The sequence below is a fragment of the Pecten maximus genome, chromosome 13 (genome assembly GCF_902652985.1).
Source record: "Pecten maximus chromosome 13, xPecMax1.1, whole genome shotgun sequence".
Lineage (NCBI taxonomy): Eukaryota > Metazoa > Mollusca > Bivalvia > Pectinida > Pectinidae > Pecten > Pecten maximus.
Genome location: NC_047027.1, coordinates 17,787,670 through 17,850,855, shown reverse-complemented (window position 1 = coordinate 17,850,855; position 63,186 = coordinate 17,787,670). Strand labels below are relative to the sequence as shown.

At 36.3% G+C, this 63,186-nt stretch overlaps 3 protein-coding genes across 3 annotated transcripts; 2 read left to right on the top strand and 1 right to left on the bottom strand.

Moving 5' to 3' along the window:
* The first annotated feature begins 10,612 nt into the window (after nt 1–10,612).
* Nucleotides 10,613–27,767, top strand: LOC117341298. The gene is made up of 6 exons (XM_033903153.1): nt 10,613–10,869; nt 21,023–21,300; nt 22,827–22,905; nt 23,939–24,031; nt 25,127–25,306; nt 27,003–27,767. The coding sequence occupies exons 1-6, from the start codon at nt 10,812–10,814 to the stop codon at nt 27,167–27,169; spliced, it is 855 nt and encodes a 284-aa protein (XP_033759044.1). The 5' UTR covers nt 10,613–10,811; the 3' UTR covers nt 27,170–27,767.
* Nucleotides 27,768–32,654: 4,887 nt separating this feature from the next.
* Nucleotides 32,655–47,294, top strand: LOC117341297 (cell wall integrity and stress response component 4-like). Its single transcript, XM_033903152.1, has 6 exons — nt 32,655–32,894; nt 40,229–40,506; nt 40,752–40,830; nt 42,824–42,967; nt 44,251–44,430; nt 45,514–47,294. The coding sequence occupies exons 1-6, from the start codon at nt 32,810–32,812 to the stop codon at nt 45,678–45,680; spliced, it is 933 nt and encodes a 310-aa protein (XP_033759043.1). The 5' UTR covers nt 32,655–32,809; the 3' UTR covers nt 45,681–47,294.
* A 1,404-nt stretch (nt 47,295–48,698) lies between these two features.
* On the bottom strand, nt 48,699–53,062 carry LOC117341296. The gene is made up of 3 exons (XM_033903151.1): nt 52,640–53,062; nt 50,424–50,501; nt 48,699–49,253 (listed from the first exon to the last, which is right to left on the bottom strand). Exons 1-3 carry the CDS (start codon nt 52,848–52,850, stop codon nt 48,988–48,990), a joined length of 555 nt encoding a protein of 184 aa, XP_033759042.1. The 5' UTR covers nt 52,851–53,062; the 3' UTR covers nt 48,699–48,987.
* Between the last annotated feature and the right edge of the window lie 10,124 nt (nt 53,063–63,186).

The following is a 63,186-nucleotide window of genomic DNA, read 5'->3' as shown; positions in this document are numbered from 1 at the left end:
TGATTTATTCCATCCATGATGTAATCAGAACAATACTTATAACAAGTACGAATGAAATTATGATAATGAAAGTTGTACAGAACAAAAGTATCGCACTCAGCATAACTCCGTAGGCCGATCTAGGTCAAGTCTCGGCAAACTCGCTCGCAACTGTATGAACTTCTTCATTGTTGTCGCAACCGTTCGAAACACTCACATTTGTTATATTCATGACCTAACAGTAATTCTCCATATATTTTGTTTATCCATTCACTGTCTACGTTTGGAACGAGACCTGCAACCTATAGTTAAAATATCCGTTAACAGCTTCAAATGCAAACCAATGTTGTTTACAGTCACGAGACTGGGCTGTCCTTGCACACATGTATACAAAGTGTGTAGAGACTAGAGACGACTTGCTCATTTACATATAAATCGTATGGTTATACGATTAGGATCCCCCTTACAATTGATTGAAAAAACGCATGGAAAACATAAACTTGTATCAATATATGACCAAGGATAGTTCATAAGGAGAACTGAAGTACACTATCATGAAATGTGTGAAATGATAAAAAAGTAAACAAACTTGACTAAAGTGTCCCTTTAAAAGAATAAGACAATTTCCATTGATATAAAGTACATATTCTATAAGAAAGCTCAGTCTAAATTGTAATTTATCAAAATCAACAAATTGATAAATTTGAGATACGACACTTTAGTTCTAAGCACTTTATGTTGGAGATACGTCCCTGTTCCTCTAAACAATCGATTTATACATTGGAAGACTGGGAAGACTGCGGTCTCGTCGTCGACCTTCAAAATATAAACAATGTCCCGACACAGGGGAAATTTCACTCGCCAAAAAACTGACACATTGTACCATATTTTCAATACACATAAACATTACCACGTAACAATAACGCAAACTAACACTCATTCTCTCTTACCCAGTCTATCAGGAAAACATTTTCTAGGTTGCATCTTCATAATTATACGTATAAAGCTGTTTCTGAAAAGTGAAACGTCAAAAGTCTGGGTAATAAATCATGTCGCGGATTTAAAGGGGAAACTAACATTTCTTCCGTGAAACAGATATTATCTTTTGAATTATTTCAATTAAGGTTTTTGCATATGATTACTCACGCCATCCGTTTTGTTTCCTTTATTAACGTTCTGAATTAGTGTGCTCTCTTTGTGGGTGGAATGGTTTAAAATATAAACAAAACAGTCGTCTTAATTCAATGGTCGAGCGATCATAGAGATATAATTATGTGAACAAATCTGTCCACACCGTCAACACAGAAAAGATTCTCGAGTCTTTATTTGGTTGAAAGAAGAAATGAAAGGCATACAACGACAATCCATTCTCTAACATTAAGTTAGAATATTAAAAATATGAAATTTAAAACAAATAAGGTTTGGATGGCCTTTGTAACAGCTCCGGGTATATACGAATGTAGCTGGCCGGGTTTTAATGGTAAAATACTGTACATACATGTAGTTGTATGGTCGCCTTCTAGCTTCGGGCTAGGGGGAATTTCCCTTTAGCCCAGTCGGTAGAGCGGCGGACCAGTAGGCCGAGGGCCGCGGGTTCGATCCCGGCTGACTGCACATTACCACTCCAAGTGAAAGCAAGGTCTTCCTTGGAGATAGAACCTGGGTTGGTGTGTTCGGGGGCGAACACGTTTGAATGAGGGGGTAGTGTAGCAGGCCGGGTTTGAATTGTAAAAGTCGCCTTCTAGCTTCGTGCTAGGGAGAATTTCCCATTAGCCCAGTCGGTAGAGCGGCGGACCAGTAAGCCGAGGGTCGCGGGTTCGATCCCGGCTGGGTGCTCACTACTACTCCTTGAACTATTACACTAAGAAAGAATGTTTGCCGGGTTCAACTCCATGAACAGGGTCATTTTGAGGCGGGATTTTCCTGTAGTAGTTGCTGACTACCTCACTAAATAACATACAGGATGGCCGTTTGCATGTCATCAGTGCAATTAAGGTAAAGTGTCTTATCCAAGGGCACAACAGCACAGACCGGCCCTACTCGCAGATTGCCGGGAAACACAAAGGGGTACCGAAATTTAATAAAACACAAACAAGAGGTACATTGGCCTAACAGACATCTGACTCTTAAAACTCTTGTACTATTGTAGTAGGGACAAACCAACCAACCAATTATTTTCCAGTGTTTGACGTTTAGGAGTGTATAGTTAAAATTCTTGAATTCAATATGGCAATTATGGTTTAAAACAAAAGTTAAGGGTCTCATATAACACGTAATAAAAAAAAAAGTTGGGTCCTTCAGCTCAATTTTGTTTTTTCAGGGTAGCCATTTTGAAAATGGGTGAATTAAGCAGTAAAAATTCCCAAAAATCTGAAATGTTTTCCTGTTAATTATTATGACCTGAACTCTTGGGAAAAAATCAATCGGACTTACGAAATCAACATTTCTTATGGATAGTTACCTATCAGACTACATATCTGTTTTGTTACTTTTACATTTTATCCCAGGCTCACCTTTCTATACACAGGGGGTGTTTCAAAAGTCTATTTTTTCAATTGGTTGGTTATTCCCTAGTATACATACTCAGTAGCAAGTATAGCGGCACTGTTGGCCATGACAGCCATCTTTAATTTCGGACTGAGACAGCTCAATCACACATGTGGGGCGAAATGATTAAGCAGAGTAACCCATCACCCTCAGACCTGCCACTACGATAACCTGACATAACACACCAGCTATATTCACTATAAACAATGTCATATTTAAGTATGTGAAGTTGATAAAGTGTTTTTTAAAGAATCTTTAAGGACAACATATCCTGAATATGGCTGAAGTCGAGATCAGATTTAAATATAAATACTAGTATTGCCTTCATGTCTCGTTTTTAGAATCGATCCTTATCTCGTTGAGACGGAAGTGGCTATCGACGCCTATATTGGGTTCCTAAAAACCTGGTCGTCATGGCAAATATTCGAGAAAAAATATCCAGAATCAACAGTTTTAATGGATTTGCGTAAAAAGTAAGTCATCAACAATTTTAGCATTGTAATGAACATAACATCCATTGGCTAATCGGTTATTCCATATAGAGACAAATAGTGTTATCGCGAACAGATTAGTCTTATTCAAATTATCAATGTTTTCTAAATTATCGACATATTTTATTAATACATAATACATGTTATTTATTTGTATGATTTAGTTTTTATTGTGTTCTTCCTTTCCCATGTAATTATCTCACTTTTTCTTCAGGCTTCGTACTATCTATACAGATGAAGTGTCTGGTGCAATTCAACCAATCAAGTTAACTACACCAATCCATTTACTGCTTGGAAGAAAACCTAACAAACAAGATTTGTAAAGAATATATAATGAAATACATTAATTAATCAGTACTTTTAACATAATGCAATCAAATTAAGCGGATTAGGTCCCGGTTACGTCGATATTCATTGCGTGAGAACCATGTATTTTCGTAGAGAATCATAACGTCAAAGATATCTACTTATATTTTCTCTTAATCTTATTATTCTTTCTTATGAAATGTGAAAGAATGGCCTTAATGTTTAGGTATCCGGGCCAGAACAATTATTGATGAGATTTTTTTTCGAGTGTAATGACATATAATTTACCAGTGTTATATTGAGGTATTCCTAGAGGTATTGTAATGTATCATTAGTAAGCAACACTATCAATCTATTAATGATGATCTAAGGTGGAAACAGTCATGATGGCGATAGGCGCATACGTGGTATGCCGACTTCCCAAAGATGCTTCAATGTTCTTTGTAGAAGCCGACGTTATCTGCATCACTATTGAACACGTTAGATCTAGGTGGTGCAAATCTAAGACGACTTTCTTTTATGTCATTAAAACTGAAACCATGCGCCGAATAAGTATTGTATGCAGAAAAAAATATTAACATTATCTTACCAGAATCTCAACATATTAGTGGCAATAACTGGAACGGAAGACGTATTAACATAGAGTCAGAAAGACGATAGAAAATAAGGAGACAATCAAACATCATAAACCTTCAGTCAACACCTGAGCGTCTGAACATAAAGGCCTTTTCATATCCATATTAACCAAGTAGCAGTCATGTTATGTATTTTGTACATTATTTTAGTCCCTGTTTAACATGATCTAGTTCCATTGGCTATTGACTAAATTAATAATAAGCTATTGTTTATTCAATTGTTTATGAAAAATATGCGCATCTTGTGACAGATCTTTTATTTTTGGTGACAAAATAAACTTTGTAAACAGATCTATCGTTGATTTACAAACTTTGTAATATTTTAGTATATATTGATTATATTCAGAGGTTGGTGTCTCCAATCCTTAAACGCAAACGATTGTTTGGTCTGGTTTGCCTGTGTAGTGTTTAACGTCTTATCAACAGTTATGGTATTCAAGGACGGCTCCTAATATGTAGAGATACATGCATATTTTGAGTGTATACGTGTTTTTGAAAGCTGCAGTATGCTAATGTTTGTATCCATACGATATCACCAAGCTGATGCCGACTTCATAGTGCTACTTCACTGAGGCATACTGACGAAGAAACCCAGAAGGAGAGCCCCACCTCTTCACATTATACTGACAATTGGTGAACTAGTCGTCTCACGCCAATAATGCTGAGCGCTAATCAGGAAGATCGTGTCTTGACCATGGGACCCGACTAAAGGTCAAAATTGAGGCAGTGTAAAGAAAGACATTAGGAAGTTGAGTGTTGTTTAGAAATAATAAACATAGATCCAAAATTAAGACGCCTCCTACAATTATGTCCTATCGAAATCGGCAACTGACAAGATAACTTTCTAATGAGATCTCCATAAATGGTTCCCGCATCCCACAATGCAATGCAAAAGCGTGTCATGTTGTAAATAACGTGCAAATACGTTTTTGAAGAACACAGTATAGCTTGCCATTCGAAAGAGAAAACAATTTTAAATCATAAAAGGAATAACTGGAATGTTATCAATCTGAAAGAAGACACGGGTGATGGCGTCTCCAACCTCTGCTCAGTCTTTTGTACCCGTACTTCGAACTGTTTCATCACTCATTAACGGCTTAATAAAAGAAATTCAAATTTTATGTAAGTATTTAATATTTGATTAGCCAGGGATGAGAGGGATAAATACATAGTACTCAAAGCCAGCTCGGGATCGGGTACAGCGTACACATTCAGCCCGTTTTATTGATGTCACTTTGCTTTAGATGTCGATGCAATCAAAATCGTCACTCACTCATATATATAGCTTGTAAACCTGACTATTTATACAAAAGTATTTCGTTTTCAGGTTAGAAAATGCATTGCCAGATGAAACCAGTAAATATAGTACAATGTAATAGACATCTGGAGACAACAGGTAGAAACTTTTCCAGTATTTTTTTCTCACCTGGGCGAACGCGTAGACTTAAAACCATTTCAGACTGAACAATTTATACTTAAATTCGAATTTTCAATCAATCTCAGCCCTGTATTTACTTGTCGGGTACCATCAATTGAATTTGGAAATTTTCAAGTACGTATGTTGTAAAGTGTGAATTATCGACGTGAAGAGTAAACTTCCGGTGTTAATAGCATACACCAGTTTAATAAACCATGATATCTAGTCAATATAACCAAGTTTCTACCCAACAAAAGAGACCTAGACTTAATAGTATCGCCAGCAATTTCCGGAATAGCGCTGCCGGAACTGTTTTGAATCTTGTTTATTGATTGTGGTATATTTATGTAAGAATTAATTGGTTCTTTTTATAGAATTATTTATTCAGTTTATCGGGGTATACCTATAACAAAATACGTTTTTCCCACTCTCTCTAGCCATGTTAAGACCTGACTATTAAGTGTGTATATCTGCTCCAAGCCCGTGATTTAAGTAGCATGATAATTTCGATTTTCTTACCCATGCACTAACCGTATAGTGAAATTCATCACCCACAATGCGTTACATTTCATAGTAGTTTCCTTATCTGCGAAACACTTATGAGTTTTGGAACTCCCGTTACATTGTGTTGACGAGTACTAGAAAGAAGAAACAGTTGTATGAAACAGTTTCTATCATTTCTCGTAACATGTATGTCCGTTTTGTTTAGTTTAGAACTGCTAAAGTCCTATCAACAGCTACGATAATTTAAGGACGGCCTCCCCTATGTGCGAAATGCATGAATGAGGTGAATACGTTTGTATTTTGGGAGGCTGTGGTATGTTTTTATTCCTCTTCTTGTGAAATTATGCCGACATTACAGTGCTACCTCACTGAAGCATGTTGCCGAAGACACCCAGCAGAATAACTCACGCTGTCACATAATACTGACAACAGTCGTTGTATTCTCAAAATGTTGAGCGCTAAGCAACCACGGGTAAGTCGAAGTTTACGGGACCAAGCTCATTTTTACATGTCCGGTGATTCGACTTAGCCGAGTGTCTTTAAGATGTACAAGAAAACAAACTGCTAGAGTTCCTCGGTTATCTACAATATACTTGTCCGATAACATGGCGGAGAAAAGTCATGTATAAAATAGCATAACAAATCCTTAATTATTTAATTAATATATTACATGCACAGAATTCAAACAACATCTCAGATGTACGTATGTAGATATACATGCAAACATTATTAGTATGTTATGTATAAAGCATATCCATATAATTCCATCATATGTCGTGCGTTTGTGTTTACACGTTGTTGACGTCATTAGAGGCGAATATCATTTTCATTGACGATTTCATTTCGTTGGCAGTTGTCAGTCGGAAATACGATTCCGATACATAAAGATCAACAAACATGAATATATCAAATTGAAGGTAAATTCGTATGAATTATTCTTTAAATGAAACGAAAATTTAATTGTCGAAGTAGACCGCTTTACGGAGTGCATACATTGGCATAATTGTCATTCGACATTCGATCGTCACTCGAACATGTACATTATGTTTTATAAATGTGCTTTACTGTGATACAAGTAAGGAGATTCAGTACTAGTGTCATGTTCATACTTTCGTGTCTCCATGTCAGTCCCGTTAATAACACCCGGTGTCAGTATAATGTAACAGGATGGGATGCCTTTGGCAGTATGTCTAAGTGAGGTAATATTTAAATATACCTGAGTGTGGTTATATTAAAAAGTCTTGGACACAATTGAGGCCGTCATTAAATATCGATAGCTTCTGATAGGACTATGGCAATCAAACTAAATAGAAATATCGTTGGGACCTTCCTTCTTTTGTTTCTTTAATGATTCACTTTCGTTTTATTCCGAGCCGTCTATAATTAGTTACATAAGAGAAGAGAGAGAATTATTCATAGCCATTAGAATCTGTCATTGAACTCAAGACTTGTGTATATATCATGCAGTTTCAAACTTTTTACAGCATTGCATATATACCACGTAATTCATTGCTGAACTGAAAGTGTTCCCTGATACGCTGTCTGTGTCAAGAAACGTAATCGATATCAATTTGATTAATTGTGCAGAATCAGTCGAAATTCAACGTGTTCTAGCTTTTGTCTATAAGGGAGTCTAGTGCATTAACGAAATTACGATATCGACTGTCTCAAAGCAATAGATTGACCATGCAGTAGTTATGCACATTGCCTTGGTGTATTTGTTTCTGAAATCATGTTCCATTTCCTGGTATGGATGAATAAACAAATGTGATAATTTCTCGGTCATTTTAATACAAAAAAATTAAACTTCGTTATCTGGAATCCTTATCACTAAAATACCCTATTAGACGTACTAAAAGCTTCAGTTCCGGTTGTAAAATTCTACATAATATTTACTTTCCTATCTCGAGTACCCAAGATTTCTTTTTGTCTTCTTTGTTTTGGTGTTGTTTCTGTAGTTTTTCCCCAGTCCAATGGCTTGCAGATAAGGAGGCTCGAATCTAGCTTCATCACGTTTTACTGAGTACCCCGGTTTATCTCCTTATATGTGGAGGTCAACATTTTATCGTATGGGTAAGTAATATGGAAGAATACCATTTCTGTCCAACAAATTGTATACGTAGGCGTACATTAATGAGTCTAAACTATCTACCTAATAGGCATCAGAGGCGAAAACTGATCCGTTACCCAAAATACATCATTTCATTTAGGGTCTTTATATTTTCTTTGTCTCATTTCCTGCGTTTTAATAACAAACAAAATAAGTCATTAACTCATCATTATTCATTATTCAAAAACTAAAAAAGTAGATGTAATGAAAATCTGGTAAAATGTAAAAAGTCACTACAAGTCGTAAAAGACGACTAATTTTAACCCCCTATTTCGGATATTAAAGAGACCAAAAACGATTATCTTCCCCCTATTGCAACGCTCGAGATTTTAAATCATTCCTCTCTTCTCTCACTTCTCGGTCTGTCTGTGCTCTGTTTTAATCTTATGTGACAATCGTCCTCATATGACCCTGGCTGTTGCTAGGACGTTGAATACCTTAAAAGAAAACAAACATCAAGACTAATATTTTTCACCAGATTAATCAATTCAAGTGTATCACAGGCATTAATGATGTATTTTGTCAAGAGTGTGTGTTACTCCGGTCACCCCCACGGAGGTTGAAAGCACCCTATATGCTTATATATACATATCGAATTGGAAACGCGTAATGGATGGGCGTGTTTTTCAGTCATTCTTCCGTTGAAGTACAAATTCAAAAGTAAAACATTTAACATAAATCGATTATTATTTTTCTTAAAAATACTATATACATGGTATTTTTCGCCCTTGAGCAACACAAAAGATATTCGCCTCGTTTTAATTTCGCCCTAAACTAAGAAATGTCTTTTCCACGTTTAGAATCTGAAAATTCCTTTCGGAATTCCCTATACGATTGCACTCAGAACACCAGAAGCCACCAGCGACGGTGAACTCATAAAATCAGTCTTCACAACGGCAGAATCTGATGCTATTTTGTGTGTATCATTTAAAACAATAATTGGATTTTAAAAGTTACTTAGTATTTATAGCTTTTCTTAAATCAAATAAACTAAACCTAGTACGCTGCCTTAGCCCATATTCTCGATCTAACGTGATATTGCACATTTACTAGGCCTAGATTTAGATCTAGATTTTATTTCACATGCTAGATTGGAATAAAACAATAAATTATTTCATAAATTTAGTGTAAATATATAACACGTGTTGCTTGTAATTGTATAGGATAACACACTTGAAAAGTACAGTGGTATGTTGTGGATCCGACTACAATTGGCCTGTGTACGATAACTTGAAAATCCTGCAATTGAGCTTGAAATTTTCATCAAAGGGCGAAAATTAAACGGGGGCGAAAATGACCAGGTATACAGTAAACAAATCATGGTATATTGTTAGACAGTAATAACACAAACAAACGGGATAAAACAATGTAATTGCAACGTTAGTAATTTGATATAGACATTAAAGGAAATCACTTATTAAGTATCATAGCATACTGTAATTTTGTATAAAAAGGAGTTCAAACTTCGGTCATTCAGCGGCCCCTCGATGATAAGCCTCTCTTTAGTTTTAAGGTCAATTGCATAATGTAATGTATGCTATTCAGGGATCAATTTTTTGTGGGCTCGTAAGTCAAAAGAATAGGAAATTGAAATTCTCTTTGTACTTAAAGTTAATACATATGCAATATTGGAGTTGAATTCCTACGAAGTGACACAAGGTCAGCACATGTGTATTAAGTTTCAAATATCAAATACCGAACCAACTGATTTAAAAAAAAGAGAGATAAGATACTAAGATGCTATGTTAAATATTGAAGGCTGATATTGATTTCCCTATTTTAACTTCTGTGTTACGTTTTACTTCGACCAAAGCAAAACGGAACGGTAAAAGGGACAGTTCCGGAATTATAATCTATCATGAATCTCATGCGAAGAATAATTACGCATGAGCTAATCACACTCAAAAAGGAATCAAAATAAATACTAGTATATACATGACCAAATCACACCAAGAGGAATTAAAATAAATATACACATGCTCAAATCCCCTCACCACGAGGAATGAAAATAGATATACGTATGGCTAAATCACACAACCAAGACCTATTTAGGTTTATACCCCCATACATCTGAACATAACATTATTCAATGCTTAAATGAACATAAATATACGCATGACCTTATCACACATAAAGTGGAATGAACATAAATATACGCATGACCAAATCACACATAAAGAACAATGAAAATAAATATACGCATGACCAAACCACATACCAAGAGGAATGAATATAAATATACACATGACCAAATCACCAATAAAGAGGAATGGAAATAAATATATGTATGACCAAATCACACATAAAGAGGAATGGAAATAAATATACGCATGACCAAATCACCAATAAAGAGGAATGAAAATAAATATATGTATGACCAAATCACACATAAAGAGGAATGGAAATAAATATACGCATGACCAAATCACCAATAAAGAGGATTGGAAATAAATATACGCATGACCTTTTCACACATAAAGAGGAATGAAAATAAATATACATATGATCAAACCACACACCAAGAAGAATGCAAATAAATATATACAGTGTAAATCAACAGAGATGAAATCAATTAAACTCAGTCTGCTAAGAACGGAGGTTATATATGGTCCGATAATTTTAACAGCATCAGTTCCATATCCGCTTAACAGAGTAAACACACTTTCTGTAATACTCTGGCTTAATAGGATGCACCTAAGAAAGGGATTTGGCCTGTTGTTTCTACTACGCGAGGCCTGAGCAACATCTTGCTTTTGTGATGGGATTGTAATACACATTCGGACTCTAAAAGTCATCGTTTGCCGAGAGCACATTAGTAAACGATGACGTCAATACTCAGGACCATCGTCAATCTTATCTGCTGGTACAGACTTGTAACAGGTTTGTGTTTTAAACAATTTAGTTATGTATTCTAAACAATGCGCTTTACAACGCACCTGCAAATGTGTTCAGTAAGAAAAATAAAAGAATTGTCTCTGCTTCAAAAAATTCTGAATTTTTGAATTCTGAAAAGTGTTATGTAGAGAATCGTATGTAGTTTACTTAAATCGATGCCGTTAATATTCGTGTAGACGTTAGGCAAGCAGGCACACAATTGTAATGAATTACAAATCCAGAGATGAAAACTTTTTTTCAGGCAGAATTCATCATGTTATACAGAATTAAAAAAAAACTACTTTTTAATTAATTTCATATCCTTAGACGCATCCAAACACATTATGTATGCATGAAGGTTGGTGTCTTATGTCATAAAGCTATGGGTGATCATTTTGATGAATTTTTTAATTGCTTTTATGTTCCGATCATATTTATGTTCAATCAATTTTAGCTGATCCGGGCAAATCTATATCATACCGCAATGCCCGTTGTCTGTCTTCCTTTTTGCATGTTTCTTCCGACATACAGAGTCAACTTGACATGGAACATCAGTAGAGCATAGAAATCTGCATTTGTGAATTGTACGGGGCTGCGTCCCAGGAGGCTGAGGAGTAGGGCTAAAATGGCTCAACTTTAAAAATCTTTGCTCATTTATTTATAGTCAAATAGCCTTCTTTTGAATTTTGGCCCAATGGGATAGGAAGCCAGGCGTTGGGTTAAGGACAACATTGTGAACTGGTCATGTAATTATGTATTTAAACATTTTAATCTCCTTCAAATCTATTAGCAACAATGGGCATTAGGGGTTGCACGAAATTGGTAACACCACGTGTAACCTTAACCAAGGCATCCATGAGGGATCCTGGCGCCCACCATTGAATGATCTATAGCAGTCAAATGAACGACTGATCTTTTCTCTTCGTTTTCCTTCCTTCACTCTTCTTTCAAAACAATTACTAACTTGATATAGAACAATATCAATTGTCAAAATTCAAGATGGCTGTCTGTCGGCCATGATATTTTCGGATCGTTCCCAAAATGCAATATGCACACTATGGACCAAGGGGAACTTACATACATGTAACTTTGAGAAGATATCTTTGGAACTTTATGAGAAATAGTGGTAACAAACTTTGATTATCAAATCCAGAATGTCCGCCTGTCGGTCATGTTATTTTCCCACTGGTCCCAAAATGTTTTACGCTCAACTACAGACCAAGGGGATCTTATATATGAAGTATAAAAAAGATCCCTGATATACATTCTGGGAAATAGGACGTTGAATAAACAAAACAAAACCAAACCAAAGTGATAACAAACTTCAGTTATACAAAAATCCAAGATGACTGCCTGTCGGCTATGTTGTTTTCCGAACAGACCAAAATATGCATTTTTTTATATTGCTGTAAACGACATCTTCTCTGGAAATAAGAGGCACTTTCATTTTTAACTGTAAGCAGTCCTTGGTAGGTGGTGGTGGTTGAAACATTTTGCTGTATATTGATCATACAGAAAAGGCCCGTTTTGTGACATCACTTTTTGAAAACAAAATGTTGTTTCTTGATATTCTAATACATATTTGCTATCGAACTAAACGAGCGGCGTTTTATGTACTCACTTATTGAACATGTCGTTACTGTTTGTCTGCAATATGGTATATAATTAGTGCCATGTCATTCAGGACAGCAAAACAAACAGTTGTACATTATTGTTATGTTTCCATCTCCTAGAACAAATCAATATCCAATTTTCTCATAAAGAGTACAACCTGAAATGCACGCAAATAACTTGATAACCACCTGGTCTCAATTGTTTTCTCAATATGAAATCCAATACAGAAACCATGAAATTAATTAAATAACAGTACTAAATTATCAAACAGATATATTTGTCGCTCTTTGTCCTCTTTCTCCACGCTGTTCCTTCTTTCTGCTCTTTTATTTCCTCTAAGGTTGTCCCCTTGTCATCTGTCCTTTCATGGCCCTTGCTGTTGAGAGGTTATTAGACCCCTTAAAACAAACTCACCTATACTGAGTGTCATTCTGCCCTGCAGGAAGGGCATACGAATTGTACCTGCTGCCCCAATGGCATGATAGTAAAAGGCGACTAATTTGGAATCTTATCTTTTCTCTTCTTTCTTAACAACGTTCTTCTTCCAAATATCTCCCTTGACAATGCCTCACTTTTGGCCTTTAGTTGAGCGTTCGCCGCTGTGAGGAAGGCTTTGGGTTCTGTCTCCTAGCCGAGACATACCAGAGTCTTTAAAAATGGTAGTTGCTACTCCTGCTGAGCGCTCAGGTTATTTGGAGTTGGAACGACTGGTTGGCCCGTTGTCAGTATAATGTGACCGGGTGGGGTGTGCTGCTGGGTGTCTTCGGCAGTATGCTTCAGTGAGGTAGCACTATAAATCGGCAAAAGTTCCGGCCTATCACAAGGAGACTTAACACGAACATACGGCAGCCTCCCAAAACACACATACGCACTCACCACACTCATGCATGTCGCACGCACGGGAGGCCGTCCTTAAATGACCTTAGCTATTAATAGGACGTTAAACTAAATAAACCAAACCAAACTGAGTGTCATTAGTCGCAATTTTTACCCTTAGCGTCACCGACGAGTTCGTTAGCGTTGTATTATACTGGTCTTATTCTGGTTCAATTGTATCAAATTTTATTTTTTAATGAAAGGCGCTAATATTTTTCATATGATACGCTTGTACAATTCCTCAAAAGAAAATGGCTCAGAATATATACAATTATTTAATGTTCTTTCAGAAACATAAAAAAAAATAATTTTGAAGCCGCTCTTATTCCGTTGCCCGCCTAAAACATCAAATATCAAATATGCCAAATTAATTAATTATTTTTCAAAACATTCTTTTCCCGTTGCCCGTCTGACCGTCCGTAAACAGTCCATGTTATCGCTATTTCTTTAGTTCTAGAAGTATTTTTCTCAAACTTTACATAAAGGTTACCATTGGTCCAAAGTTGTTCGAATTCACACCTTTGGCAGTTATCGTAAACGAGGTTAAATGGTTGAATTCATAATTGATCATCATTTGACAATAAAATTAATGTTTAGATAACATCTTATCTGAAACTACGTAAATTTAAATGAAATGCTATTGTGAATTTTTCAAATTTTTGTAGACGTTCAATGATCATTTACTTTTGATGTCTTCAAAATTCATCAAATTGATATTTTACAACTGTAATGTTGTGTACACAAATTTATATCTCAAAACATCAGCATCAGCAACCTTTTCCTTTCCTGGTGATAGGAAGTTAAACAGTTAGAAACCAAACTAGCGACCTAGTGCTATTCAATTCAATTTCTTTAAAGATGGATTCCTATGCGTTTACGCTCAATTTTTGTTTCAAGTAAAATACTATTTCTTTAGGCTTTGCTTTGTCATAATACCATTTATTAAGTATCTCTCTGCATAGTTAAAACTGCATTGCACACACATACCCGGCATGCCAGGTCGGGAAGAAGACTACATTTGTAAGTTAATAGACAATTCCGTGACATAAAATGTGTCGCAAAATGCAATTCCGGATCCAATAAATCGCACCTGGTCCATCTTTCATGAAATCTGACCTTATTGTGTTGATAGGCCGCGAAGCGATAGCAATTGGCGGGGTAACAAGTTAAAGTGTCCAGGTGTGGCATTGAAAAGTCATTCGTCCTTACGTGACCACACCTCATAAGATTGATTGTTTCAAAGACATAAATTCCTACAAGATAACAAAATCAGTTAGAAAGAGGTTCTCAGTTTAAAGAAAAATTTTGGCTCACTTTCTTTTTTTCTGTACGTCTCGGTGACGTGTGTCTTAATGTTTACTGCCATAAGACATTAAAACTCTACAATCAAAACAAAACAACTACGTCACTGACTTAATCTGATAGCACGTTAATGGCACCTAGACATGTAAACAATACCTTCCGAAAGGTTAATAGGATATATTATTATAAGTATACTGGTAAACGGCTTTGAAAATATCAACACAGCTAACTTATAGATGTAACACAGCCTGATTTCGGCTCTCACGATTTGTTTATCTCTACAGAGCCAAACGTGTGATGACATACATTAATTTAGATTCATAGGTTATTATTGACGTCACAACACTGTTTTTACACGTGTCCTACGATATCTATTCCATAAGCGTATTACACGGTATTATTGACCATTTATTTAACATTATTTCATCCTAACAAATGTCAAAATAGATATATGTTGAGTAGTAGACTTTTTTTTTTTTTTTTTTTTTTGTGTGCTCAGACTGTTGGGCTCATCATTTCAATTTTGCTGGATTTTTTCCCTTACATTCTCATTTCTAACTATTGCACACTCCATACTCCAATATATACTATGCGCATCATCCTGCACCTTATGCCAAATTATACACGCACTCACATACGCCCACATTACGCACACACACACGGTATCATGCACACGCACAACACATTCACCTATACAGTCCACACCTGCTCAATCAACAATCTCAGTCACACACAGAGAACGTGCACGCATACAAAATATATTCACACAATATGCATTTTACATACTAACCCGAACCAACAATCTCAGCCACACACAGAGGACGCGCACGCATATAAAACATATTCACACAATATGCACTTTACATATTAACCCGCTTCCAAAAATAACCACACGTACAATACACATACAAACAAATACACAAAAGCACATGCTACATACTCAATTGCATTCACATATATTGTTCACATGCATTTTGTAATTTACCATAATGTTATTTATTATAGGTGCGTAGCACCAAGAGCCTCCAGGGTTATCATCATAGCACTTTTTTCTTTATCTTATTTTTTTAATTACTTTAATTTTTTAATGATAATTTATACATTTATTTTTGTATTACTTGCATTCATTCATTCATTCATTCATTCATTCATTCATTCATTCTATAGTTCAATTGTTGTTTCTATAATAAAGCATTTAAAACATTCTGAACATAGTTTATCGTCACTATTTTCTTTTTCTTCGATTTAATGTACATTTCTAAATTACTTACTAATAATGCTTTTACCTTTTCAAAGATGGAAGCGTCAGTCAATATATTTCTATTGTATTTTATATCGTTTCGACATTTCCAAATAGTCCATTTGTATGCAATTAAAGCAGTATTAAGGAGTATAGACAGATTATTATTCTCTTCGTATCCCAAAATTACAATTTCTACCGTTAACATTTCTTCTCTAAATTCTGGGATATGTTTTAATATTTGTGATGAACACATGTTCAAAATATTTTTTACAGTGTTACATTCATAAAAAAGGTGTACAATATCTTCGATATGTGTTTTACAGAAATGGCATTTGCCATTTGAAGGACTAAACATGCTAATTTTTGATTCAGTGTAAAGTACATTGTGGACACATTTCCATTGAAACTCTTTCATTTGCATAGTAATAATAGTATTTGTGATATTTTGCCATAATAACTCCCAATTAAATTGTTTTTCAAATTCAAATTCCCATTTATCTTTACATCTTGGAATTTCGTCGGCTTTTATTTTACTTGTAATCATTTTTGGTTTAAGGTTTTTACATGCTATTGGCTTCCCATCTTTTCCAATTATATCTAGATTAGTGTCTATTATAGGATATACACATTCTATCACTCTAGTATCATTTCTTTTCAATATATTTAACCATTCTATGGGGAAAGCAATTTTGAATTTTGCCAATTCTGATATACAGTTTCTTTTATCTGTTAACATATTAAAAATTTCAAGATCGCCTTTAAAATTATTTCTACGCTCGTCCCATAAATCTTTGATTGCAAAAATGTTACTCTTTAGAAAGGAATTGAAAAATATAGCCTTCCTTTTGTACTGAATGAAATGATTTCCAAATATAGGCTGTTCTAAAATTTTATTTCTACTAAAATCAGAGATGCTAGATTTTTGAAATTTTGCCCACACTTCTATAAGTGTTCTGTAAAAACTTGGAATTTTTGATAAGTCCATAACTCGAACGTCAGAGAGTTTGCATAAAAAATTCTGTATTCCGTATGTTGTATCCTTGTACCCAATCCAATATTTACCAATGGCATTCCATGTGCTATTTTCACATTTTATTATTTTATATAATGTTTTTATATGTCTACTATAAACGTAATCGGTAATATTAATAATTTCCATTCCACCATCTTTATATTGGTTAGATATGACCTTACGATTGACTAAATCTCTCTTTTCATTCCATACAAAGCCCCATATTAATGCATCTATTTCTTTAGCATATCTCTCTGGAATACCGCGAGCTTCTATTTCGTAATCTATAAGCGATATGATTAAGGATTTTATTACCAGACTCTTACCGTATAGTGTTAAGTTTCTGCTTTTCCATACCTGCACACATGCTTTGATTTTTTTAATTTTCTCCTCCCAAATTGCTTTGTCATCGATAATGTAACCATGATGTACCCCAAGTGTTTTAACAGAAGTTCTTGACCATGCAATGTTTGTATAAATTGGATTTTTATCTTTCCATCTACCTAAATATATGCCTGTAGTTTTGTCTAAATTGATTTTAGAGCCTGATGCTAGTTGAAAGGTATCTAATACGTGGAATATTTCCACTACAGATGGTTCGTCCCTAACGAAGAGCTGAGTATCATCAGCAAACATGTTTATTTTTGTTTCGGTTTGATTAGTAAGTTCGATACCTTTAATGTTCTCATTCCTCCTTATTGTACAAGCTAATGGTTCCGCTTGTAAGATGTACAAAATCGGAGCTATCGGACAGCCTTGTCTCGCTGATCTCGATATTTGGAAATATTTACTGATATAACCATTGGTTTTAATACATGTTTTTGAATCCTTCAAAAGCATTGTAATCCAATTTTTAAATTTCGCGCCAAAATTGAAATAATCCAAGCATTCATTCACCCATGACCATTCTACTCTATCAAATGCTTTACTTTGATCTAGAACAATTACTGCTCCCTCTGATTGTTTGCGATCTGTAAGTTCAAAAATATCTTGAATTAGCCTATTGGCATCTGATATGTTTCGACCAGGTACGAATCCTTTCTGATCTGGATGTATGATATATTTTAAATACTTTTTTATTCTATTAGCAAGAGTCTTTGCTATAATTTTGTAGTCAACATTTAACAAAGTCAATGGCCTCCAATTTTGAATCATTTCCCTTTCTCCCTTTTTATATAATAAAGTGAGTATGCCTTTTGTTTGTGATTCAGATAATTTGTTTGATGCAAATATTTCTCTTAAAACCGCTAAAAATTCTTCTTTAATTAGATACCAGTAATGTTGATAAAATTCAGAAACAATACCATCCTCACCCGGAGACTTATTCTTTTTCATTTGATTAATACTATTGTGTATTTCCATTTCAGTTATATCAAGCTCTAATTCTTCTTTCTGTTGGTCAGTTAATTTAGCATCTACATTTTCAAGGAGTGAATTCGCAGCTTCTCTATCCCACCCTTCCGATGAGAATAATTTTTTATAAAATTTCATTTGCTCATCTAAAATTGCAGAGATACCATCTTTATAATTACCATCTTCTGCTTTTATTCTGTACCATAGCTTTTCTTTTGCCTTTGTTTTCTCCAAATTAAAAAAGTATCGTGAAGACGTTTCATTTTCCTCGAATTGTTTAATTCTAGACCTTATTCTATGTCCCTCAGCTTTGTGTTTGTAATATGAATTTATTTCGCTAGTTAGGGACACAATTCACTCTTTATGACTATCGAATGATTTGACCATTTGTTCAAGTTCATGTTCTTTCCTTCTTATTTCGCTATCTTTCCTATTCAGTATTTTTGACACATGTATTGTAAGTTCCTTTATCTTTATTTTTGTTATTTCCCACCACTCCATAATGTTACTAAACTTAACTTGTTCTGTTTTCTAATGCAACCAAAAAGTTTCGAACATGTTTTTGAATAGGTCTGATTCAATAACAGAGGTATTCATTTTCCATGTACCAGGGCCAACTTTTACCTTTTCGATTTTGAATTCGGAAGTTATATTATGATCACTGAAACTGCAAGGAATTATCTTTGCATTCACTATTTCATTATACATATCATTTGATACCAAGATGAAATCTATTCTTGATTTTGAATTCCCTCTCATAAATGTAAATTCCTTGTTTTTTGGGTTTCGTTCACGCCATAAATCTCTCAGCTCACATTTTCCCATAAGGTTCTTAAATTCCTGTGTAGTTGGATCATTTATATGCGTTGTTGGGATTCTATCTAGTTCATTATTTAAAGTGCAATTAAAATCACCCATAAATATATAGTTTGCTTTAGGAGTGTTATCGCCTAAATTGTAAGTAGACTGTTAGTATGTGTATGAGAATTGAAACATGAAATACATAGTATCAAATAAAAAGTGCAAAAGTAAATATTCTGTTGAATATCTCATAGGAAATCGCTGGATAACTATTAAGGCTCTCGAATATAAACTTAATATATACAACTTTTGATTTCGATATTTTGGATGTATGTCAATAATATCTATTTTTATTTTACACGAACAGTTCACTGCAGAGTACTATTTATTTTTAAATTTCATGTTGTAATAATTGTTTTGATGTATATCGTTCATCGAAACAATCATTTATTTTATGTGCTGCGTAGATGAATATTTCATGACCATCAGGCATGAGCGACCCACTAATGTTCAATGCATTAAAGAAAAGGAAATATATATTCCATATTTAAACGAGATTTAAAAAATAAATGTGGTTTTAATTGATGGCAACGCATCATACCATTACAACAGAACCACAGTATTTAGCTGGGTTTTTTAGAGAAAAAAACAAGCGTCTGCCCCCAAACGAGGTATGTAATGCTTAATAGGAATTGGACTTAAGTGTTCTGTTTGGGGTAGGTTCGATAAATCGATAGTTAAAGATAACTAGATAAACTAATACCAATACACAGTGACTACGCCGTAATGTTGTTTGATGTTGTGTGCATGGTTTTGTACGGCCTCCGATATGAATATAAAACCGTGTTAGAAATTAAAACAGGGCGGGATAAATGTCCATGAAAACTGTACATGGCATTTTAATATGGTTAGCGTTATACACCGAAGGGTAAAAGTAAAATATCTTGTCCAGAATTATCTGATGCTTACAGTATAATGTGTTCTAGCAAAGCAGATAAGGCATTTAAGCTTCATCATTCAATAACCTGATTACATGTATTTTGATGGAATACCCAACGGTATATGTATGCATTGTCCAATATTACAGCTACAATTTATTAAGACAAGAGTTAGTTTTCATATGATGTAGTTATTTGGGCATACATACATTATCAAATACTTTTTGATAAACACACTTGTAAGGAATATTATCAAATGTAATACTGATATCAACTAAATGATGTATCAATAGAGGCTAAATGAATTATTTTAAATGTAACGTACACTGCTTGTCACAATGGCATAAAAAACGTATGCGATATTAAAAAACACTAAAATAATAGGTAATCAAACCGAAAGTTACATTTCGGATATAGGGGCAAATTACGATCACATTTCTCTAGGATGGTTTTACATCTATGTCCAGGGCAAATTTTCAATGCAATTTGTTTTGGGGGTGGCAAGACCGTAAAGTATTACTTCTGATAGTGATTAAAGCATACAACAGCATAGTATTGCTTTCAATTGATCGTAAAATCTTATATATCGTTCTTGTTTCCCTTACCGTCTATAAATAAATCGATATTCAAGGACTTATTTAGATTATACGCGATTTTTAGGGTAGATGTTGACTGCTGACGGATCAAAAACGGGGTTTCGAGAGATGCAGTTCTAGCGAAGACCGTAGGAAATTGTTCGACACCAAGATCCTTATGAAATACTTCATTTTCTTCAGCAATGTCGGACATTGATTCCATTGCCATCACCCTTATTCTCGTTCTTAGAACGTGACCAAACTCGGATTGGACCTAGGTTTGTTTGTTTTGCGGACGGTGCGTATAAAGCATAGGACGCTTACTCTCCCGGTACCCTTAGTCTAATTCTCCTTAAATTTGAGTATTTGTAGGTTTCTCTGTTGATTTTACAAAACTGTGCACATATAACTGACTTTATATATTCAAATTACTTTTCTGTTGCAGTTGTTTATGTCACAGCTGAAAAATGTGAGGATGTCAGAACAGAGACATTTAGCAATAAATACCTAGAAGGTTCCAGCTATAAAACTGTTTCTCCATATGGCTACCAACAATGTGTTATGATGTGTATGGTAGCGCGGGAGTGCCAGAGTATCAACTATGACCCGACTCGTCTTGATTGTGAACTCAACACCGAGACTACCCAGGTCGAAAGTTCTCTGACCGACAAAGATGGCATCATCTTTAAGGATATGAAGGATACATCGTTTTCGAAACCGCCGGTAATTATAACTGCAAAAGACTTGGTGCTTGTTGATATGCGAAGTGGTTTCTTTGTCAGCCCCATCATTTGCGATTGTGAATTAGCCCAGATTTGACATAGATTTGCTTCGAAGAAGTCGTCGATGAAACAGAAGGCATTTACTCATTTAATCTTATAATTATGTTTGAATTACGGTTTTGTCATCAAGTCGGTGTTATACATTTTTGTTCATGCTAAGCTAGTATATAATATATAATTCAGGAATTCGATATACAGCAATAGTATGTATATTGCCTTAACATAAATTTGGAACATCGTCCATTGCTTATTAACACATGTTTTTTCTTTGCTGTTCTGTTTTGCGTTTACATAAAATAAGTTATATTTGACCGCCAGCGAGATCCTTTAAATAGATCGGCAATTATTGCGATAGACGGGTGCACTATGCATTCCACTTAAAGTCCGTCCATCAAATCACACTTCTGTCCAATAAATCTATATCTTAAAATTGCCATGAAGATGCGGAATACGGAAAACTTACCATAAGGCGTCAAACTGAATAAAAATGCCATTTTATGGCACAAAATATATTTTATAGAACAAATAAAAATTAGAAGTGCCTTTTTCGTGGTTTATGAAAATTGAAGTTTCAGGAAGGTATCGATGTTTTTAATGAACCTTGTTTTAATGTAATGACATGTCATGACATGATAGTTTGGTAGGCCTGTCGACATTTAATTTATTTATTATTTATGGAGAAGAACAAACTATCAGGCTCCGCTTTCATCAATATTTCTCAACTTCAGGGAAATCCTCTACTTAAAATTCCTCATAGAAAAGCATTACAGGATTAACGGAAAAAAAGCTAAGTGAACTTTCCTTAACTTCTGTAATGTTTTCCTATGGACAATTTTAAGTTAAGAATTTTTCTTAAATAAGGTAAGATACGGATTGTTGATGAAACTGAGCCCATGTTATAACAGAGTTACAATGCCGACCCTATGTAAGAAGAACTCATTGAACTCATTTTTTAACTCAGCTTCTAAACTTTTACTTCTGTGAGTAGCATTTCATATGCAGCACTGTGCAAATGAAGTACACTGTAGGTAATGAACCTAAAAAGACCACCATTGTAAAGAAGAGTGCCCTAAATACCGATACAAATTTCTAGTATTTCGATAGGCTTTTATTATTTCGTTAAAACGAAATAACGTCTCGAAAAAACGAATTATTATTCCGATTAAACGAATTTTTTTTTCGATTAAATGAAATATTATTTCAATTAAACGAAATATTATTTCGATTAAACGAAATGTTATTTCGATAAAACGAAAAAAACATCTCGAAAAAACGAATTATTATTTCAATAACCTGAGATAACATTTCGATAAAACGAAATAGTATATCATTTTCAAACGAGTTGTTATTTCGATAAAACGAAACAACATTTAGAATTAAAATAAGTGTGTCATGTCAGTCAAGGGACTCCATACTTAGGTAAATAACTTTGAATGAAAATTATTATTTGCGTATTATTTAAACAAGATTTGGAGCTGTCAGAAATCCACTTGCCCGGAATTCCACGCATGCGTGAAACTGACCAATGGTAGCACTGTGTGCGCAGGTGAGTAATAACATGGATTATATAATATTATTAATTAAAGAGAGTAGTGTTGTCCGGAAAGAGATGTATGCGTCACTTTAACTGACCAGACCATCAGTGATAAAAATTGATATTTATATCTAGTTAAGATGATATTGAATATAAATAGACGTGACCATAATGAGGTTTCGTGATAGTTGTAGACAGGCGAATAAATGGACGTTAGTCAGATGATATTTAATGCAGAAGTGAATGAAGAAATGGACAGGTAGTTATTTGTCTGTAGTGGAAGACAGGTGATTTTTAAAGAATGTGTTATAATGAATTGTTATAGGCTACTATGACCTGACCTTAATCAGGTTTCTTTGTAGTTATAGACAGGACTCTAAAGTAACTATAGAAAGGGGCGAGTATTAAAGAAGGTTCTGCTGTAACTATAGACGAGATTGTTAATGAATGTGGGTGTGCTGCTGGATGTCTTCGGCAGTATGCTTCAGTGAGGTAGCACTATAAATCGGCAAAAGTTCCGGCCTATCACAAGGAGACTTAACACGAACATACCGCAGCCTCCCAAAACACGCATACGCACTCGCCAAACGCATGCATGTCGCACGCACAGGAGGCCGTCCTTAAATGACCTTAGCTGTTAATAGGACGTTAAACACACACAAAATAAACCAACCCAAACCAAATTGCTGTAGTTATAGACGTTAATCTCTTAGACAGGTATGACCATAGGTATACATAACAGAACGTTTGATTATATTTACACAACATCGTTCTCTCTAGCCGGTTTGAATGTTATCGTAGACATAAACTGACTGTTGATGACATACCGTATTTGACCTAATAAGGGCGCCTGCCCTAATAAGGGCGCCCCTACCTTTTTTCAAGGAAATAAATCTTTGACTGAGTGTCAAAATGGTGTTCAAAAGTAATAATTCATGTGAAATATTTTGCTACTTTATGTGTTCAATTTTCTTCAGCAAATTAAGTAACTGGAACACATGTTTTCGCCACATTTTGTGTATTCCTATTTGTCATTTATGTGTAGCGCCCGTACCTGATGTACCAACAACAACGACGACAACAACCACTACGTCTACAACAACGACGACGACTACACCTACTACAACAACGACTGCAGGTATATTGATTATGTCTAAAGGTCGATAATAAGTAAAAAAACAAAGTGATTACGTCAGAATATAAACAGACAAAGAATATCTTCGTGTTGGTAAGTACATAGCCACATCCAGTATAGGAATTAATTCCGCTTTGGTGTCCTTATCTGATTGAGATGGCAGAGTATAGTCACGATAATGTAATGGATAAAACAGAGATTGGTCGTGGATAAAACCGGTATTTGTTATGACAAACATCCGTCTATTATTGGATGAATGGAATATCACTACAATAAGCAAGCAAATGAAGTACTGGGTAAATATACAATAATTGTCTTTAGATAAGGCGGATATATCTATATTGTCTTAAATAAAATATTGTGATATTGACCAACTTAATAACCTCGGCAAACTGTGACGTAACTAAGCATTCGTGCTAGTGTGTCTGCGTTTGTCCTACAAATAGATTGATAAAAAAACAGTATGCTAAAAACAAATCAGGTTGATAAGTATTATTGTGAATATTGGCTCATACATCAAAGTAAGTATTGCAAATTCTTCGTGACGTTTCTATGACTTTCTGATGAAGATGACAAAGTGAAGTCACGTGAAAAGAAATTAATTAATGATGTTAGTTCATAGAAACATGTTGCGACTGAATCTTTCTGATTGTGATTATTAATTACATACCTGATGTAACAGAATCTAGGTGGGGTGATGATCACTGCTATCTTTGTACCTATCTCTGGTGTATTACATACAGAAAATATAGCTGCCCAGAACAAATTATAATCAAAGCACTTGTGTCCCTGTTTGACGATTAGATTATGATTAAACAATGATTGTGTTATGATAAATAATATTATGATACCAATTGAAAAGTTTAAGGGGGGGGGGGGGGGGGGGGGGGGGTAATGTTCAGCGGTCAGCTTATGCAATCTCGCCTGTACACATGATGAATGTCAGTTTTTCGCGTAGCTTGACAGTTGCTCACCCTATACCGGCATGTAGCAGACGGCGGCTTCAAATTCCTTAAATCTAATAACTACTACACTTGGCAGACCTTGTAATGACCAGCTTAGACTTGGTATCACTATATAGTATTTTCAACATTCTAGGTGCCGTTACCTGTGTTTCTCCGTATACAATTAATGCGTTGACGGGGTTGTGCCTCTACTATGGCGTCACCTATTCCTGGACCATTGCGTTCAATAACTGCCCTGGCTCTGCTCGGCTCTTTGTTGCCGATACTGCTGACAAACAATCAGCCGCCAGTTCCTTATGTCCTTCTACAACCAGTAAGTAAAACAGTGTAATACGTGCATATATATATATAGAAGACGGATCTTAAAAACCCGATGACCAAGGATAGTAGCTTGTGAATCCCATTGAGATGGTCAATAGAATGTAACGTGGTGTAAAGTTTTGTGGCAGGGACGAATAGATGCCGCCCTTTCAGGGCCGGTAGGTCGCTGGTGGTTTAATGTTGATCGTAGTGGTAACTTGTAACCATTGCTTTGTTGGCATACCTGGTCATGAAGTAACCATGAAGTTGTGGGCAGTACCTAAGCATTAGGTAATCATGAAGTTGTGGGCAGTACCTAATCATTAGGTAACCATGAAGTTGTAGCCAGTACCTAATCATTAGGTAACCATGAAGTTGTGGGTAGTTCCTAATCATTAGGTAACCATTGATTTGTTGGCATACCTAACCATTAGGTAACCATGAAGTTGTAGCCAGTACGTAATCATTAGGTAACCATGAAGTTGTAGCCAGTACCTAATAATTAGGTAACGATGAAGTTGTGGGCAGTACCTAATCATTAGGTAACCATGAAGTTGTGGGTAGTTCCTAAGCATTAGGTAACCATTGATTTGTTGGCATACCTAACCATTAGGTAACCATGAAGTTGTAGCCAGTACCTAATCATTAGGTAACCATGAAGTTGTAGCCAGTACCTAATCATTAGGTAACCATGAAGTTGTGGGCAGTACCTAATCATTAGGTAACCATGAAGTTGTGGGCAGTACCTAATCATTAGGTAACCATGAAGTTGTAGGCAGTACCTAATCATTAGGTAACCATGAAGTTGTGGGCAGTATCTAATCATTAGGTAACCATGAAGTTGTGGGCAGTATCTAATCATTAGGTAACCATGAAGTTGTAGCAAGTACCTAATCATTAGGTAACCATGAAGTTGTGGGCAGTACCTAATCATTAGGTAACCATGAAGTTGTGGGCAGTACCTGGTCACTAGGTAACCATGAAGTTGTAGTCAGTACCAGGCCACTAGGTAACCATGAAGTTGTAGCCAGTACCTAATCATTAGGTAACCATGAAGTTGTGGGCAGTACCTAATCATTAGGTAACCATGAAGTTGTGGGCAGTACCTGGTCACTAGGTAACCATGAAGTTGTAGTCAGTACCAGGCCACTAGGTAACCATGAAGTTGTAGTCAGTACCTAATCATTAGGTAACCATGGAGTTGTAGTCAGTACATGGCCATTAGGTAACCATGAAGTTGTAGCCAGTACCTAATCATTAGGTAACGAAGAAGTTGTAGACAATACCTGCTCACTAGGTAACCATGAAGTTATAGGCAGTACATAGTCACTAGGTAACCATGAAGTTGCAGCCAGTACCTGGTCATAAGGTAACCATGAAGTTGCAGGCAGCACTTGTCATCAGGGCAAAAAAAAAGGTTTTTTTTGTTTTGCTTGTTCTTGATTTAGGGTTCCCGTATACAGACGCCGTGGATTTGTGTGTGGGTTTGACACTCGTTTCCAAGGAGAATAACATATAGTAGCCTCCCACCACAGCGTTCTTAAGCTGTTGATAAAACGTTTAACAAAACAAAACAAAAACAAACGCATTTGGTCTATTTCCAGGACGCTCAGTTCCATAAAACAACGCCATATGAATGCTCACGAGGTCAAATTAATGACGCAAAACACAAACAGAAACATGTTTTAATGATAGTTTGTTTCTTCCAGGTTGTTGGTTGGGTGCAGAATATATGAGCGATAATTTTTATTGGTCAACCGGACAAGTTTTTATTCCCGACGAAAGAGGATCTGGAGATTGCATGCGAGTGAGAGAATCCGTTTTCAAGGGAGGCAACTGTGGCTCGAGTGTTTCGTACATTTGTGAACAAGTTTGAATAAACATCTTACCAGAGGTCATCTTGGAGTGACTAGAACACAAAAACAAATATGAGATGCAGTTCTTTGTAGCCATAGTTCGGATATTTTTATTTATATTTATCTATCGCATATCGCTGTCGTATATATATCGCTGTTATCAACCTACGTCAGCAATCAGCATAGTAGCAGACATCCTTTGACAGCTGATCATGACTTATATTTCCATAGTATATAATGAAATAATTGATACAACCTCATCTCGGCGATTGCGTAGAAATTCGGCCTTAACGATGTGTATGCTGGTGTTGTAAAACCAACGATTTAGCTAAAAATATTAAATTATTGTCAGATATCTATAGTTTTTCATGAAATACAAATAAAAAAAACTTCGGTGTTAGTTATTCTGCTACTGACTGATACACCCAAACTACTTTAATCATCAAAGTACTGGGCGCAGTTGCAATTCCATATAGTTATTTTGCTTTGCGTCATCTGATTGTCAATGTGCAAGTCAAGGAGAGAAACACGGCTGTAACTGACGAACTCTTCGTCATTATAACTTTCTTGTAATATAGACACATGTAGAAATGAATTTGTAATAAAAAGAAATATTGAGGATTTCTGTATTATGTTCTGATGTGATTGAAGTATCACTTCAGATAAGAAGGAATGATAGATATTCCGGGAAATATAAAGTCGAATTACACTTACACATCTAAATTATCCAATGAAAACCGTGTCCCATTGTCGCGATGCCCTCGCGGTCTTGTGTACAGAAATACCAGGAAACAGAATACTCAACAAATAAGTTTAAAATGAACAACATTTAATAAATCAACAAATAAAGTTTAAATATTTTCACAAGTACTGCCTTGGTGAACCAGGGGAAAAAATCAAACGTTATAACAATACTGTACGTTACAGCAGACAGGGTCTGTATCCATTTAACCAGTCTTTAAAAATACATTTCCTGCAATATAAATGGTTCGGTTCCCACCATACAGACTACTGTGACTAGAGTATTATAATTTAAAGTTCCAGCTCAAGAATAAAGTTGTGGTTAATTAATAAATTGCCTTCGCTGTAATAACTATTTAACAACCACTGTATATGAACAAAGTTCTCTCTTCAGCTTCCTCGAGATGATAATGTAAGCATGTAAAGTTCAAGGTCATACACATATGTCCTAGTGAAGAACTTAGTCCACACAGCTACATTTACAATACAGTGAGCACTTGAAATGACTAAAAACTCGCAAGTTCCAAGATAGTAGACAAACATCACAGTCTAGATTTCCAATTCCCTGACTTTACTGGGTTGACACAGTCTGACATAAATAGTGTTGCACAGGAGGTACGACGACAACATATGCTGCAAGCGGGCGGTTGTGTGAAGTCCCGTGTGTTTAACTGCGACGAGTACTGGTGAACTGCTGATCAGCCTGACGAAGGTCAAGGTCGTCCCTCATGCGATGCTTAAAAATCCACCCCATCCCTACCAGTGTCCCTTGCTCAGCTGTACATCATCTTTATCCTGGTCAGGCGTCCCACCGGAGGCCTAGCCCATGACCGAGAGTGCCGTTATGGTGCACAATAGAGAGGTTTAGCAGCCTTACGTGTACGTGACTGGTAGAGGGGGAATTCCCTATTTTTCGTGTGTGTGACGTCATCACTTTCCGTGTTCGCGTACTTTCTACAAGTCAGCACAACTTGTAAAGCGGCGACTACACGTAAGTACCAACGTGTAGATTATATAGCTTTTATAGATTTCCTCATATGAAACTCATGATGTACGTAATTTTGAGAATACCAGTCAACGCTTGGTAAGTGGAGATCTTTGATTTTTTTTATAAATTTGACCGAAAATATCTCTTTGAAATGAGGCCGTTGATATCACAGTTCGTCAGTCTATTCCCGAAACTAAGTACATTTGTCATAAAAGTGCAAGTGTACTTTTAACCACCGTTACTTCATAATATAACAAAAGATCACATGTTGGGTAAACATTGTAGTAGTACACTGTTGCAATATAAGCTTCCGTGTCAGTTTATATCACAGGGGCCCGAATGTGTTACAGTGTATGTGTATTTTCGAGTGTATCTCAATGTGAAAAGAAACAATGTTAGACAACTAGATAATGAAATCAGCTTCTGTATTTCAACTTTGTTGCAATCAGCGAAACTGTCCCGTTAAAACCATGCATTTTTTCCTAAACATTTTTTTTTGGCATAGTCTATCGGAGAAACGTGAATAGTTTGTGAAACATGGTTATATGATAGCAAATCAGAAATAAGATTCCTTCACAAAATAGGACTTTTAACATTGAACTAGTCATGCATGAGACTCGACTGGATCCGTTATATGGCATACTTTCAAAGTGTGAATATATTTTATGAGGATTTCTGACAAATCGACATTGTTGTCGAAATGTTAATTTCAGTTTTATATGCTTTATCAATGAAAAAAAACTAGATTAATTTTTAATTTAATTTTAAAAGCATACAATATTTCTAGATTATGATTGAGAAATGTATTGTCTCTTTAAAGGAATACACAAGCATGAGCTCTATAAGGAAAAAGCAAGTCAGATTTACAGAGAAAGACGATATCCTCCTCTTGCGGGAAGTTATAGCGAGGAATCCTTTCTCAAATAGAAGAGAGTGGATTACCATACCTGAAAACATTAAACACAAAATAGAGTGTGACTCGAGGAGAGCGCGGGAGAGGACAATGCTACTAATATCGCAGCATAAGAAAAACAATCAGGAGGCACACAAATTGTAACTTAATCCACTATTCTTAATACTTCATCATTTAATGTTGTAATTGTACATATTTCTTCATGTTCATGAGCCCTTCTAATAGTTTTACTTAGACTGATTGTAAGAACAAGATTGATGCAGATAAACAAATCCATTAAACTTACGTTGACGAAATGAGAAAACAAGAGTTACAGCTCCAGAAGGAGAAATTTGAACTGGAGAAGCATGAAAGAATGCAAAAAAAAATAGAAAATGAAAAACAACAAGCTAAAATGATGGCCGATCTAATGAAAGCACTGATAAATAAGAACTAATAAGTTTTTACTGTATGACAGTGTACTGCAAACTACAATGCAGCTTTGTCCATGTAAGACAAGTTGTGTTTGACAAAACTATATACATGTAAGAACAACAGACTTGATGGAAACATATCTTATATGTTAAATTGTTAATTTAAAATGAAATAAATAGAACCAAATGTATAATTTTCATTGTTGACTTTTGTCACTGAACATTTTGAAATAATTTTCAAATTCAAAAATCGGATGCATTGCGAGTATCATCCCGATATGTAACTCTGCAAAGTTGGGGGTTCCACACCGAATAACTGGCTAGTCTGGTTACCAGAAGCGTTCCTACCAGATAGTATTTGCCAACTGGCTGCAAATACAACTTCAGGTTTTTCTTACAATCAAGGAAGGAAAACAGGGCAAGGATTTTCCCAAATGTCCATTCAACGCATATACGAACAGCTGACATCTTTTTATTAAATAGTGCCTAGTTGGCCGAAACAACCCCTCCTCTGTATGGTGTGATGATATACGGCGTCAGCGGATAAGCCGGGTCCCCATACACCGCATATATATCTCCAGTCGGCGTTGTCACGCACTAGCGCATCTGCTGCTGAAGCTGACTCTCTCGCAACATTCCAGCGTCATGTCTTTTCCCTTCTTTAGGACCAAACATGTTTACGACAAGGCCGTTAGGTGTAACTACACTTTGATATTTAAGTGCATGCACTCTCTTATGACCATTGTATATCAGTTTCTGATGGTGTGTGGGTCTACATACAGGCCGCACGGTTCCATCAATACAACCCCAACAGTTTGGAAGAGGCCCCTCACGTGCTCGGACGGCATTAGCAAACTCATCCAGATTTTGCTCTGACAACCATGATCTATTCAGATCCCTTAACAAGTGTCCGTGAGTATCATGTAGCAAGTCCAAGAGTTCATTGATAATAAAAGACATAGCTGTGGACGATCTTCTAAAGAGAGAATACAAGTCACTAAGACGGTTAGGGTATGTCAAGCGTCTTAAAAGAATGCAGATGCCTTCAAGACCGGAACATGCCGTCCTATTCGTACATTCAATTTTAGGTGTCATTTGTAGAGCATGACACAACAATGGAATATCGTCCTTCTCAAACCAAAACAAAGTTTTGCATTTCTCGTTCGTAAGGTCTTCAAAATTAAACAATGTTTTTTTTCAGTCTCGAGCTCACCTCCTTTCAATGATAATAGCATAAGATCATCATCTTCTCCAATAGCAGCAAGCAGACGATAAGCGGCCATTCTGTCCTGAGCGCTACACATCGTCATTGGTTAAATCAACCAATAAAAGCAGTTCTTCCTTTACACGTACTAGTACACGTATATGCTTTGTAATACCAAAAATAAGAATTACGTGTACGTGTACGTGTAGACTACCCGTACCCGTACCCGTACCCGTACAAGTAAGATTGCTAAACCTCTCTAATATCTAGGGGAGTGGCTAGCTATTTTATTGAGGTAACAAAAACACACAAGTTATATGACTGATGAATTTTAGGTCACCTTAGACAAAGTCTCAAGTGACCTATTTTTATTGCCCGTTGTCCGTCGTCGTTTTTCGTCCGTAAACACTTTACATTTTAGACTTTCGACTAAAGGTCAACAAAATTATGGATTATATTGGCCCTGACTGACCCTTTCAACACACATACGCACTCACCACACGCATGCATGTCGCACACACGGGAGGCCGTCCTTAAATGACCTTAGCTGTTAATAGGACGTTAAACAAAATAAACCAAACCAAACTGACCCCTTTGACTGATGGGTAGGGCCACAAAGGAGCATTTAAACTAAGTTGAATGTTTCGAAACTCTGGTGACCGTCAAGGCCCATTGGCCTCTTGTTTCTTATTCCTTATTAAATAATTATATTTTTAAAAAGGTAAGTTAAGATAGAGGCGTAGCAGTCGGTATAGCAGGTTTATAATGCATTTCACGCTAAGAATTCTTATGAAGTAACGCCCGTTTAGGATATTATTTTCGTACATGAAGTTTTTTGCAAATTATCCAATGGCCAAACTTCACAAAATCAATCGGTAATGGGTTATCTACCCTGCGAAATATCATCAAATATTTATGCTTATTTCATATTTCCCTAATTATGCACCTGATTTCCTGAAGTCTAAATGTAAAATTATAAAAAAAAAATTAGAATGTAATCACTATCTACGATCTAAACCACACGACAGAAATCTCACAGGGGGACCATGGCCCAAATCTCACGATAAAAATTGTAACAGGGAGAAAAATATCAATATTCATAAACCTAATTACACATCACTAGAAGTAAAGGCAAATATTTACTGTGTTAAATCAGGCGATTACAGATTAAATCAGCCAGCCGGAGTCTATTGAGAACAGGTGATTTTATTGTTCGAATATCGTTAACAGCGTGACAATTGTTCAGTCTACACTTATCGGAGAAAAACGAACTTCCTGTATCACTTTGGCTTATTTCATGACGGTACCCGAGGAAGTGTAGTGACGCCCGGTGTCTATTTCACAAAGCATTGGTATACTTTGACTTGCTACATGGGATTTTAAAGCTCATTTTGACTCCAAATGTTCCCATTAGCAAAAACGTATGTGATGGACTTCGTACGCAGGATATTCGCAAACCTTGTCTACTTGTACGGAATCTTAACAGGTTGGTATTTTAATATTATTCTACTTAATTACTGTAAATAATCATAGACTCTACATTTTCACAATAAATGAGTTTGAATACATACAAGAAAATGATGCTTCTAATATTCATGATTTGTGAATAACTTAATTGTTTTACAGTATTCATAACCGTGTGATTTCATATATTAGTAATCGTTGATTGGAGGACATCATGTTATAAACGTTAGTATTTTAAAGAGAAAATATTATGATATTTTCATTTAATTTTCATTTAATAACATATAAAACAGGTATAAAAATTAAATGTAAAAAGTTATTTACTTTGTTTTGATTATAAAATATAAAAGTGCCAATAATCTTTTTGAAATCATGAAAATTTGAATTAAAATAAATTTCAATTTCAAGAATCATAACGCTTTCTTGAAATCAAATACATGAAGAAAATGAATGAAATCTAACCATTCAGTCCCTTTAAGAAAATATCAACAAAGTGATTTTTTGTTTATTTCAAGAAATTGCGTTTTCAACGTTAGCAGACAGACTGGTATGACAGGTTACAAGTCTAACAACAATACGACAGGGAGAAACAATGTTCGCCCGTCGAATACAATGTAGTTTTATAATTATACTATCTTTGATTGAAATAGAACTTGCGTCACCTTATGATGGGTTAGGTGATATGCGTTCACTACAAAGTCATTGGGGAGTTATTAAAGCAATCCCCCACTCATGGAACACAACATAATATCATGTTTATAAAGCCTCTCAAATTTCAAATACTTCAGCCAAAACTAAGATTAAAACTTAACTTATTTAGTCGGACTAAAATCGAATACCGAACTTAACCAATCTAATTAAAATATAGATGTTCATTCTCACTACGATTACATGAACAATCGAATTAAAATACAGATGCCCATTCGTAGTGAGAGTGACTATCTAGATTTTAGTTAAATTGGAACTTAACAATAGTCGATGACACTTGCATATACAGTTGAATCAAGATTCCGTTCAAACAAACACAAACAACTTGACAATAAGTATCATAGTAATGTAGCCTATCGATTTTGAAGTAAATCAGCTGAACAATAGAGAATACCTTCGGACAACAAATACAATACTGAAATAAACACAGGTCGACAACTTTAGTAACAATGTTCGGATGAAAATGCTCCGGGAAACAGCTAAATATGTTTATAAAGCATACCAAATCTCAAAGAAATCGGCCAATGAATGTAGATCTACGGACAAACATACGTTAACGCTGGACGGACGGGTAGACTTACGCCATACCATAATACTTGTCATATTTGACAGCTTGTAGAAATCAATAACACAGTGATTCTGATTAATTTTGATGAATTATTTAGTTAACAGTAGCAGCCATACTGGTGTGAGTAAATAGCCAACATAAGTGAATATTGAATGACTGTGTGGAAGCATTTATTCAGCATATTTGGAGTGGGACGACTGGTTCGCTCGTTGTCAGTATAATGTGACCGGGTGGGGTGTGCTGCTGGGTGTCTTCGGCAGTATGCTTCAGTGAGATAGCACTATAAATCGGCAAAAGTTCCGGCCTATCACAAGGAGGCTTAACACGAACATACTGCAGCCTCCCAAAACACACATACTCACTCACCACACGCATGCATGTCGCACGCCCGGGACCGTCCTTAAATGACCTTCGCTGTTAATAGGACGTTAAACAAAATAAACCAAACCAAACCAATTATTTATTAAACGTTAAAGATAATAATCAAACCCGCTTTTGTTGGTAATTTTATAGATATGTTATGTTTAGTCAGCGTTAGCTGACAGTTTGGCATGTTTAGTAACGCATCTAAAAATACCAACAAACGTCATTTTGGATTAATTAGAAGGACTTTTAGTCAACATCAGTAGACAGATAAGTATGAGCAGTAATGTACATTAAAGTATAAAATATTACCAACATAAAACATTGTGATATATTTAGTCAAAGTTAGCGGACAGATTAGGATGCGTTGTACCATATCTAAGAATTAATTTTTAAAACATAAGTGAAGTTTTTATTTATTTTTATTTAAGTAAAAGTTAGCAGAGATGTGGGTATAGGTAGATACATCTATAAATAACATGAAAAAGTGTTGATGGGATATTTGTGCTCGATCAAATTAAGATTAAATCTATAAGCGTGCCAATAATGTATTGTCTCAAGGTCCGTAAAAAACTGTATGATGCAAGTCTTCAATATTTTTTACATTCTGCTAATAATAAACGTCAACCGCAATAGACAAGCGTATTACTGTATGGAAAGCATCTGGTGGACTCCGGTTGTCTCGGGCCAACGTTAAAAAGTATTTATCAAGTATGGACCTCTGGTGAGGTTACCATGGTGTTATATCAAATTGTTAGAATCAAATAGTAACCGAGGTTGAAGTCCGAGGCCAACTTATATGATTTATATTTTAACAGTACAATATTCACCTAATCAGAGGTTCCTTATTTTTATATTATATATGAATCTTGTTTCCGAATGGTGGAATCGCATAACATTTATCTTGATAACAGGACATTTACATTCAGGCGTTGCAACGTCACAATTAGTATGACGCCATAAACGCAGTATTGTCAGGGTGTTTCTAAAAACATACCACGTGATTATGTTTCAGCCAATGAGATTTGAGGGAAATTGGACTTTATATAATCTAGAATTATACTATATGATACATTTCTCACGGGTCTTCGTCCATCCAATCCTAAGATTTTTTCTTTTATAATCAGAAGTTTAACCTATGAAGGTAGTTATATCTAAATTAATATTTTTTTCGTATTACAATGACATGTACTTGATTTCCTTTTTGTGTAATACTTGCAATTGAACATCTCGTATACACAGTCACACGGGTCTTCACGTTCTCCTATAATTAATCAAAATTAAAATCAATTACGCCATCCTTTCATATGCTAGCAGAAGAAGTTTATTTTCGATAGTTATTATCTTACTATTATTTGATAATATGTTCACGGTGTGGGTTTCTCGATTATTTCATCATTACTGAATACATTTTGATGATTTTTGTTTTCTAATCACAGGCGGTGTTCGCTTGAATACCGTTAAAGCAAGGGTAACCCATGCCGTTTACTGATAAAATCATTTTAGCGTGTGTACCCACCCATGACATCAGTCGCTGGTTTTACTCCCCTTTACATTGATTCCATCATTATGTTTGTTGTCCTTTGAGGGATATTAGTCCACTCCTGAAAAGAGATCCCGCGTTAGTTGAGTGACGTTATATGGAACGTTGACGCGCTTCCTAGCCCTCCTATCTAATCTAGCTCGTCCCAAACATCCTCGATTTGTGAGGTATATGTCGTTTTTAGCCAGAAAATCACGACAAACCCTACCAACATGGGACCTCTCGTTGCCCTGCTGCGACGAAAGGTTACGTTGACGGACAAGAGGAAGAACGTGTGGTCTCAGGACATGATCCCGATATCTTAGTGTTGTAAGATTGCCATGGATAACAACGAGAGGTGTTTTCACGCCTTTAGATATCACTGCCCATACCATAACAGACCCTCCCCTGATCTGTCGCTTTCCGTTGCGCAATCGTCAAAATATCGTTCATCATGGCGTTGATAGAAACGTTAACGTTGTCGTCCGTCTGACCGGTTAAGTTTAAAGCGAGACTCGTCAGTGAACAACACGCATCTCAAATGGGCCAAAATAAATCGATTAAGTGCATGTGTAAGCAGCCACTGTATTCGACGTTGCGTAAATGGCAAACCAACATAAGAACGTCGTGGCCTTAAAAGAAACTCCCACAAACGATTCCTTTCCGTTCCTTGACACAGTGGCCGACCATGAGTGCCGACAACTTGACGTTCCCTCTCAGTCGCCGACTGGAGTCGGTTAGGGAAGTTTGAGAGGCGTATGCCTCTATCTTGACTAATTCGCTAGCGTCCACTCCTGGGACGGTCACCCAATCATCCTATGACTCTTAGACACCAAACTAAACAGGATATTGTTGTCTCATAAACACCATATTGCTGGGCTTCATGACGTTGCGAATGCTCCTGTATTACCAGAGCAATGGCCTTATCCCTATCGAATTGACTCAATCGCGGCATTTCGCTGAAAAATCGCTTCTAAAAGAAATAAGTACCTGATCTTTACTGTTCAAATGTTCGATTTGTAATGATCTATCAGCACATACGATGCAGCAGTACTCTGGATGCATGGTTTATTGAAAACAAAAATCTGCTGAAGGCAGAAATTTAATTTGATTTAGACCACGCGTTTAAAAGTTATATTAGAAAAATCGAACTTGCGTTTTTCCCGCTATCATAGATGTAAACGTAGGTTTAGGGTGAGTTTAATTACACTTGTTTCAAATCTGAACTTATTTACTAGTTTTATATTAAATGTACTGAACATCATCATAATTCACAAAATGTTAAAGTTAAAGAAAGGCGTATTTGTGCCGAGTCGGGGTCGAGTCTGCCCGACGTCACTCTCTCACAATTATACAGTGCATTCCTACGCACTTGTCTCTAGTTTTACATAAATTATGATGAATTATTTTTATACACAAATGATAATGCATGACATTGGTGTCATGCGTCCGTTATACACTATTTCGAACAACTTAGGGATAAAAGTAAGCGTCATATGTCCCAATCTAATTAAAATCTAGATGGTCATTATCACTACGTTACATGAACATCTAACAACATCCCATTAGGGGTCACGTCAGGACCTTTTGGATTAGCCAATCAAATGACTACTTCCAGAATCTTGGAAGTGAATTTTATATGTCCGAATTAACATGACTAGAGTGAGTAGCTTGTATAATCTGTCAATTTGTTTCAGGTCATTTCGTCCTATAAAGCATTTAGCTATATAATGTGCCAAAATGGTTTGCTTCAGATGCATGCTGTGACGAAATGTTTTGCTTCGATGACATCGACAAATGGCCAATTCGCCCTGAAAGTGAAATACACACATCTCAGAGGTCATCGGAACGTGACCCCTTATGGGATGTTGTTAGATGTAACGTAGTGATAATGACCATCTAGATTTTAATTAGATTGCATATGTTCGCACTAGGATGGTATCCGCAATATACATGGTATTTATATAGTAATTTTCATTTGGCGATTCCTGGCAATGTCCGTTATGGACAGGTGCCCGCTATATAAGGGGGTTCGCTATAACAGGATTGACTGTATAACATACAAGTGTATCGTGGACTAGACTTTAAATGTTGATAAGTATCACACACGGTATTGTCATCTATGTTACCAATCAAAAACGAACCAAATTTACCCGAGTGTACCAATTTCTTATATGAACTACGGTAAACATTTTCGATGTGCTAAGAGCACATACTCTTCAACGCAGTGTCACCTTTGAATGAATAATAAACACTTCTACAAAACTATAATGCAGCTTAATTCATATTCCTCTCCTTTGTGTCTATCTCTCGTTTTGTATTGAATAGTGCTAATATCCTGTGCTCCTTTTGTACAATTCCTCTTATGTGTCATATATATTTACTTTCACTATGGATTTAATATAAACACTATTTTGCATGTCGCTCTTGTTTGCGTGCCAGATGGTCTAGGTGTTGTGTCACAGTTATTAGAAGAGCAAAATAAACAAATCTTAATCATTGTAATGCTTCAGTTTCTAAAGGCAAATCGATGACCTATTTAGACACAATGGAAAACAATGGAGCCATTATATTGTTACGTTATTTTGAAATGATCAATTGTCTTTGAAGTTTCATTCAACGCATTTGTGTTTGTTTTGCCTTTCGTCGTCCTATTATCACTAGAAGGGCGATTATGTTTTACAAGGTATATGTATCATTCACAGGGTGATTTTCATCAAAATTTCACTCAGTCTGATTTCCTTACTGTATTACTTAAAACATTGGGTCATCCGTCATGTTTAATGTATGGCTCGATTGTTTCAAGGGCACAAACACCCAATAGATTAGAGAAACATTACTCAGTATAGCGAAAAGAAACATTCTTATAGTTCATCTCACATTCTCATCTCTGCATGTCTTTTTGACATCCGTCCGTGGACGTTAACCCATAAACAAATAATTTGATAGCCCCGTCCTCATGTGACAGTGACTTGCGTGGACGTTAAACCCTTGAACAAATCACACAATGCCGCGTAAATGATACATTTTGTACATCAACCAAATGTTGTAAAACATTAAATTTGGTAGTCGGGTGACATGCTGGTATTACACTTGAATTTCACTGACGCACGGCCGTCAAACCAAACACGTGGGATTTCTCCTGATACCCCCAGTTTCTGTTCCATAGTAAGACGCATAGCGCTTTTTTTTTATGCGCGCCTATAAAAACGATTATTATGTTGTAAAATATATATTGAAAAATAAAATACATGTAACATAATTTTATATTTAAACATTTATTTTCGTTGTTTCTCGTCATGGTTTACTTATATAAACAAACTCGCTTGGATTATATTCGTGAATAACGTGTTCCCCGCCCAATATTATCCATGGAAAAAATGGATAACGTCTGAACAGGCCCTTTATCGTTTGGTCTGCGACATCTTCAAACAGAAATACCAATTATCGGAACTATAGTCTGGATTATCTCCTCTCACTTGTGCTTCGCAAAGCGCAATAGAACGGTAAATAGAATTAATTTCCATTGCCAATTTACAATAAACACTACACTGGTTATATTATCATGTTTATTCTATTGATTCTGACAATTACTCGCCTCCATTGACGACTGGTGCGCCCGTTATCGATATAATGTGACCGGCATGCAGGGTATCTTCGGTAATAAATTTGATTATAAAAGATATTTACCATATATATGTGACTTTGGTTTTCATTTAATGGTAAAAGCCGGTCTTTTTGGGGCACACATACATAAATTGAAATTCCTCCAGATAAAGACACTGTGCGTGGCTTAATTGATCTAAAACTGATAAGTATTATTATTTTAAAGATGCTACATGAAGCTTTTTCGACCGCGTTCGATGCTTGTTGATATGACTAGTGGTTTCGTTGTTTCCTAATTCCCATTTTTAGATTGTGACTCAACCTGGATTTGACATAAATTTGTAGGACGTGTGTCGTCGATGAAACATAAGACGCGTACTCTTTAGAAACATCTGGTCCGATTTCCAAGGACTTGTTATGGTCTCCATTCAAATCTATGTTTAGTTTTTTAAAGACGCTTACACTTCCGGAACCCTTAGTCTAAATCTTATTAAATTTGAGTCTCTGCTTTGTAGGTATTCTCTGTTGATTTTACAGAGCTGTGCGGATTTGACTGATTTGATAGATTTAAAATGCTTTTCTGTTGCAGTTGTTTATGTCACAGCTGAAAAATGTGAGAATGTCAGAACAGAGACTTTTAGTAATAAATACCTTGAAGGTTCCGGCTATAAATCTGTTTCTCCATATGGCTACCAACAATGTGTTATGATGTGTATGGTAGCACGGGAGTGCCAGAGTATCAACTATGACCTGACTCGTCTTGACTGCGAACTCAACACCGAGACTACCCAGGTCGAAAGTTCTCTGACCGACAAAGATGGTTACATATTTAAAGATATGAATGCCACCGCATTTCCGACACCGCCGGTAAATATATCTGTGGTTATAAACCTCATATATATAATTAGTACATTTTATAATAAAAAAAATGAAGGAAAAAACAAGAATACAATTACTCAATTCTATATCCGAAACGCAAAGGTCATTCACTTTAACATCAAGTTAACCGAGAAAACAAAAGGACTATCTCATGTTAGGAAATCACTCCTTATGTAGGTTAAAAAATTACAATCCATGAAAAAGGTTATCTATTTGTGTATTATCTTAACCAGACGGGGAACTGTCAGAAAACAACCTGTCCGGAATACCATACATGCGCGGATTTGACCAATGGAAACACTATGTGCACAGGTGAGTATTACAAAACAACAATCACAACGGACGGAGGGCCGTTAAAAGAATGGTAATGTCACAGGAACGGACCCCAGTCTAATCGACGATGAAATGTAGAATCGCGGAATATTAATATCAACCTTTAGAATAACATGTGTGGTAGTCTCCCACACATGTCTGGTTGTAGATTAAACTGTAGTTATAGATCTCTACGGCAGACTTAATCTCTACGGCAGATTTCATTGTAATTATAGATAAGCGATCACTACGGCAGACTTAAATGTAGTTACAGACAGGTGGTCTGTACGGCAGATTTAATTGTAGTTACAGACAGGTGGTCTGTACGGCAGATTTAATTGTAGTTACAGACAGGTGGTCTGTACGGCAGATTTAAATGTAGTTACAGACAGGTGGTCTGTACGGCATATTTAAATGTAGTTACAGACAGGTGGTCTGTACGGCAGATTTAAATGTAGTTACAGACAGGTGGTCTGTACGGCATATTTAAATGTAGTCACAGACAGGTGATCTGTACGGCAGATTTAATTGTAATTACAGACAGGTGGTCTGTACGGCAGATTTAACTGTGGGTATAGATAGGTTGTCTCTACGGCAGATTTAGTTGTAGTTATAGATAAGCGATCTCTAAGGCAGACTTAAATGTAGCTACAGACAGGCGGTCTCTAAGGCAGATTTAATTGTAATTACGGACAGGTGGTCTGTACGGCAGATTTAATTGTAGTTACAGACAGGTGGTCTGTACGGCAGATTTAACTGTGGATATAGATAGGTGGTCTGTACGGCAGATTTAACTGTGGGTATAGATAGGTTGTCTCTACGGCAGATTTCATTGTAATTATAGATAAGCGATCTCTAAGGCAGACTTAAATGTAGTTACAGACAGGTGGTCTGTACGGCAGATTTAATTGTAGTTACAGACAGGTGGTCTGTACGGCAGATTTAATTGTAGTTACAGACAGGTGGTCTGTACGGCAGATTTAATTGTAGTTACAGATAGGTGGTCTGTACGGCAGATTTAATTGTAGCTACAGACAGGTGGTCTGTACGGCAGATTTAATTGTAGTTACAGACAGGTGGTCTGTACGGCAGATTTAACTGTGGGTATATATAGGTTGTCTCTACGGCAGATTACATTGTAATTATTGATAAGCGATCTCTAAGGCAGACTTAAATGTAGTTACAGACAGGTGGTCTGTACGGCAGATTTAATTGTAGTTACAGACAGGTGGTCTGTACGGCAGATTTAATTGTAGTTACAGACAGGTGGTCTGTACGGCAGATTTAATTGTAGTTATAGATTAGCAGTCTCTTAGGCAGATTGAATTGCAATAGAAAGCTAGTCTCTACGGCATTTTAATTGTTGTTATATATTTAACTGTGGGTATAGATAGGTTGTCTCTAATGCAGATTTAGATACAGTTATTGATTGCTTGTCTCAAAGGTATATTTAATTGTAGTTATAGATTGGTGGTATCTAAGGTAGATTGGATTGCAATAGAAAGGTGGTCTCTAAGGCGGATTTAAATGTATTTATAAAAGGTTGTCTCCAAAGAATATTTTAACTGTAGTAATAGATAGGTGATATATAAGAAAGAAATAACTGTAGATAAAGAAAGGTGGTCTATACGGAAGGGTTGACTGTAGTTAGTGGCAGATTTTCAAAAAAGACATATGAGTATGAGAACAGAATGATATATGTATGTCGTTTACATACATTCAATTAATATTTATATATTTTATAGTTTTATTGATGCATGTTGTCATTTTTCGGCTTGGTTAATTTTACTCAACAATTATGGTGTACGCTTATTTGTGTATAACAGTGTATTCTGAATTATGCTCTGTGGTTTTGACAAAAATATTTTTGAATGTCTCGTAATGATTCAGAACAGAATTAGTTGCGTGTCATTTTGAAAATGAAAATGTCAGCAGATACCTTCGTTATTATATCAATAGCATTACAAAAGGAACATTTGACATTTAATTGTAGCGCCAGTGTCCGATGTACCAACGACGACAACAACCACTACGTCTACAACAACGACAACGATCCCTACTACTACAACAACGACGACAACGATCCCTACTACTACAACAACGACGACGACTACACCTACTACAACAACAACTGCAGGTATATTGATTATGTCTAAAGGTCGATAATAGGTAAACAAAAAGAAAAATGATAATGTCATGAAGGCATAAGAGAGAGAGAGAGAGAGAGAGAGAGAGAGAGAGAGAGAGAGAGAGAGCGCGCGACAGAGAGAGACAGAGAGACAGAGAGAGAGCGAGAGAGAGAGACAGAGAGACAGAGAGACAGAGAGAGAGACAGAGAGAGAGACAGAGAGACAGAGAGAGACAGACAGAGAGAGACAGACAGAGAGACAGAGAGAACCGGTATTGGTTGTGACGTACATCCGTGTATAAACCGATAGGCAAGCACAAATGCTAGATAAATATACACTTACATGTATTGTATTTAGGTGGGGTGGATACATCTATTTACCAACAGATTGTGATATTGATCAGCTTAATAACCTCACCTGACTGTGTTTTCATTGCAAACGAGATTTTCTGAAAATCGTCTCGAAATGTTTAATATTTGCTCTCCACACCTCAAAAAAGCTTCAAAGATGTCTTTCATATTGTTATTGTTATTTAAGATCCCGTATATACTGTATGTGTACACTATAAACGTACTACTTATTTTGGGAAATCAAATTTTAGTCCATCCCTTTAAACTGATTGGCAACTGTCGTCCTTCATTTGTCTGGTGAAATTGTATCAAAGTCGCAGTAAGTGTCCACTGCATACACAATGGAGTGGCATGATGATAGTTTCGAAAAGGTATTGGCAAGTTAACACTGAATATGATATAAATATTTATTGCATTATTGCCGGTGAAATATAGAAATTTATCAAGCTAATAAAACTTAAATTTTCACTGCAACGATGTTTTGCAGTGAATAAGTTTTCCGTTTTTGACCAATCAGAGCGAACCTTTGTATTGACCTATTTGAAACTTGCCAATTTTTCCAATCGAAGCGGAGATAGATAAGTTGGTTATTTTGCTGTATTTCTGAAATTTTCAGACTAGTTTTCGACAAAATACCCACTTAACGTTAGCTATTCACGCACAGATTATTTTATAACAGCACTATTTATTTTTCGAAGTTTTTAATTTACTTTTTAAGTTTATAAAATGCAACAAAAAGAAAATGTATGGTTTCCCGTTTAATATAACATATATATCACGATTATGAGAAAATATCGATATTTTAACGAGTGCAAAGCACGAGTGAAAAATATCGAAATGTTCTGTCATACGAGTGAAATATATGTTATATTAAACGGGAAATCATTCAGTATCCTCTATGTAATCCTAAGTATCACTGTATATTATTTTGTACGTTCTAGGTGCCCTAACCTGTGTTGCCCCGTACACAACCAATGCCTTGTCTGGGCTGTGCCTCTACCGCGGTGACGGGTACACCTGGACCACTGCGATCAATGGCTGCCCTTACCCTGGCCGGCTCTTTGTGGCTGATACTGGTGACAAACAAGACGCCGCCGCCGCCTTATGTCCTTCTGCAACAAGTAAGCAATACATGATTACTTATTCTCTCACCCTGGACAGGGATATCCGCAGTTTTACCAGGGTGAGATTTTATTATCTCACCCTAGGGAAAAGACAAGCTACACGTGCTCTTCTCACGTTCTCAACAATGCCATAACGTCACGGCAACAATACAACGACGTCACGGCAACATTTCCTTGCATTGATGTAACGTCAATATTAGATACATAAGAGGGTAAACAGGGTAAGAGAAAAAATAATCATTCACCCCCATGGAAGTGAGAAAGGGGAATCTCAACCCTCGGGGTAAGATAATTTAGCTGCCAAACACGAGGCAGGCAAGCCTCGTGTTTGGCAACTTAAAAATCTTCCCCTCGGGTTGAGATTCCCCTCTCTCACCCCCAAGGGAGTGAACGATTCTATTATTCTATCTAGGTGTGTATTCTCATCTTGGCGTTACCAACGAAACTAACGTTAGCACTATGGAGTCGATATCAGTTTCACGTTAACTCATGGAGACAAAACACACATACCGCTGCCTGCCAAAATAACCACACATACAACCCACGAATACATCACTCACACAGAGGTGTCCGTCCTTAAATTACCTTAGCTGTTGACAGCAAGTGAACAAATATTAAACCAAACAAAACTATGTATTTGTTTTCTGTCCCCTGGCCGAGACACACCAGAGTCTATAAAGATGGTAGCTGCTATTCCTGCTTAGATTTCAGCAGTTTAGAGAGAGACGATTGGTTCGCACGTTGTCATTATAATGTGACCGGGTGGGGTGTCATGCTGGATGTCTTCGGCAGCATGCGTCAATGAGGTAGCACTATAAAGTTGACATTAGTTTTGCGTTATCGCAAAAAGACAAACACAGACATACCACAGCCTCCCAAACACACATAATCCTTAAATGATCATAGCTGTTACACAATGTGTCACATTGAGTTACCAAAATCATATGGCCCAGGCTGTTACAAGTGCTTTGAATGATATTACGTTTTGTGAGTGGTCAAGTGATTATTTATAAATGTGTGGGGGACAACAACATTCTTGCAAAAATGTTTTGTTTTTGTTTTTTGTTTTTGTCTTTTCAGGCTGCTGGTTAGGTGCAGAATATACAAACAATGATTTCCATTGGTCGACTGGAGAAATCTTTAGTGCCGATCAAAGAGGATCCGGAGATTGCTTGCGAGTGAGAGATTCCGTATTCAAGGGAGGCGGCTGCAGCAATGCTGTTTCGTACATTTGTGAACAAGTTTAACAAATATTTTACGACATATTTTCTAGCTTCATCATCTGGAGTGACGAGGATACAAATTGATCTGTCTATAATTTGCTTGCTCATAAATCCAACATAGTCTCAATTCGGGGATTTATTTCGAATCGACATCGAAATCATCAACCTACGTCAATGGTTAACAATATTCCGTAGCATACTGGGAGACAATCCGTGACAGATGATCATAGTCATGTAACCTTTATATTTAAATTGCCTGATATTCTGTTGTCAATGGAACAGCTAGCACACATCAACATCTCAGCCATTCCGTCTTAATTCGGATTTTGAGTCTTACAGCATGAGCTACAGAACCAACAACAAAAACTTTAAGTAGGCAGTACCAAATTACCGTGATATATATAACGCTTCCTAGGAGGAACAGCCTTTCTGAAGTTAAACTTATTTTGCTGAAGACTGATAACCCAATAACTCGAATCTCTAAAAAATGGTATCAAGCATTCTCGATTCTCGGGGACTAGGTTCACTTTCGCTCTTGAAACACTTGCAGTGTTATGGCAAAGTTGACGGTACACGACCCTCAATGTGGTTTTGTGAAAACCTGACCAATTGCTAATTCTGATGAAAATCGCGGGGTGAGAACCACGTTCAAAGTCAGTAAATCTCACGCTAGGGTGACGTCGAAATTTGGCTTTGAAGGTGGCGCGTCAGAGCTTTGATTTTGACATCTCGTACATATTCCATTGGTGCATGACGGGTGTGGCGAGCGAACTAGAAATTAACCAAAGGTGTACAGTATCGAGAAATAAGGGAGTTTGATATGTAATCATATGTACACATAAACAATCGTAAACCTTCTCTGTATGATTATAAAGTAAAATACACAACAAGTCATTCATATCCGATGTTGCTGCGCCTTCTTCACGATATACGGGAAGTAGCTCTATAACAGAGGAACCACTATTTTGTGGTTTCAATCGATCATTTCAATGATTCTATAATGTTAGATAATTAATGTGATGGAACTGTTGAAAGAGAAAATCTTAAGTTTATTCAAATTACATTAGTAAGAGGCCTATAGAATCGCAACAAATAGAGCTAAGTAGGGTGGTCGGGTGGCACAGTGGTAACAGACCTGCCTTTCACCTTGGCGGTCGGGGTTCGATTCCCCGATCGGACATGAAAAGAACTCCTGCCCGACCATGTGGGTTTTCCCCAGGTACTCCGGTTTCCACCCACAGTAAAACCACTCGTGCGGTTCCATCAAGGCCAACAAGCGTGATTAATATAAGTTGATATAACTTGTTTCGCAATTGTTGTAAAATAAATAAAGTTTATAATAGAACTAAGTAGACAACTGGCGACATGTTTCTCAAGGGATTCACATGCAGGTCTGAAGTATCGAATATATTGGAACATTTTCATAATCCCTTATTGTATAGACGAATAAGCACCGATATGAAAATAGTACTTTTTTTCTGGTAGATTAAGTCAGGTAACAGAGAAAGGTGAAATGCAAAACATCTTATCAGTAGGAATGTGACTCAAAAGCAGATTTTACCAATGCTTTGACGTATTATTATCAATATCGTAAATTAGCACAGAACCTCAAAATAAATAAATGTATGGTGTATTTGCTTTTGGTTGTACTGATCTATTTCATCATAATTCTTTTTATCTATTTTGATATGTTTTCTTCTTTTATTCATAAAGTTGAGTATAATGTGACCTGGTGACGCGTCTTCGGCAGTATATTTCTGTGAGGCAGAACTATAAAGTCGGCATCAGTTTAGCGCTACCACAAGGTGACGACACACACAGACATACCGTAACACAACAACACAGGCATCTCGCACACAGGGGAGGCCGTTCTTAAATGACATTAACTGTTGTAAGCGTATAAAGTACCTTGTTAGATGATGCAAAACAATAACAAGAAATCGGAAAAGTTTCAAAAAAAGAAATTCTTAAAGTAACAAAAACAAGAAATCGACATAGTAACAAAAAACAGACATCGATAAAGTGACAAAAAAAAAACAGAAATTTTTAAAGTAACAAAAACAGAAATCAATTAAGTAACAAAAAAACATAAATAGATGAAGTAACAAAACAAGAAATCGATTAAAGAAACAAAAACAAGAAATTGATTAAAGAAACAAAAACAAGAAATTGATTAAAGAAACAAAAACAAGAAATCGATTAAGTAACAAAAACAGAAATTGAGAAAGTGACAAAAACAGAAATTGAAACTGGGTGGTCGAGGGTCGAGTGGCACAGAGGTTACACACATGCCTTCACCTAAGCGTCGGGGTTTGATTCCCCGATGTGAAAAGGTATGGGGTCAGTAAGACCCCTCGCGCGCTTCCATCCGGGCCAACAAGCGTGATTAATATAACTTGATATAACTTGTTTCGCAATTGTTGTAAAAAATCAAGTTAACATTTACATTGACAGAAATTGACGAAGTAACAAAAACAGAAATTGACACAGTAACAAAAACAGGAATCGGCAAAGAACCAGAAATAGAAATTGACAGAGTAACAAAAAAAAGGAATCGACAAAGTAACAAAAACAGATATTGACAGGGTAACAAAAACAATAATGAACACAGTAAAATGTTTAAGAACATGTATATATATATTGTACATTATACATATCAAGGGAGGACAATTGCATTGTCATGATCAGCTTGGTTAAATGAAAAGCGTTATTATTTATGTAGAAAATTGTTTTCGTCAAAAAGGGGGAGATGCTAGGTAGTAAAATGAAATAAACTGGAAAACCACAAACATCTTAAGCCCATATATACCCGTGTTTATTAAACTAGAAACCACAAGCATCTTAAGCCCATATCTATCCGTGTTTATTAAACTAGAAAACCACAAGCATCTTAAGCCCTATCTAACAATGGTTTATTAAACTAGAGAACAGTAAACATTTGTAGCCCATACCTAGTCGTGTTTTTATCTGACTAGAAAACCAAAAACATCCCAAGACGATACAAAACCTATCTGATTAAACTATAAAACCACAAACATCCGATGCTGATATGTAGCTGTGACTTTACTAGGAGAAACAACATACATCTAAAGTCGATGTGTAACAATCCGGGGTAATTTGTTATTTCATGCAAACAACACAAGACACTATTTTATCATTGTCATAGGGAGGACACTGCAGAGATCCACATTTCGTTGTAACAGCATAAAACAATTTCCCATTGTCGTTTCCATTTCCTCCAGTTATGCTATGAGGGTGCCCATCAGCACAAATAAATTCAGTGGCTGCAGTTTGTGTTTGATGTCCAGCGGCTAGCAGACCGGAATAGGCTTCAGTCCAGCCTGGATAGCAGGAGGTCCTGGCGGGTATCATCGTCACTGTAGAATGAGCAGAGCTTTCTACAGACGGCACAAGGAACATCTTCATCCTGGTGGGGTAGACCAAATAGTTCGTACTCCTCAAATTCCGCACCGTAGATATTTGCAGTCGGCACAGATGTGTCGGACAATTGCTGGGGACCAAATGTCGGATCGTTTGGCAAGCAAACGCCGTTCGCTGCTGCACCAGTGGTCGTGTAGTAGGATCCTCCAACATACCCTGTAGGAAAGGAAAATACAATGTTTGAGTATATGTGATAGCATTACATTGTATGATATGCACGATATAACATGACAATAGCTGTATGTACGGTTATATAATTATTGTTTTCTTATAATTGTTGCTGCAACTTATACAGAATGAGTGAATAATGGTCATTTCAATAATTTATTAAATCATAAAAAGTTCATATGACATTATGCTGCTCGATATCGCCATTTATTTTATTCCTGAGATGGCTCATTATTAAGCTGAATGATGAATCTGTCACTTACACAATATGCTTCTATCACTATTACAGATATAACAAAATAATGGAATATGTGTATCTCTTAATCACACTTCCACTGATGAATCCTCGTCGACCATCTCATTTTTAGCAAGATGTTTACTTCTTAACAACTTACACTTTTACTCTCGGATTTTCAATAGAAAAGTATGTTTAACAAAGATGAAGCCCTTTTATTAATGTATAAGTATATAGTGTATGCATTGATTTGACTTCTAAAAATGTTAAAACTGACTTGTCTACTGAATGTCCTAGCAGTTCAATGACAGGCTATTTAAGAAAGTTTCACATAAACTTGTAGGTGCGATAATTTTGTCCGGTCTATAAAGGCAACCTGTCTATAGTGGCCGTTTTTTTTTCTGTCTTTCCTTTGACTGTATTTATAGACAGGTTTGACTATATAAACTCAGCGTTCCGCATTGTTACTTGATTTGCATATGCATTTCAACAGCAGTTTATAATTCAAACTATATATCTTAGTCCAAATTTTGAAAGAGCTTAAACCTAACAGTTCTTTCCTGTATTGTTATATTATCTGTAAAAATGCAATCGCACAATAGTTACATCAATAATACCTTAATGAAGTCATTTGACAAATATTGTCCATCGGAAAGCATTTCGGACTTTAAAATAATCTTTTCTTTAATACAATGCTTTCCAGTGGATGTTTTAAATCAGAAATGTTCATCAAACCGGGGTAAGTAAGAATGACCATTTTGATATTTCAATTCCTCCAAAACATGGAACTGGAAAACTTTGTCGTCATATGAGATGATGTTTAAGTCTTTCTTAATTTATCTCTTTATATCAAGTTAGATGGTATGTTATTGTAGAAATCAGTCATCATTTTATTGTGATAACCGAATTGTCTCAGTTCTCACCCGAGTAAACCTGTTCTGTGTGGTTCCCAACTGGGCAGTCTGCTCGTCCCCAACGTGTATACACCGTACCCTGGACACCTGTGAATGAAAACATCAATCTTACATCACTAACTTATATCGATATATTTTATATTTAAAATGCTTGTTAGTGTAGTCTTGTGCTACATGTATTTTTTACCGTCACCTGAAATCAGAATGTAGGATTTATGGAGAAGAATCAAGACATTGCATTATTTGGAGATGAATATTCCTGAACTATCTTTGATTTCAATACTATGAAGTTTATTTGAGTTGAAAATATACTGAGTTGCAAGTTTATTTGAGTTGAAAGCGTATGTAATGTGTAAGCGTTTTTGGAGTTGTAAGCGTATTTGAGTTGTAAGTGTATTTGATTTGTAGGTGTATTTGATTGAAAGTGTATTTTTGATGTGAACGTATTTGAGCTGTAAGTTTACTTCAGTTGCAAGTGTATTTGAGTTGCAAGTTTATTTGATTGTAAGTGTATTTTAATTGTGAGTATTTCAGTTGCAAATGAATTTAAGTGGTAAGTGTATTTTAGTTGCAAGTGTATTTAATTGTAAGTGTATTTAAGTTGTAAGTGTATTTGAGTTTTGGTGTATTAAAGTTGTAATCATATTTTAGCTGTAAGAGTATTTGAGTAGTATATTTCAGTAGTAAGTTTAATTCGGTTGTAGCCGTATGTGAGCCTTTAATGTTTTTGAGTTATAAACGTAATTGATTTGTGAGTGTATTTGAGTTGTGGGGGTATTTTAGTTGTAAGGTTATTTGAACTATAAACGTACTTGAGTTTAAGTGTATTAAAGTTGTAAGCATATTTAAGCTGTGATAGTATTTGAGTAGCATATTCAAGTTGTTAGTTTACTTGAGTTGTAACCGTATTTGAGCTGTATGTGTATTTGAATTGTAAGTGTTTTTGATTTGTAACTGTTTGTGAGCTATAAGTGTATTTGAGTTGCAAACGAATTAACTTGCGTTTTAGTGTATTAGAGTTGTAAGTATATTTGAATTGTAAGCGTTTTGGAGTTGTAAGAATATTAGAGTTGGAGGTGTATCTGAGTCTTAAGTCTACTTTATTTTTAGTGTATTTGAGCTTTACGTGTATTTGAATTGTAAGTGTATTTGAGTTGTAATTGTATTTCAGCTGTAAACGTATTTGAGCTGTAAGAATATTTAAGATGTTAGCATATTTTATTTGGGGGTGTATCTGAGTTGTTAGTTTATTTGAGTTGTAAACGTATTTCAGATGTAGGTGTATTTGAGCTGTCAGTGTATTTGAGGTGTAAGTGTATTTGAGGTGTCAACGTATTTCAGATGTAGGTGTATTTGAGCTGTCAGTGTATTTGAGGTGTAAGTGTATTTGAGGTGTCAGTGTATTTGAGGTGTAAGTGTATTTGAGGTGTCAGTGTATTTGAGCTGTCCGTGTATTTGAGGTGTAAGTGTATTTGAGTTGTAAACGTATTTCAGATGTAGGTGTATTTGAGCTGTCAGTGTATTTGAGGTGTCAGTGTATTTGAGGTGTAAGTTTATTTGAGTTGTAAACGTATTTCAGATGTAGGTGTATTTGAGGAGTAAGTGTATTTGAGGTGTCAGTGTAGTTGAGTTGTAAGTGTATTTAAGCTCTTAGTGTATTTGAATTGTATTTGTATTTGATTTGCAAGTGTATTTGAGATATGAGTGTATTTGAGTGGTTAGAGTAATTACCCGTGTATAAGTGAAATGTGATTTGTAAGTGAATTTAAGTGGTTTGAGTCGTACGTGTACTTGTGTAAGTGTATTTGATTGTAAGTATATTTGAGTTGTAAGCGTATTTGAGCTGGAAGCGTTTTTGATTAACAAATTTATTCTATTGTTTATTATGTATTTGAGCTGTTAGAGTAATTACGCTAACGTGTTTATGTGAGATGTAAGTTTATTTGAGTTGTACGTGTATTTGATTGTAAGTACAGTATATTTGAGTTGTAAGCGTATTTGAGCTGTAAGCGTATTCGAGCTATAGCCGTCTTTGAGTTGTAAATTTATTTGAGCTTTACGTGCATTTGAGTTTTAAACGCATTTTAGTTTTGAGTATAATTCCGGTGAAAGTGTAAGAATTACCGAACAGGAGACATGAGTTACGCTGTAGTTGTAATATTGCGCTCTACATTACATAATTCGCAGGAGAGACAACTGGTCTTCGGATTAGAATCAAACCCTACCTTTATTTGATAATTCCGTGATGACAGATTGCTGTTGAGTCACAGTTGACTGTAGAACTCCAACCTGGACTTTGACCTCCTGGAGTTCTGACTGTAAACGGTTGAGCTCCTGGGCGACATAATTGGGGTCACTAAGGAGGATACGTTTTTCGCTGACCACGGTCGTCATACTTAGAAATAAGACTAACAACCATTGTTCTATAGAAATCATTGTTACAGATGTTTCTCTTACCACGTATTGTGTTCCTGAATAGCTATTCCGGCTATCTTACAAACCAGATAGATAAGAGGTTAAGGAACTGTCAGAGGTCACACACCGCTCCTTTGTCGTAAGGTATCTCTTGAAATATCTATCCGTGTCAAATCGAAATTCTATATCATATCTACGTAGTCTATACAACACTGAAAACATACGTATATCATAGTATTTAGTATCATTTATATCTTCGCTAGCTAAGACTTCTGTTTACGTTACACTCCACATATAAACCGCCGCACCCCGGAATCCCAGGGCATCCAATCAAATTTCGTTTAACATTCAGGCTTGGTTTCGCAGTTAACAAAAATTGCGGCCCGTACTACAGTGCTACCTTGTCGGCTGTGTCATGGCATTTTACCTAAATACAGAGACGTATAATATTTGGTAAAACATTAGGAGTGTTCGATCTATTGAGAAGTAATACATCACATATATCTTAAAGATGACAAAAGCCTCCCTGTGTGGTTGTAAACATCACCGATGAAGTACATCAGTAACGCTCGTTTTAATTGGTTGAACATTTCATGCGTAAAGGTTAATAATTTCGAATCTCCGCTAGAGGGCCAGAACTGACGACTATATCTGCCAAGGGTTCGTGGAGTGTGACGTAATTAGAAGCTTTGGCTAGCGAAGATGTATCATTTATGACGTTTGACAGAGACAAAAAGAAACAAGTCTTTCTTTTTGCAAGATGCTTTGTATAATCATCCAATAGCATCAACCAATGTAATTGAGATCGTCGTTTGATGAAATAAGAAATTGAGTTTGGTAGTGATATGCCAAAGTAATTTTCTTAACCTAAGCCTGTTAAAAACGTAACAATATCGTGTTCTGTCTGAATTATATTATAACTATTACTTTTCTACAATTAAAAGTGTATGCCCTGAATAGATAGCTCGACAAAACGCAGGGCACTGTCTCCGATATCTGTACAGAGCACTCTCTGTGTTTCTGGTCCAACAAATAAATGTAAGGTTTTAGCAATGACACTTATCGGGCTTCACCAGAAAGCGAGGTTATAGAAACTGGTGACTCAATACGTAGAGGATTGTTTAAGAAATCGAAAATGTTTCTTTTACAAAATGAATCGTTGAATGGTTCCTTCAAATGACAAAGATGAGCGATCTCGTCCTAGAGACTGATACACTCCCGAGTAGCAATGATGGAAGACACTGTGGTACGCGTGATGTAACCGTTTCTGGTGTATGGCCCCTACGGTGGTTGATTCGGTACAACTCTTGATCCGAAAATTAAATCTGGATACTTAGTTACCAGATGTTCTTTGCAAAATATGTAACAGAGAATGATGACGGCGATAAATATGTAACCAATGGTATTATGACCATCTGTGATGGGAGTGTTATGGTATACAAGATGCCTGCGCGTACATATACAAGGACGTTACAGTGTTAAATGAATTATGGTACTCTCTGCGAGATCAATTATATACCAGTACGTAACAGTGTAAAATGAATTTTGGTGTTGGCTGTGAGTTTAAAATATACTAGGACGTAATAGTGTTTGATTAATTTTGGTGCTTTCTGCGAGTTTTAGATACCTGGCCTTTTCGCTTTTGCTTTTCTGCATGCATGTGACAGTCCATATAAAAATGTATGTACATGGAGGGGTTGTGTTTATCAATATCGTGTAAAGATAACAATGCCAATTAAACAGTCCATAACGATTACTGGCAGACTTTTGAGGCATTTTCTTCTTACTTTAGTCAGTGTTCTGTCGGCCTTAGTCAGTCACTGATTTATCGCCTAAGTGACTTCGCCAATTGATAAGTTTCGTCTAATCGACTATAGTCAGTGTTCTATCAGTCCCCACTTATTTACTGGTTTATCGCAGACAAAATTCCGGCCATTGCTACGTTTCGTCTCACCAGCTTCAGTCAATGATCCGTTAGCTGTAGATTCCACAGGCGCTTGCAAAGAAAATGGTTTTTTTTTTTTTTTTTATGACAGTGGTATGTGTACTCTGTAAAGTACAAGGTTGGCAACTCCGCCACCAGCGAAACGGCACCCCATCTCACTTCAATTGACTAAAAAACACAACTATTCACACTGACACGGCGCATACTATATACTACTGTCATCTAGAAACATTCATCTTTAACCTACCGTGTCACGCAATACGAATTGTTACATCCAAAACACAATAATCCGTGAAAACATCGCCGAATTCCTCCAACAAAACACCATTTTTCAAACGGCTCCCCGAGCCTGTCCAGATTCTTCATTTACATACGGGGTTGAAAGGTCATGCGATTGTATAATCGACTGTCACCAGGTGCACTTTTTGGGGTCATCTCGGCATACTTTATTTTACAGGCACATGTACAGGACGTCGTTTGTGAGATCATGGACTTAATTAGATAGCATGTTTTAATGCCAGTGATGAGGTCGTCCCTTTCCTTTTCTTCAACTGCATCATTTCGGTAGTTGTTGAACTTCGTTTTGAAATCGAAAGATTGCATGTAACGGTGCTCAATAACTCGTTCAAGACAGGGCCGGGGCATTATACGTATACCATGGACAAGCAGTATCAGTTGAAATTTTTCGAAGTTGTTAAAATTTGGACGGGGTAATAGCTGATAGTTGTTTGATATTTTGTTTTCAAATTGAACTTGCCATCTATTTAGGGTTATGCCTATCTCAATTTAAAAAAAATGGACGACTACATGACTAGTTAAAAATATATAGACCACACACAATACCGCTAAGAATAAGAGGTTGTTCTGGGTGCTCTGGCGTTAGCCCTAAATACTATAAAATTCTGGCGTTGACACAAAATAAAAAAAAATAAAATTGTCAAAGTAAGGGTATCTTAAAAAACGAATTCCCGTATCAATTAGCGAAAAAGTGTAAAATCATTAAAAATATCTCTCATATACATGTACTTGTTTTTATAAAACACACCAGATATGAATATATCGTGAAATACACTAGAATGCAGGATTTTGCATTTACCTAACCCCCCCCCCTATAATTTCGAACGCACCCTAATATAAAATCCTGTGTCCGCCCCTGATTGTTGACACTTAGCGGCAAAATGATATCAAGTTTATTAAAATCGAAATCAAGTAGGCAAATAATACAGTTACGAAAATTTGAATAAAAAGGGGTTCAAAATAAAATGAAACTCATTCTCAATATTTCGATTATCACACAGTGATAAATTTATAGGCAAGTCCCGAGTCTTGTATGTACTCATAAAATTTTGATTGAACTCGAAGAATTTCTGGGAAACATTAAATCTAACATTGTGGGAAATGAAGATAAATTGATGATGGATCATCGATCACAACGTACAAATCGTTTGGCAGGTCTGAAGTATGATCTTCGTATTTGACGACGACATGATATTTGTAAAATTTGTCTGAAGTAAGCAATGTTGATACACATGTATACGTTCCAGTAACATGACGACAGTCTTATTCGTGATCCACTTTTCTTTTTGCTCGTCCTGATTTCAGTAAACTGACAAAAGTTAATCAATAAATAAGCATTTTGTTCTACATTTGTGACAAAAGTATGCTGATCCATTTCCCTTTAATTTTAATTTTTTTTTTTTTTTTTAATTTTTAAGTATAAAATGTCTAGGCCTACTACGTGAATGTGATTGCAGAATAGGCATTCTTGACTTCGTTTGCTTTTCCTGCATACTGTCATATACGGTGCATGGTACTTTCACGTTCAAAATAAGAAATAATTTATGATTATAAATCATCCTTCATTCGACGAAATTCTTCAAATAATCCTAAATGAGACGAAACTCTTCAACGAGCCGAAGCGTTTTCCGGAAAAAATGCACGCGGAGATGACCCCAAAAAGTGCACCTGACGACAGACGATTTTATAAATGCATGACCTTTCAACCCCGTATGTAAATGAAGAATCTGAACAGGCTGAGGGAGCAGTTTGAAAAATGGCGTTCTGAGCGAGGAATTCGGCGATGTTTTCACGGATTATTGAGTGACACGGTAGGTTAAAGATGAATGTTTCCTGATGACGGTCGCATATAGTGTGCACCGTGTCAGTTTGAATAAATGTGTTTTTTGTCGATTGAAGTGAGATTGGGTGCCGTTTCGCTCGTGACGGAGTTTCTGACCTTCCCTATTACACAGTACACATACCACTGATATCATTTTTTTCATTCTCATTTTCTATGCAAGCGCCTGTGGTAGATACTGGTTGATCGACTACATATGCCCCTGCTTCATGCTAAGCTTCGTCTCAATGACTAGTCAGTGTTTCCTCGGCCACACTTAGTTACCGGTTTAACACCCACATAACTCCCCTATTGCTGCATTTCATCTTACCGACTATAGCCATTATTCTGTCGGCTATAGTTAGTTACTGGTTTATCGCCTGCATGGTTCTGTCTATTGCTAAGTTTCGTCTCACCAGCTAAACTCAGTGTTCTTTCGGCTAGAATTAGTTACTGGTTCATCGCCTACATGGCATCGCCTATTGCTAAGCATTTGTCTCACCGACTACAGTCAGTGTTCTGTTGGCCATAGTTAGCTACCAGTTTATCGCCTACGTGACTCCGCCGAGGGCTAAGTTTTGTCTCATCGACTGTATTCAGTATTCTGTCAGCCATAGTTAGTTACCGGTATCGCCTACATAACTCCGTCTTTTGCTAGGTTTCGTCTCACCGACTATAGCCAATGTTCTGTGGGCCATAGTTTGTTACCAGTTTATCGCCTACATGTTTCCGCCGAGGACTAAGTTTCGTCTCACCGACTATAGCCAGTGTTCTGTCGATTACAGTTAACTACTGGTGACAGTACTTTGTCGGCGCACATCAAATAGTGTCGGTTTGTGTTTATCGGAAAGCTGATAAACGATTCGGTCTGTGCTGCCGTGGTTGTGCCTTTAGGAAAGACACTTTACCCTAGTTGTTCTGAATGTGATGCTACAGGCCCCTGGTACGTTATTCAGTGAGGTAGTCACTAACTACTACAAGGATATCCCGTCACAAAATGACCATTGAGTGTTCATTAGGCGATGAACCGAGCGAACAAACAAATAGCAAATGATGTGTATCGCTCTTTCAATGATAATTTACCGCTTCGAGTATAGAAGGTAATGCACTGTAAATTTAATGTAATTGGCACAGTCATGATATAACGGTATTCTTATATCGGAAAATAGCGAAAATAACATAACCGCTTAAATGTACTCTTGCATTGCAAAAGGTGATATGTGAATTGATTGAAGCCAGTCATTTTATTTCTATCGTCTCTCTTTCGTTGGTTTGTTTAATGCAACAATTGGTTTGGTTTATTTTGTTTAATGTCCTATCAACAGCTAAGGTCATTTAAGGACGGCCTCCTGTGCGTGCGACATGCATGCGTGTGATAAGTGCGTACGTGTGTTTTGGGAGGCTGTGGTATGTTCGTGTTAAGTCTCCTTGTGATAGACAGGAACTTTTATTGTGACATAACCATCGAGGAAACATAATAAAAACACAGATATGAGAACGGAATACTACCTATGTCAAAAAATTGAAATCAATAATGTGTAAACTTGAGATGCAGAACACAGTCTGCTTGTGAATGTGCTGTACACATCTATCTTAAGTCGATATGGTAAAGACGTGGTTCTAAGCATACCTGTTAATGTGTTTGTATAGAAACTAATGAGGTTCATGTGAACTTTATCCACTAATAGACTAACCAATCATGTTTACAATGCACCGAAAAGTAATTAGACAACACGAAAACGATCGTCAATTTATATAAAATAAGATTTTGAGCGTATTCCTGATTTTATCAAGCTAATTATCAAGCTAATTTATAGTATAATATGTTATTAAAATCAACACTTTATTCGTACACCTACGCAGCAACCTTATGTAAAGATTCTATATGCCATGTCAAGGTTTAAAGGAGAAGGTGCCGTAGGTGTCTCCCTTGACTGAAAAGATGACTTTAAAGACTAATTTTCTGTGTAATAATTGCCCTTGCTGTTGATATCGATCACTACGCTGATGATATTAATCATAGGAATAACGCAGAGTATGATATAGAAAATGGCATTGCAAACATAGGTAATTGACTTAAAGATGCTACATCACCGACGGCGTGGACACAACAAGAGAACGACGGACCTTAGGGGCGAACGTTAAAAGGTATAGTGTTCACCTGCCCGTCACGTGGATGTTCTCCGGTTTCCTTCCACAGTCAAACCCCTCGCGTGCTTCACCCGGGCAAACAAGAGTGATTAATATAGGTTGGTATATCTTGTTTCGCAATTGTTGTAGAATAAATAAGTTTACTTTTTAAACAGTCATCATGAAGACCATATCATTAGTGAAACATACTCGGTAGCATTATAGAAGTACTGAGAACATTTTAAAATACTGTTAGATTAAATTGAAAAAATTAAAGAATAAATTTAAAATGTGTGTTCTTCTTCGTGGTCTGTAGAGATAATAGAATGTGCTGGAATTCGGGGTAAGTGCTGGAATCCATACTAACCTTTTAAAAACAGGTTTGTTCCCCCAATTCCTTAAAAATGAGTATTTAATACGAGAAAATCACAAAAAGATTTTAATCATCAGTATTATTTACTGTGTTCTTCAAGCATTAAGCCGTCTTGTTTATTAAACAGAACGCGTAATTTGAAACCGGAAGTTCAACCGAACTATTGGTGGTTTGGGGCCAAAGGTTCATAGCAAAGGAAGACGAAGCGACACGATACGATCGTTTACGAGCCGTAATAGACGACGCTGTGGACAGCCTAAGGATAGACAGACTCGGTTCGATAACATGATATTTATTTTCCCCTGTGTGTACTTACGGACTCTGCATACAAATATAACGTAGAAATCATTGAATCAGGTCTATCGTATCATAATAGCATTTACGTGGAAACTTACACCTTGTTTTTCTGCATTATGTTATATTTACATTACAAATAGAAGCGGGGCTTGGCATACCTAACGTGGCTTAGTGGTTATTCCCACGGGTCGGTGAGAGAGGGCAGCATTACACAGAAACAACACATTTAGTGGTATAATCGGTCAAAGAGACGAATACCAATGACTTTAAAGGTTTGAATAAAAGACACCAAAATATCAGCACATTTCAAAACAAATTTAGAATTATAGCTTCGGATTACAAAAGGTATATAGTGAGTAGATTGTCCGTTTAGTTATATCCCCATCATTGCGAGGCAAAATACTACTCATTATCGTAAGGTAGCAAACAGCCTAAAGGAACTAATTCACTTTCGTAATCGATGAGATGTATTACATTAAAATGCGACCAAATATATCATTACCGTCAATTACGAGCTGTTTAGCCCTTCTTAGACTCGTCAATGATGCCTAAGGACATCATTCAGCTGTAAAATCCTACTTCTAGGACTCGCCAGTGATGCTCAGGGCATCATACAGCTGTTAAGACCTCCCTAGGACTCGCCAGTGAAGTACAGGAGATCATACAGGTCTTCTAGAACTCATCAATGATGTTAGGGACACCATGCAGCTGTTTAGTCCTAGAACTCATCAATGGTGTTAGGGACACCATACAGCTGTTTAGTCCTACGTCTCATCAATGATGTTAGGGACACCATACAGCTGTTTAGTCCTTAAACTCATCAATGATGTTAGGGACATCATACAGCTGTTTAGTCCTAGAACTCATCAATGATGTTAGGGACACCATACAGCTGTTAAGTCCTAGAACTCATCAATGATGTTAGGGACACAATACAGCTGTTTAGTCCTAGAACTCATCAATGATGTTAGGGACATCATACAGCTATTTAGTCCTAGAACTCATCAATGATGTGAGGGACACCATACAGCTGTTTAGTCCTAGAACTCATCAATGATGTTAGGGACACCATACAGCTGTTTAGTCCTAGAACTCGATCAACGATGTTAGGGACACCATACAGCTGTTTAGTCCTAGAACTCATCAATGATGTTAGGGACACCATACAGCTGTTTAGTCCTAGAACTCATCAATGATGTTAGGGACACCATAAAGCTGTTTAGTCCTAGAACTCATCAATGATGTGAGGGACACCATACAGCTGTTTAGTCCTAGAACTCATCAATGGTGTTAGGGACACCATGCAGCTGTTTAGTCCTAGAACTCATCAATGATGTTAGGGACACCATACAGCTGTTTAGTCCTTCAGGACTCGTCAGTGAGTTAAAGGGTCTAACGTGTTGACACATCAGAGACGAGAAAAATAAGTCGAAAAAAATGTCAAAGTTATATGGGAGGGTGCAATAGTTCAATGATTCGTTGTATTATAACGTCATGTAACTGTGTACATTGCGAAACGCATAATTATTCAAATGTAGATTCCGTTCGGAAAAGTTAGACTTGCTGGAAAAAGTCCGCGTGCACAATGTTTTGAGCTTATTGTATTCAAGCCGTAAAATCTGATATATGTAGCAATTATAAAATTCAATCCATTTCAATTCATTTATTACCTTAAACATTACGGTTCATCAGTACAAAGAATTACCCCTTGTACCACGCTGACTTTCGTACGGATAGAGGTACATTGTACCGGTTAGAATATTAGCATACATTACATATTAGTATGTCATAATCCCTTAAAATTTGTCAATTACAAAAAAAAAGGCAGTGATAAAGTTGTGGATTGAGGCACACCCCTTCTTTAATTAACATATGTTTAGGTTATTTGAGTTTTAGTGTAAACTTTATTTTACAGCAATTGTGAAAAAAGTTAACCAATCATTCCTTTTGGTCCGGATGGAAGCGTGCGAGGGTTCTAGGTGAAAGGCAAGTGTGTTACCACTCTGTCACTCGGGTATCCTCTTTGATTTTCATGACTTCCTTCGCCTCACTGACGTTTCGTAAAACACATCTATACATTGTAGTTGTTATGCGACTTTTACTATATCTATCAGTGATAGATATGGTCCGACTTTCCACCATTCTTAATGACTAAAATATGTTAACTTGGAGGTAAATGATTTGAGGTATTAACCTAATGTTTCTATTTATAGTAACATTGAGTAAATATTGCGCAAATGATGCCATAATCATAGCGGATGTCACAATGCCTGCATGTAAAATTTCCTGTTATCAAATAAAAAAATGTAATTCAAATCCTCCATTTTGCAACCAAATTTCATATCTACTATCTTTTATTCCCCTAATAAAGCGTTTTATTAACCTGGTAGAATTAAATATTAACTGAGCGTTGCAAAGATCCCAAATTGAAAAATATATTAATATTTTAAGGTGTTATCAACTTGTTTGTCGTTTGTACAATTTTTCAAGTAAAACGTAGGCGAACTGGGGGGGGGGGGGGGGGGGGGGGGATATTTGAATCAATTAATCAAACCCGTAGGCTTTAGGGGCACGAAAAATCAGTTTACTAGGTTAATACCACATATATAGCGCCTAGAGGGTAAAAAAAAAACATTAAAAAAACAGCTTCCACGGTGTCTCTTTTTTTCATAAAGAAAGGTACATCATACGCCCACATAGAATACCAACTGCTGTGTCGGAGGATTCAAACACATCAGTAACTCGACCTAAACGGCAAGGAAACCCAGAACACAACCACCTGCTTCAGGAATTAATCCGAAACCTCATGTTTCTTCACAATAAACGTGTCACATGATTGATCATTGAAAGTCCTGAGGTTTAGACAAATGTTACAAAATTCCAATCACAATTAAATGATAAACTGTATGAGTACATATTTAAGCGGTAAGTTAAGTTATTATTATGTTTTAACTACACTTTCTACGAAGTTGTTCTATAGTTCATGTATAAAACTATCATCACTGTGCCATTATGTGCAAAATAATGATAATGTGCCTTAAATGTTAGTGCGCAAAAACAAGAATAATTAAGTTATTATTATGTTTTAACTACACTTTCTACGAAGTTGTTCTATAGTTCATGTATAAAACTATCATCACTGTGCCATTATGTGCACAAAACAATGATAATGTGCCTTAACTGTTAGTGCGCAAAAACAAGTTACAGTCAAATATAGTTACTCCTCGCGATGTTTCCTGCTCTAATGGATTTTTAATGAGTGCGGTTTCATGTGAAATCTGTTACAATTGATAGTACTTCCTTTGATAAAAGTCACAAAGTTTACGATAATCTCGTAAAAATATATGGCATCGACATAGAAACGATTTTTTTCTATACAATGTGAATGTCAAGCTCAGCATTTAGATATCATATATATAATATTTATCGCCGATTTGAATGACGATTCATTGCAGACATGAAGCTCGTGCAATATGGTTTGTTAGCCTATTAACGC

Bases quoted from the DNA above. Each gene is read 5' to 3' on its own strand.
- LOC117341297 (XM_033903152.1), top strand. From the start codon at position 32,810: ATGTTCCCATTAGCAAAAACGTATGTGATGGACTTCGTACGCAGGATA. The intron at 40,507-40,751 runs GTAAATATATCT...TATCTTAACCAG, and splicing joins CCGCATTTCCGACACCGCCG to ACGGGGAACTGTCAGAAAAC. The intron at 40,831-42,823 runs GTGAGTATTACA...ATTTAATTGTAG, and splicing joins TGGAAACACTATGTGCACAG to CGCCAGTGTCCGATGTACCA.
- LOC117341296 (XM_033903151.1), bottom strand. From the start codon at position 52,850: ATGATTTCTATAGAACAATGGTTGTTAGTCTTATTTCTAAGTATGACG. The intron at 50,502-52,639 runs GTAGGGTTTGAT...TTTCATTCACAG, and splicing joins CACGGAATTATCAAATAAAG to GTGTCCAGGGTACGGTGTAT. The intron at 49,254-50,423 runs GTGAGAACTGAG...CCTTTCCTACAG, and splicing joins CACAGAACAGGTTTACTCGG to GGTATGTTGGAGGATCCTAC.
- LOC117341298 (XM_033903153.1), top strand. From the start codon at position 10,812: ATGACGTCAATACTCAGGACCATCGTCAATCTTATCTGCTGGTACAGA. The intron at 22,906-23,938 runs GTGAGTAATAAC...ATTTATGTGTAG, and splicing joins TGGTAGCACTGTGTGCGCAG to CGCCCGTACCTGATGTACCA. The intron at 24,032-25,126 runs GTATATTGATTA...TCAACATTCTAG, and splicing joins TACTACAACAACGACTGCAG to GTGCCGTTACCTGTGTTTCT.